The sequence below is a fragment of the Aegilops tauschii genome, chromosome 6 (assembly GCF_002575655.3).
Source record: "Aegilops tauschii subsp. strangulata cultivar AL8/78 chromosome 6, Aet v6.0, whole genome shotgun sequence".
Classification (NCBI taxonomy): Eukaryota; Viridiplantae; Streptophyta; class Magnoliopsida; order Poales; family Poaceae; genus Aegilops; species Aegilops tauschii.
The window spans coordinates 164,691,228-164,763,316 of NC_053040.3; the positions used below are offsets into that span (position 1 = coordinate 164,691,228).

General features: G+C 47.8%; 1 protein-coding gene and 1 long non-coding RNA gene across 2 annotated transcripts; one reads left to right on the forward strand and one right to left on the reverse strand.

The window, feature by feature from the left end:
• The first annotated feature begins 32,652 nt into the window (after nucleotides 1-32,652).
• On the forward strand, nucleotides 32,653-42,206 carry LOC109754592 (putative multidrug resistance protein). The gene is made up of 6 exons (XM_020313508.4): nucleotides 32,653-33,045; nucleotides 33,155-33,209; nucleotides 33,297-33,933; nucleotides 34,033-34,573; nucleotides 39,632-40,519; nucleotides 40,605-42,206. The coding sequence occupies exons 1-6, from the start codon at nucleotides 32,821-32,823 to the stop codon at nucleotides 41,973-41,975; spliced, it is 3,717 nt and encodes a 1,238-aa protein (XP_020169097.1). The 5' UTR covers nucleotides 32,653-32,820; the 3' UTR covers nucleotides 41,976-42,206.
• Nucleotides 35,821-52,707, reverse strand: LOC109754594 (uncharacterized). Its single transcript, XR_002230741.4, has 4 exons — nucleotides 52,352-52,707; nucleotides 38,405-38,516; nucleotides 36,347-36,439; nucleotides 35,821-36,200 (listed from the first exon to the last, which is right to left on the reverse strand). It is a non-coding gene; the product is annotated as an uncharacterized lncRNA (long non-coding RNA).
• Between the last annotated feature and the right edge of the window lie 19,382 nt (nucleotides 52,708-72,089).

The window sequence follows — 72,089 nt, forward strand, 5'->3', positions numbered from 1 at the left end:
GTCAAATTAAATTTGGCAAGCTGCTGCATGGAGGTGGAGGCAGCCCTGTGATTCGTAGTAACCAACTTGGACTGAATAGCAATAGGTCTCCGACCAATTAACTCTGGTAATTCCTCATCAGCATGCCAGCAGGATGCCGCCACCGGAGCCCGGTTAAAACGGCCATTGAACAAGTGAAAGTGGCAAACAAAATCAGGCCAAACCCGGTCCTTAAGACTGTAGATGAAATGGTCAACTTTGTTATTTGCAACCGAAAACCGAAATGCTCGAGGAGAGAGTTGGACCACGTTAAGACCAACACGCTAGCCCCCAGTGCAGCATTGAAGAGCAATACCAACAGATTCCACCGTGAGAGGGAAGGAGGCAGAAGAAAAAGAGGCCACCAAAAAGAATTCCTTGACGTCTCGGGAAGGGGAAAAATGCACTGTGGATCCAAACCTGCGTCTCACCTGATCAGCCAGGGCAAGGCCCGGGGCAAAATCCCAATGGAGTAAACCCTCCATAATCCAGAGCTAGAGGGATCTCCATGAGGCTGGGTGGGAGGAGGAGGAGGGGAGGTGGGAGGTGGGAGAGCCATGAGAGCCATGAGGGTACACCAAGGCTTCATCATCCCTAGCAGCAGTGTTGTTTGCGAAGGTTCGTTGTTCCGAAACACCACGTGATGATCGGGTGTGATAGGTTCTAACGTTCGCATACAACGGGTGTAAGCCAGATTTACACACGCAATACACTTAGGTTGACTTGACGAGCCTAGCATGTACAGACATGGCCTCGGAACACAAGAGACCGAAAGGTCGAGCATGAGTCGTATAGCAGATACGATCAACATGAAGATGTTCACCGATGATGACTAGTCCGTCTCACGTGATGATCGGACACGGCCTAGTTGACTCGGATCATGTATCACTTAGATGACTAGAGGGATGTCTGTCTGAGTGGGAGTTCATTAATAATTTGATTAGATGAACTTAATTATCATGAACTTAGTCTAAAATCTTTACAATATGTCTTGTAGATCAAATGGCCCACGCTAATGTCAACCTCAACTTCAACGCGTTCCTAGAGAAAACCAAGCTGAAAGACGATGGTAGCAACTATACGGACTGGGTCCAGAACTTGAGGATCATCCTCATAGCTGCCAAGAAAGCATATGTCCTTGAAGCACCGCTAGGTGAAGCACCCGTCCCAGCAAACCAAGACGTTATGAACGCCTGGCAAACACGTGTCGATGATTACTCCCTGGTTCAGTGCGGCATGCTTTACAGCTTAGAACCGGGGCTCCAAAAGCGTTTCGAGCAGCACGGAGCATATGAGATGTTCCAAGAGCTGAAAATGGTTTTCCAAGCTCATGCCCGGGTCGAGAGATATGAAGTCTCCGACAAGTTCTATAGTTGTAAGATGGAGGAGAATAGTTTCGTCAGCGAACATATACTCAAAATGTCTGGGTTGCACAACCGATTGTCTCAGCTGGGAGTTAATCTCCCGGATGACGCGGTCGTTGACAGAATCTTTCAGTCGCTTCCACCTAACTACAAAAGCTTTGTGATGAACTTCAATATGCAGGGGATGGAGAAAACCATTCCTGAGGTATATTCGATGCAAAATCAGCGGAGGTGGAGATCAAAAAGGAACATCAAGTGTTGATGGTGAATAAGACCACTAAGTTCAAGAAAGGCAAGGGTAAGAAGAACTTCAAGAAAGACGGCAAGGGAGTTGCCGCGCCCGGTAAGCAAGCTGCCGGGAAGAAGACAAAGAATGGACCCAAACCTGAGACTGAGTGCTTTTATTGCAAGGGGAACGGTCACTGGAAGCGGAACTGCCCCAAGTACTTAGCGGATAAGAAGGCCGGCAATACCAAAGGTATATGTGATATACATGTTATTGATGTGTACCTAACCAGCGCTCGAAGTAGCTCCTGGGTATTTGATACCGGTGCGGTTGCTCATATTTGTAACTCAAAGCAGGAGCTGCGGAATAAGCGGAGACTGGCGAAGGACAAGGTGACGATGCGCGTCGGGAATGGTTCCAAGGTCGATGTGATCGCCGTCAGCACGCTACCTCTACATTTACCTACGGGGTTAGTTTTAAACCTCAATAATTGTTATTTAGTGCCAGCTTTGAGCATGAACATTGTATCTGGATCTCTTTTGATGCGAGATGGCTACTCATTTAAATCCGAGAATAATGGTTGTTCTATTTATATGAGAGATATGTTTTATGGTCATGCCCCGCTGGTCAATGGTTTATTCTTAATGAATCTCGAACGTGATGTTACACATATTCATAGTGTGAATGCCAAGAAATGTAAGGCTGATAATGATAGTCCCACATACTTGTGGCACTGCCGCCTTGGTCACATTGGTGTCAAATGCATGAAGAAACTCCATGCAGATGGACTTTTGGAGTCTCTTGATTATGAATCATTTGACACGTGCGAACCATGCCTCATGGGCAAAATGACCAAGACTCCGTTCTCCGGAACAATGGAGCGAGCAACCAACTTATTGAAAATCATACATACTGATGTGTGCGGTCCAATGAGCGTTGAGGCTCGCGGTGGCTATCGTTATGTTCTCACCCTCACTGATGACTTGAGTAGATATGGGTATGTCTACTTAATGATACACAAGTCTGAGACCTTTGAAAAGTTCAAGGAATTTTAGAGTGAGGTTGAGAATCAACGTGACAGGAAAATAAAGTTCTTACGATCAGATCGTGGAGGGGAATATTTGAGTCACGAATTTGGCACACACTTAAGGAAATGTGGAATTGTTTCACAACTCACGCCGCCTGGAACACCTCAGCGTAATGGTGTGTCCGAACGTCGTAATCGCACTCTATTGGATATGGTGCGATCTATGATGTCTCTTACCGATCTACCGCTATCATTTTGGGGTTATGCTTTAGAGACTGCCGCATTCACTTTAAATAGGGCTCCGTCGAAATCCGTTGAGACGACACCGTATGAATTATGGTTTGGGAAGAAACCTAACTGTCGTTTCTGAAAGTTTGGGGATGCGATGCTTATGTCAAGAAACTTCAACCTGAAAAGCTCGAACCCAAGTCGAAAAAATGCGTCTTCATAGGATACCCGAGGGAAACCATTGGGTATACCTTCTACCTCATATCCGAAGGCAAGATCTTCGTTGCCAAGAACGGTTCCTTTTTGGAGAAAGAGTTTCTCTCGAAAGAAGTAAGTGGGAGGAAAGTGGAACTTGATGAGATGACCCCTCTTGAACCAGAAAGTAGCGCAGCACAAGAAAATGTTTCTATGGTGCGTGCACCGACTAGAGAGGAAGTTAATGATGACGATCATGATCAAGTTACCACTGAACTTCATAGGTCCACAAGGACACGTTCCGCACCAGAGTGGTACGGCAACCCTGTCCTGGAAATCATGTTGTTGGACAACGGTGAACCTTCAAACTATGAAGAAGCAATGGCGGGCCTAGATTCCAACAAATGGCTTGAAGCCATGCAATCCGAGATAGGATCCATGTATGAAAACAAAGTATGGACTTTGACAGACTTGCCCGATGATCGGCGAGCGATAGAAAATAAATGGATCTTTAAGAAGAAGACGGACGCGGGTGGAAATGTTACCATCTATAAAGCTCGACTTGTCGCTAAGGGTCATCGACAAGTTCAAGGAGTTGACTACGATGAGACCTTCTCACCCGTAGCGAAGCTGAAGTCCGTCCGAATCATGTTAGCAATTGCCGCATTCTACGATTATGAGATATGGCAAATGGACGTCAAAACGGCATTCCTTAAGGAAGAATTGTATATGATGCAGCCGGAAGGTTTTGTCGATCCTAAGAATGCTGACAAGGTATGCAAGCTCCAGCGCTCAATCTATGGGCTGGTGCAGGCACCTCGGAGTTGGAACATTCGCTTTGATGAGATGATCAAAGCGTTTGGGTTTACACAGACTTATGGAGAAGCCTGTGTTTACAAGAAAGTGAGTGGGAGCTCTGTAGCATTTCTCATATTATATGTGGATGACATACTATTGATGGGAAATGATATAGAATTCTTGGAAAGCATAAAAGCCTACTTGAATAAGTGTTTTTCAATGAAGGACCTTGGAGAAGCTGCTTACATATTAGGCATCAAGATCTATAGAGATAGATCGAGACGCCTCATAGGTCTTTCACAAAGCACATACCTTGATAAGATATTGAAGAAGTTCAATATGGATCAGTCCAAGAAGGGGTTCTTGCCTGTATTGCAAGGTGTGAGATTGAGCACGGCTCAATGCCCGACCACGGCAGAAGATAAAGAAAAGATGAGTGTCATCCCCTATGCCTCGGCCATAGGGTCTATTATGTATGCCATGCTGTGTACCAGACCTGATGTAAACCTTGTCGTAAGTTTGGTAGGAAGGTACCAAAGTAATCCCGGCATGGAACACTGGACAGCGGTCAAGAACATCCTGAAGTACCTGAAAAGGACTAAGGATATGTTTCTCGTTTATGGAGGTGACGAAGAGCTCGTCGTAAAGGGTTACGCCGATGCTAGCTTCGACACAGATCTGGATGACTCTAAGTCACAAACCGGATACGTGTATATTTTGAATGGTGGGGCAGTCAGCTGGTACAGTTGCAAGAAAAGCGTCGTGGCGGGATCGACGTGTGAAGCAGAGTACATGGCAGCCTCGGAGGTAGCACATGAAGCAATCTGGATGAAGGAGTTCATTGCCGACCTAGGAGTTATTCCCAATGCATCGGGGCCGATGACTCTCTTCTGTGACAACACTGGAGCTATTGCCCTTGCCAAGGAGCCCAGGTTTCACAAGAAGACCAGGCACATTAAGCGTCGCTTCAACTCCATTCGTGAAAATGTTCAAAATGGAGACATAGATATTTGTAAAGCGCATACGGATTTGAATGTCGCAGATCCGTTGAGTAAACCTCTTCCACGGGCAAAACATGATCAACACCAGAACTCTATGGGTGTACGATTCATCACAATGTAACTAGATTATTGACTCTAGTGCAAGTGGGAGACTGTTGGAAATATGCCCTAGAGGCAATAATAAATTGTTATTATTATATTTCCTTGTTCATGATAATTGTCTATTGTTCATGCTATAATTGTGTTATCCGGAAATCGTAATACATGTGTGAACACATAGACCATAACATGTCCCTAGTGAGCCTCTAGTTGACTAGCTCGTTGATCAATAGATGGTTATGGTTTCCTGACCATGGACATTGGATGTCATTGATAACGGGATCACCTCTTAGGAGAATGATGTGATGGACAAGACCCAATCCCAAGCATAGCACTAGATCGTGTAGTTCGTTTGCTAAAGCTTTTCTAATGTCAAGTATCATTTCCTTAGACCATGAGATCGTGCAACTCCCGGATACCGTAGGAATGCTTTGGGTGTACCAAACGTCACAACGTAACTGGGTGGCTATAAAGGTGCACTACAGGTATCTCCGAAAGTGTCTGTTGGGTTGGCTCGGATCGAGACTGGGATTTGTCACTCCGTATGACGGAGAGGTATCTCTGGGCCCACTCGGTAATGCATCATCATAATGAGCTCAATGTGACTAAGTAGTTAGTCATGGGATCATGCATTAAGGAACGAGTAAAGTGACTTGCCGGTAACGAGATTGAACGAGGTATTGGGATACCGACGATCGAATCTCAGGCAAGTAACGTACCGATTGACAAAGGGAATTGTATACGGGATTGCTTGAATCCTAGACATCGTGGTTTATCCGATGAGATCATCGTGGAACATGTGGGAGCTGTAACGCCCACGATGCGGCTATATCTCCCACGTGTCGAGGCACGACTTAGAGGCATAACCGCATTGTGGTTTTGTCGCAAGAAGGGTCATCTTCACACAATCCCATGTAATGAACAAGAATGGGATAAAGAGTTGGCTTACAATCGCCACTTCACACAATACATAAATATAATTCATACATCATCAAAAATACACACATAGACCGACTACGGTCAAGATCCAAATGAAAATAAGATAACCCCAAATGCTAGATCCCCGATCGTCCCAACTGGGCTCCACTACTGATCATCAGGAAAAGACACATAGTAACGACCACGTTCCTCATCGAACTCCCACTTGAGGTCGATCCCATCATCTGCACTGGCATCGTCGGCACCTGCAACTGTTTTGGTAGAATCTGTGAGTCACGAGGACTCAGCAATCGCACACCCGCGAGATCAAGACTATTTAAGCTTATAGGAAAGGATGGTGTAGTGAGGTGGAGCTGCAGCAGACACTAAGCATATATGGTGGCTAACATACGCAAATGAGAGCGAGAAGAGAAGCAGTGGAACGGTCGTCATCTAGTAATGACCAAGAAGTGATCCTGAACTCCTACTTACGTCATTCATAACTCAAACCGTGTTCACTTCCCGGACTCCGCCGAGAAGAGACCATCACGGCTACACACACGGTTGATGTATTTTAATTGGGTCAAGTGACAAGTTTTCTACAACCGGACATTAACAAATTCCCATCTGCCTCATAACCGCGGGCATGGATTTCGAAAGATAATACCCTGCAGGGTGTCCCAACTTAGCGCATCATAAGCTCTCACGGTCAACGAAGGATAAACCTTCTCCCGGAAAGACCCGATCAGTCTCGGAATCCCGGTTTACAAGACATTTCGACAATGGTAAAACAAGACCAGCAAAGCCGCCCGAGTGTGCCAACAAATCCCGATAGGAGCTGCACATATCTCGTTCTCAGGGCACATCGGATGAACACTACGTACAACTAAAACCAATCCTCGAGTTTCCCCAAGGTGGCACTGCAAGTGGCTCTAGTTTGGACCAGCACTCAGAGGAACACTGGCCCGGGGGTTTAAATAAAGATGACCCTCGGTCTCGCGAAAACCCGGGGGAAAAAGGCTTAGGTGGCAAATGGTAAAACCAAGGTTGGGCCTTGCTGGAGGAGTTTTATTCAAGGCGAACTGTCAAGGGGGTCCCATAAATCACCCAACCACGTAAGGAACGCAAACTCAAGGAACATAAAACCGGTATGACGGAAACTAGGGTGGCAAGAGTGGAACAAAACACCAGGCATAAGGCCGAGCCTTCCACCCTTTACCAAATATATATAGATGCATTAATATAATAAGAGATATTGTGATATCCCAAAATATCCATGTTCCAACATGGAACAAACTTCAACTTCACCTGCAACTAGCAACGCTATAAGAAGGGCTGAGCAAAAGCGGTAACTTAGCCAAACAACGGTTTGCTAGGAAAGGATGGTTAGAGGCTGACATGGCAATATGGGAGGCATGATATAGCAACTGGTGGGTAGCGCAGCATGGCAATAGAACGAACAACTAGCAAAGCAAAGATAGAAGTGATTTCGAGGGGTGGTCATCTTGCCTGCAAGGTTCTCAGAGTTGTCGAAAGCTTGATCCTCGTAAGCGTACTCAACAGGTTCCTCGTTCACGAACTCGTCTCCCGGCTCTACCCAAGACAAGAACACAAGCAACGGAACCACAATCAATCATGGGAAAATGCACAAGCAACATGATGCAATACATGAATGATATGCAAGATATGATATGCGATGCGTATGCGTGCTCCGGGAGGAAAATGATGAACAAGGCAGTAACTTGGAAAACCAAGCATGCCACTGGAAAGATAGGATGATTTCGGTCAAAATCGATATAAAGATCACCGGAAACGGATGCACGGTTTGCAAATGGCAAGCAAAACAAGAATGACACGAATCTGCGATTAACAGCATGATAGCACTTAGAATGCAACAAGTAACAATGCTACAGCACTCCAACATAGCAACAAAGCATATGGAAGTAATATACAGGAGATGCTTGACAAAAGATGAACACTGAGCTACGGCTAGATCACAACATAACCAGCTCAAACAAGCATGGCAAAAGTGCAAAAGATAACAGGTTCACAGACTTAGTGAAATTACTGGACATGGCAGAAAACAGCATCAGGTAGCAATGCTCAGAGCATGAAATCAACATGCTACAGGAACTTAACATGGCAAAACAAGGCATGGAAGTATTCTACTAAATGTATATGACAAAAGTCCCTTACTGACCATAAGCCAAAAAGGACCAGAAGGTATGATGGCAACCATGTAAACATAGCAAGTTTCGTTAACAGGTTTCAGACTTAGCAGAAAACAGAGCATGGCAGAAACAATAATATGAAGGCATCTTGGTGAGCTTGATGCACTCACCACAAAGCAATGCATGACAAAAAAAAGCATACCTACAGCAAGATGGAATGTTTATGAAGCTAACCATGGCAAGAACAAATACATAGCATGGATGAAACAACTACAACAAGCTTGGCAAAATTGAATAACATGTTAACAAACTGCCAGAAATATTTTATAGCAAAAGTAGAGCAAGATTGAGTCATGCTATGGCACTCCATAATTGCAAAAAAGGGTAGGAATGGATCTATGACAACAATATATACCAAATATCCTTATTGAACATCTCCAAAATATGCATGTATCTCTCTGTAGCATCAAGTTTACATGGCAACAAAATAACAGCAGACAAAGACTTAGAGAAATTACTAAGTCCCTGAAATCAGAAACATTACGGGGCCTAGTTTGCATGATTGTGCTACTCACCATAGAGATCACAAAAATACATGGCATATACCTCTGTAAAGGTGGCATGGCATACAACAAAACACATGTAGAGCTCATGCCCATAAGATGCACAGATTAAATGCAACAAAAATAACAAATCCACAAGTTCTGATAAGTACCAGCAGATAACAGCAACTAGCGCTCTTGCACCAGAGATTTGGGCATCAAGATGGGCTCAAATGAACATGGTGCAATGGAACAAAATGAAGAGCATCACAAGAGGAACATTTCGATATATTACACGCGCGAAACGGAGCTATATGCAGAGAGTTATGATACGATGAACATGGGCATGTATTGTGAAAATCATAAGACTTAGAAATATTTCGGGGGGGAGAGAAAAAGTCAACCCGTTCGATCGATCCAGATCTGGCCGGGGCTCGGGCTCTGCTCGCCAGCGACGGGAGAGGAGAGGGCGACGCGGTGGAGAGGACGGCGGCTGGGCGGCGGAGGAAGACACGGGCCCGGCGGCGGGAACCTCGGGAGGCGCGGGCGGCAGGGGAGACGCGGCGGCGGCCGGTGCCGGGCGCGGCGGCGCCGGCGGGAGGCGAAGGCGGTGGGGGCGCTGGAGGCCGGCGCGGCTGGAGGGAGGCACGGGCCCGGCGGGGGCTGGATGCGGGCCTCCGGGCCACGGGCGGCGCGACGTACGGGCGGCGGGTCGGGCGACACGTGTCGCGCGCTGAGTGGCTGGGGGCGGCGGCGCCGATGTGTCCGGCCCCGGGCAGACACGTCCGGCGGCGCGGAGGAGCGGGTTAGGGTTTTGGACTGTTTAGAGAGGGGTTTTGCTGCAACACACAGAAGGCATCTGCGGTTACCCGGTTAACCGTTGGAGTACCAAACGACCTCCAAATTGAACGAAACTTGACCGGTGGTCTATCGGTGGTATACCAAGGCCACTTGACAAGCCTCAGTCCATTCCGAGAACGTTTGACACCCGCTCACGAAAGAAAACAAGAAGGGTGCGCCGGAGGAGGTGGGAGCGCCGAATTGCAAAACTGACAACGGGAAAAATGCTCGGATGCCTGAGACAAACACGTATGAAAATGCAATGCACATGATGACATGATATGAAATGCATGACATGACCAAAATGCAAAATGGAAAACAAAACCCGACCATGAAGGGAATATCATAACACATAGCCGGAAATGGCAAGAGTTGGGGTTACAAATATGGAAAGTTACATGCGGGGTGTTACAACACTCCACCACTACGAGAGGATCTCGTCCCGAGATCTAGGACTGAAAGAACTCCGGATATTCGGAACGGAGGTGGTCCTCGCGTTCCCAGGTGGCCTCTCGGTCGGAATGGTGCGACCACTTCACTTTCAGGAATTTGATTGACTTGTTGCGAGTCTTGCGCTCAGTTTCTTCAAGAATAGCAACGGGGTGCTCATGATAAGACAGATCTTGTTGAAGGTCAATCTCTTCGAAGTTGATGGTGCGCTCAGGCATCTTGAAGCACTTGCGGAGCTGTGACACGTGGAACACATCGTGCACGTTCGTGAAGTTGGAAGGAATCTCAAGTTGATAGGCGAGGTCGCCTCTTTTCCCAATGATCTTGAAAGGACCCACGTACCTAGGGGCAAGCTTCCCTTTGATACCGAAGCGACGAGTGCCTTTCATTGGAGAGACGCGGAGGTAGACATGGTCTCCGATCTCGAAAACCACATCATGGTGCTTACTATCATAGTAACTCTTCTGACGCGATTGCGCGGCTTTGAGATTATCACGGATGACTTTACACATTTCTTCAGCTTCTGTGATTAAGTCATTGCCAAGAAGTTGGCGTTCACCAGTCTCTGACCAATTGAGAGGAGTACGGCACTTTCTGCCATAGAGAATCTCAAATGGGGCCTTGCCTGAACTCGCTTGGAAGCTGTTGTTGTAGGAGAATTCGGCATATGGAAGACAATCTTCCCATTTCATGCCAAAGGAAATGACACAAGCCCTGAGCATATCTTCAAGAATTTGATTGACTCGCTCGACTTGGCCACTAGTTTGAGGATGGAAAGCTGTGTTGAAGCGAATGTTGGTGCCCATGGCCTTCTGGAAGGAGTCCCAGAACTTAGAACTGAAGATGCTTCCACGATCTGAAGAAATCAATTGTGGAATGTCGTGCAAGGAGACAATCCTGGAGGTGTATAGCTCTGCCAACTGAGCTGCTGTGATAGACTCTTTGATTGGAAGGAAATGAGCCACTTTAGAAAGCTTGTCGATGACAACGAAGATAGCATCATTTCCACGCTTGGACTTTGGAAACCAGTCACGAAGTCCATTTCGATATGATCAAACTTCCATTCTGGGATAGCAAGAGGTTGGAGGAGACCAGCTGGTCGTTGGTGTTCTGCTTTCACTCTTCGACAGATATCACATTCATTCACGAATTGCGCGATTTCTCGCTTCATTCGAGTCCACCAATACGACTGCTTGAGGTCATGGTACATCTTCGTACTTCCAGGATGAATGGAAAGAAGAGAATTGTGCGCTTCGTTCATAATGACTTTCCTTAGATCACCTTTAGGAACCACAATCCGGTCCTCGAAGAATAAAGTGTCTCTGTCATCAATGCGATAGCACTTGTATTTGGAAAGACCCTTGTCGATACCACGTTTCACCTTCTTCACCATGGCATCAAGGAGTTGTGCCTCACGAATTTGATCTTCCAAAGTAGGAGAGACTATGAGGTTGGCAAGAAAACCTTGAGGAACAACTTGGAGATTCAGCTTGCGGAAAGCTTCACAAAGATCCGGTTGGAATGGCTTGAGAATTAGACTGTTGCAATATGCCTTCCTGCTCAAAGCATCTGCAATGACATTTGCTTTGCCTGGAGTATATTCAATACTCAGATTGTACTCTTGAATCATCTCGACCCATCGAGTCTGCCTGAGGTTGAGGTTGGGCTGAGTGAAGATGTACTTGAGACTCTTGTGATCGGTGAATATGTCCACTTGTCTTCCAAACAAGAGATGTCTCCACGTTATTAATGCATGGACAACTGCCGCCAACTCAAGATCGTGAGTGGGGTAGTTCTTTTCGTTGGGCTTCAACTGACGAGAGGTATAGGCCACAACTTTCTTCTCTTGCATTAACACAGCACCGAGACCTTGGAGAGAAGCATCACAGAAAACTTCAAATGGCTTGGATTCGTCAGGAGGAGTCAAGACAGGAGTTGTGACAAGTTTCTCTTTGAGAGTGTTGAAAGCAACGTCACACTCAGGAGACCAGACATACTTCACATGCTTCTGGAGGAGGTTGGAAAGAGGCTTTGCAATCTTAGAGAAATTCTCAACGAATCTTCGGCAATAGCTTGCAAGACCAAGAAAACTGCGAAGCTGCTTGACATTCTGAGGAGGTTCCCAATTCACAATTGCGGACACCTTCTCGGGATTAACAGCGATGCCCTTGGCAGAGATGATGTGACCAAGGTAAAGAACTTCATCAAGCCAAAACTCACATTTGGAGAACTTCGCATAGAATTGATACTCTCTGAGCTTGTCGAGCACCAATCTCAAATGTTTGGCATGATCCTTCTTATTCTTGGAGAAGACCAAGATATCATCGAGATACACCAGGACGAATTCATTGGTATAGGGGTTGAAGATGAAATTCATCATCCGAGAGAATGTTGGAGGAGCATTAACAAGGCCGAAAGACATGACAGTATATTCATAAGAACCAAAGCTTGTTCTGAATGCTGTCTTGGGAATATCTTCTTCACGAATGCGAATCTGATGATAACCCATACGAAGGTCAAGCTTGGAGAATACTTTAGCACCTTTAAGTTGCTCGAATAGCTCATTGATGTTGGGAAGTGGATACTTGTTCTTGATTGTCTTCTTGTTCAATGGACGGTAGTCGACACAAAGTCGGTCCGTGCCATCCTTCTTCTGGACAAAAAGAACACCACAACCCCAAGGAGATGAACTCGGTCTAATCAAACCCAGACGCTCTTGTTTATCGAGCTGTTTCTTCATTCCTTCAGCTCCTTGGGTCCAAGCTTGTATGGACGCTTGCAAACGGGTTCAGTGCCAGGCTCAAGATCGATAACGAACTCAACTGGCCGGTGAGGAGGCATACCCGGAAGCTCTTCTGGAAAGACATCTTGATACTCACAAACGACTAGAATTTGAGAGACGGCATTCAATTCGCCCTTCTCATTGAGAGAAAACAACCGAATGGTTTCATCACGAGCGGCATAAATGATAACATCCTCAGAAGAATGTGTCAATTGAATTTCCCTGGCAGCACAATCAAGTTGAGCTTTGTGCTTAGAAAGCCAGTCCATCCCGAGAATAAGATCAATATCTGAGTCACCAAGAAGCATTGGTTTGGCCAGAAATTTGTAGTTCCCCATCTTGATAGAAACATCCGGGACACAATTATTAGATGTCATTTGCTTGCCCGGAGACACAATCTTCAACGGGATAGGAATCTTTTCCGTCACAAACTCATGCTTGGCAACAAAAGGTCTTGAAATGAAAGAAAGAGATGCACCAGTATCAAAAAGAACTTTTGCAGGAATATCATTAACAGGAAGATTACCCATTATCACATCAGTAGATTCCTCCGCTTGAGCTGCATTCATCATGTTCACCTTAGCAGACTTTGGATTATGCTTGACCACTGCATTGCTGGAAGATCTGATAGGAGGATGAGGCGGAAGACACCTTTGGTTGAAGCACTTGTTAGCATAGTGACCTTTCTGCTGACACTTGTTGCAAGTCACCTCTGAGAGTGGACGATGATAAGGAGCATTGGACTTTGGAGCTTGATTCTGAGACTTGTTCTGATAGCCAGAGTTGGAAGAGTGGGAAGATCCATGGCCACCTTTGTTCTTCTGCTGGTAAGGCTCACGAAACGGAGGAGGAGGAGGCAACCAGAACTTCTGTTGCTTAGCTGCCACTAGTGAGGAAGAAGAAGACTGAACTGCGTCTCTGACTCTCTTCTTAGAAGCCTCACACTTGAGCTGAGCAGCCTCTTGCTTCAGTGCCATGTTATAGAATTGATCAAACTGAGTAGGCTCAACAAGAACGAGAGCTAACTGCAGATCCTCTCTAAGGCCACCTCTGAAGTGATAGATCATGCTCTTTTCATCAGGAACGTCTTGTTTAGCGAAGCGAGCAAGTTTCTGAAACTGGATATTGAATTGATACACAGACATGTTGCCTTGCTTGAGATTGCAGAACTCCTCACGCTTGCTCTCAACAACACTTTGTGGAATGTGGTGCACTTTGAAGTCCCGACAGAAGTCAGTCCAAGTGATCACACGACCTCCTCTGGAATCTTTGTATTGTTGATACCAATCAGCAGCTTGGTCCTTGAGCTGAAAAGAAGCGAACTTGACATAATCCTCAGGCCTGACATTGCTACATTCAAAATGCTTGTTGATGTCCACGAGCCAATCATCGGCATCCGTGGCCTCGGCACAGTAGCCGAAAGACTTGGGCTGATTTGCGAGAAACTGGTTGAGGGTAGCGAAGTGAGACTGATTGTTGCCTTGGCCTTGATTTCCTTGATTGCCTTGCCCTTGGGTGCGTTCTTGCAAGAGTTGCAGAATCATCTGAGCATTGGCGTTGGTGGCTGCCATGATAGCTTGCCATGCCTCTGGAGGCGGAGGTGGTGGCGGAGGGTTCGCTTGACTCCCTTCATTGCGTTCCGGATTCTGACGCGTTGGTGGAGCCATCCTGAAGAGGGTGACATCCGTTAGCATCTTGATAGACAAATAGACAAGTAGAATCAACGGATAGAAATTGCAACATATAGTCTTCACAATAAACATTCGAACGAGGATGAACGAATGAATTCCATAGTAAATCATCACACTTCCATTAAGTTGAGAAGCCACTTGAAAAAGATATGGAATCAACATTTGACTTCGAAGCAACTCGAATACCACAATTCAAAACAAAACAAAGTATTGGCTTGCAGAATAAGCCGGAACAAACATATGATAGATATTTCGTCCGAAGTTTTCGTGGTGGGGCCCACACGGGCTCGATCGTACAGCACCATCATGTACAAGGCAGTGCACATGACATACGAAGCGTCCCCGAGTCGGCATAGCCAAGGACTCTTTAAGACACTACGAGACCACTGTAAAACCAACCGTGGAAAGGCGGACCACTAGACGTCGAACCCCAATCTCATATCATGCGTCTGTCGGAAAGATATCCTAAGAGCTACTTGAATTCCCACTTATAAACTCCCGAAACTTTCTGGTTATGCAACCTGGTGTTGGGGATACAGGGGACACAAAATATATCACCCAAACTAGCAATCCCTAGATCCAGCTGTATCCATCCGTCAACACATAACCAAGAAACCTTCGGAAATCGTGTACCTCAACCTTCGAAAAGCATCCGTTATACGAGTTATGGCAATACTCCCGAACTCCCGCCCCAGTACTGGGTGGCGTCGAGGTGATCTCACCAACAACTGCATAAAAGAGATTTCGATGTCGGCGAAACTCAGGTATTCCAGAACTGCAACGATAAAATTGTGACGACAACACCTCGGAGCTCAACTCCCCGGGACACTGCCACAACCCCTAAATGTCAGGAGGCACCAAGAACAATGTTCTCGTCACAAAACCATCGGAACGATTCTAAGATACCCGCGTGATCCTAAATTTTTTTTTGTGAAATTTGAGGAGAGAAGAGTCAAAACTTCTACGTCAGGAGACCTCACCAGAGCGACGAAGGGACTGGGGAGTAAAAAGAATCCTACTCTCTGATATATATAATCCTAAGACTCAAAACATTTTTGTTCTAGACTCAACAACGCCAGCGATTCGATCAAGCAGGGGGCTCCTAAGTCGGGGATGGCTCTGATTACCAACTTGTAACGCCCACAATGCGGTTATGCCTCTAAGTCGTGCCTCGACACGTGGGAGATATAGCCGCATCGTGGGCGTTACAGGAGCCAACATGGGTATCCAGATCCCGCTGTTGGTTATTGGCTAGAGAGCGGTCTCGGTCATGTCTGCATGATTCCCGAACCCGTAGGGTCTACACACTTAAGGTTCGATGACGCTGGGGTTATAAGGAAGATTTGTATGTGGTTACCGAATGTTGTTCGGAGTCCCGGATGAGATCCCAGACGTCACGAGGAGTTCCGGAATGGTCCGGAGGTGAAGATTTATATATGGGAAGTCATCATACGGTCACCGGAAATATTCGGGGGTATACCGGTATTGTACCGGGACCACCGGAGGGGTTCCGGGGGTCCACCGGGAGGGTCCACCTGCCCGGAGGGCCTTATGGGCTGTAGGTGGAAGGGAACCAGCCCCTAAGTGGGCTGGGCGCCATCCCCCCTAGGGCCCATGCGCCTAGGGTTTGGGGGGACCCTAAAGGGGGCGCCCCCTTGCTTGGGGGGCAAGCCCCCTCCCCCTTGGCCGCCGCCCCCCTCTAGATCTCATCTAGAGGGGCCGGCCCCCTTCCCCCTTCTCCCTATAAATAGAGGGGTAGAGGGAGGGCTGCAGCACCACATCCAAGGCGCAGCCCTTCCCCTCCCCAACACCTCTCCTCCTCCGCGTGAGCTTGGCGAAGCCCTGCCGGAGAACTGCCACTCCATCACCACCACGCCGTCGTGCTGCTGTTGGAGCCCTCTTCCTCAACCCCTCCCTCCTCCTTGCTAGATCAAGGTGTGGGAGACGTCACCGGGCTGCACGTGTGTTGAATGCGGAGGTGCCATTGTTCGGCGCTTGGATCGGAATCAACCGTGATCTGAATCGCTACGAGTACGACTCCCTCATCCACGTTCTTGTAACGCTTCCGTCTGCGATCTTCAACGGTATGAAGATGCACTTCCCTCTCTCTCGTTGCTAGTTACTCCATAGATTGATCTTGGTGATGCATAGAAAAATTTTAATTTCTGCAACGATCCCCAACAATATTCCCCCTGGGGGTTCCGGTAACCCCCCCCCCCCCCCCCCAGTCCTCCGATGAATACCTGATACACTCCGGAACACTTCCGGTATCCAAATACTATCGTCCTATATATCAATCTTTACCTCTCGACCATTTCGAGACTCCTCGTCATGTTCGTGATCACATCTAGGACTCCGAACAACATTCGGTCACCAAATCACATAACTCATATAATACAATATCGTCATCGAACATTAAGCATGCGGACCCTACGGGTTCGAGAACTATGTAGACATGACCGTGACACCTCTCCGGTCAATAACATGGATGCTCATATTGGCTCCTACATATTCTATGAAGATCTTTATCGGTCGAATTGTTATGACAACATACGTTATTCCCTTTGTCCATCAGTATGTTACTTGCCCGAGATTCGATCGTTGGTATCTTCATACCTAGTTCAATCTCGTTACCGGCAAGTCTCTTTACTCGTTCCGTAATGCATCATCCTGCAACTAACTCATTAGTCACTTTGCTTGCAAGTCATCTTATGATGTGTATTACCGAGAGGGCCCAGAAATACCTCTCCGATACTTGGAGTGACAAATCCTAATCTCAATCTATGCCAACTCAACAAACAGCTTCGGAGATACCTGTAGAGCATCTTATGATCACCCAGTTACGTTTAACCCAAGTATTCTGCATGTGCAAAACTGTCTGTACATATTATTGTCTCAAGGGCATATTTCCTTCAGTCTGTACATGCAAGGTACATGCAAGGCTCGTCAAGTTTAACCCAAGTATTCTGCATGTGCAAAACTGTCTTACACCCGTTGTATGTGAGCGTAGAGTCTATCACACCCGATCATCACGTGGTGTCTCAAACCGACGAACTGTAGAAACGATGCATACTCACGGAGAACACTTTTACCTTGAAATTTAGTGAAGGGGTCATCTTATAATGCTACCGCCGTACTAAGCAAAATAAGATGCATAAAAGATAGATATCACATGCAATCAAAATATGTGGCATGATATGGCCATCATCATCTCGTGCTTTTGATCTCCATAGCCAAAGCATCGTCATGGTCTCCATCATCACCAGCTCAACACCTTGATCTCCATCATAGCGTCGTGGTCGTCTCGCAACTATTGCTTCTACAACTATTGCTAACGCATAGCGATAAAGTAATGCAATTACATGGTGATTGCATTTCATACAATAAAGAGACAACCATAAGGCTCGTGCTGGTTGCCAGAGAGCTTACAAAACATGATCATCTCATACAATAACGTATCTCACATCATGTCTTGACCATATCACATCACAACATACCCTCCAAAAACAAGTTAGACATCCTCTACTTTGTTGTTGCAAGTTTTACATGGCTGCATATTCGATCGTCACAACATGCCCATATTGGCTCCTACATATTCTATGAAGAACTTTATCAGTCGAACCGTTATGACAACATACGTAATTCCCTTTGTCCATCGATATGTTACTTGCCTGAGATTCGATCGTCGGTATCTTCATACCTAGTTCAATCTCGTTACTGGCAAGTCTCTTTACTCGTTCCGTAATACATCATCATGCAACTAACTCATTAGTCACTTTGCTTGCAAGGCTTATGATGTGTATTACCGAGAGGGCCCAGAGATACCTCTCCGATACTCAGAGTGACAAATCATAATCTCGATCTATGCCAACTCAACAAACACCTTCGGAGATACCTGTAGAGCATCTTTATGATCACCCAGTTACGTTGTGACGTTTGATAGCACACAAGGTATTCCTCCGGTATCCGGGAGTTGCATAATCTCATAGTCGAAGGAATATGTATTTGACATGAAGAAAGCAATAGCAATAAACTCAACGATTATTATGCTAAGCTAACAAATGGGTCTTATCCAACACATCATTCTTCTAATTATGTGATCCCGTTATCAAATGACAACACATGTCTATGATTAGGAAACCTTAACCATCTTTGATCAACGAGCTAGTCTAGTAGAGGCTTGCTAGGGACATGGTATTTTTTTATGTATTCACACATGTATTTAGGTTTCCGACCAATGCAATTATAGCATGAATAATAAACCTTTGTCATGAATAAGAAAATATAAAATAACAACTTTATTATCGCCTCTAGGGCATATTTCCTTCAGTTATTGCCCATGGCATGCCTACCACTCCTCCATGAGATATTTTCAAAGATCTTTGTGTGTATCATAATCTTCGATGTCATTCTGCACCTAAAAAGAGCGTTGGATTTGTTCTTGCCTTCTAACTGTCCACGCCCGTTGTTCCATGAGTCCATAGTTGGTGTAATCCAAATTTGTCCACGCTCGTTCTCAATGACCATGTTGTGCAAGATACGCATGTTGTGATTATGTAAAAGATCTCTTGATCCCAAAACCTAGATGGTCCTCATACAATAGCACATTGTGATTGCAAAATTTCAAAAGCCCTCTCCACATCTTTCCTAGTGGCCACTTGAGCATTATGTAAGTAGATTTCTTTCTTACCTTGGGAGCTTGCAATTAGCTTCACAAAAGTAGCCCACTTCAAATAAATCACATCCGCAAGATAGTATTCAACATCGTACGTGTGGCCATTTTCTTGGAACTCCAACGGTGGTGGTTCTCCATTGGCTGGCTTTGTAAAGAGAGGTGGTCGGTTGAGCGCATTGATGTCATTGCAAGATCCAGGTATACCAAAATATGCATGCCAAATTCATGTCTCCTGATCGGCCACAGCGTTAAGAATGATGGTGGCATCCTTCTTTGTGTCCTTTGAACTGTCCATGCCATGTTGTAGGGAAGTTCTTCCCCTTCTAGTGCATGCAATCAATTGAGCAAAGCATACCTGGAAACCCACAGTATTTGTTCATCTCCAAAAGCCTCATCATGTCATGAGCATTGGTGCTCTCAAATACTCTGTCCCAAACACTTCTACCACTGCCTTTGCAAATTGTTTGAGAAAAAAGATTGAAGTTCTCCTCTGCTCGAAGGACCGATCATGTTGCTTCACGCAATTGCAAATGTGAAGGAACAAATCTGGAGACATCCTAAACTAGCATCAAAAGTACCACTCCAGATACATCGGATTTGGACCAAAATAGTTGTGCATCAATCTATTGTGAACCTCATGTTGTTCACTCTATAGAATTCACAGCCGTAGGCAGAACCAACATGCTCCAGCCTCTTCTTCTTGTGCATCATCACGAGCAAAGCAATCTCTTCGTCCTCGGTCATGTCATATTCCTAACCCAAAGAGGAATCATCCCAATGAGGGGTGTCACATGAACTCATCTACAATACAAACATCTCCATCAAACTACTTCTTGGCGCTCAACAAAAAAAGCGAGAAGGAAAATATTTTACCTTCTAGAAATTTGGTCGAACAACTTGTGGGCGGGGAGGAAGAAACCTATCGGGTCCTCACCGGAGCCTAGATGTAGTCACACCGGAGCGAAAATGCCTAGGGAAGGGCCTCTTGACGTCGCGAGGTCGAGTCTGCGGTGGAAAATTGACGACGTCGCTCCATTGACGCCGTCCGAAGTGGTCATCGCTTAGCTCCGTTACGGCACTTCGAAGGCAGCTAATCCAGCTCCATAGGGCGCGGATGAGCTGCGTCGACCTTTATGGGCAGCGGTGCTCCAACGACTAGCCAGAATCGACCGGTATCATGCACTGCCAGATCCCAAATGGACGGGGCAACAGGGCCAAAATCGCCACCAACGGTGGTCGGCGGGGAGGTGCAATTGGGAGCGGGAAACGTCCGGCTGGTGGTTTGGGCTTGTCGCGCGGCTCGTTGTGTCTTGCGGCAGCAGCTCAAATGACGTATTGGCAGCCCTAAAAAATTTGGAGCAAATTTTACATCAAGGGTAGCGGTTGGAGCAGCGTTTTTTGCTCATGCCCTACAAAACGGCTATGCCCTTTTATAGGGCTGTGATTGGAGATGCTTTTGAACGCTTGTTTAGACGCTAAAGTAAAAATTGCAAATCTCTACTCCTAAAAGGGGAGTTGGTAGCCTGGCATCCCAGTTTATTTTTGTCTGTTTTTTTTTTGCCTCACCACCCACCACCCCATCCCACTAGATTTTTCTCCCATTAAAAAAAATCTCATTAAATGGGGAGATATTGTTTCGTGCTTGCTTCGGGAGGTGCTGATTCAATTCAATCACATAAATAATAGGTAATTAAGAATTCTGAAATCGCATCATATATGTGAGATCAACTTTCTAAAAGACAAGCAAAAGATTTTTCTCGATAACCTTCCAAAACAAAATCGATATTTTTCAATAACAAATAGCTAATCCCACGCGCTATGTCATTTATTATTATCATTATCTCTACTATTAATTGACAAAAATTCCCAGCCCACTAGGGTTCAAGTCTTGGTGCTCGCATTATTTTTGGATTTCCAGCGATGCATTTTCAGTGGGAGGAGAGGTTCCCGTCGACGACGAGGTGAGGGAGTCCTGGATTAGGGGGTCCTCGGACAGCCGGACTATATGCTTTGGCCGGATTGTTGGACTATGAAGATACAAGATTGAAGACTTCGTCCCGTGTCCGGATGGGACTCTCCTTTGCGTGGAAGGCAAGCTTGGCGATTCGGATATGTAGATCTCCTCCCTTGTAACCGACTCTGTGTAACCCTAGCCCACTCCGGTGTCTATATAAACCGGAGGGTTTAGTCCGTAGGACAAGAACAATCATAATCATAGGCTAGCTTCTAGGGTTTAGCCTCTACGATCTCGTGGTAGATCAACTCTTGTAATACTCATATCATCAAGATCAATCAAGCAGGAAGTAGGGTATTACCTCCATCGAGAGGGCCCGAACCTGGGTAAACATTGTGTCCCCCGCCTCCTGTTACCATCCGCCTTAGACGCACAGTTCGGGACCCCCTACCCGACATCCGCCGGTTTTGACACCGACATTGGTGCTTTCATTGAGAGTTCCACTATGTCGTCACCATAAGGCTTGATGGCTCCTTCGATCATCGGCAACGATGCGATCCAGGGGGAGGTTTTTCTCCCCAGAGAGATCTTCGTATTCGGCGGCTTCGCACTGCAGGCCAACTCGCTTGGCCATCTGGAGCAGATCGAGAGCTACGCCCCCGGCCGTTAGGTCAAGTTTGGAAACTTAAACTATACTGCCGACATCCGCGGAGACTTGATCTTCGACGGATTCGAGCCCATGTCAGGTGCGCCACACAGTCACGACGAGCATGACTTAGCTCTGCCGTCAGACGGTGTTCGGGAGATCACACCTGTGGCTACTCCGACCCTCAATCCGGAGCAGATTGCGCCGTCCGAGGACGGGTGCCCGCCATGGAGGCCGCACACTCAGCGGCGATAGAGCCGAATACTGACCTCACCTCCTGCGAGACCTGTGTTGCCGGATCCTTGGATTCGTCCCCGGCCATGGGCTCCGAACCGCCTGTGTCCATGCCTATCAAATCTGATTGGGCGCCGATCATGGAGTTTTCCTCCGCGGATATCTTTCAGCACTCGCCCTTGGGCGATGTGCTAGATTCATTAAGGTCTCTCTCCTTGTCAGGAGGCCCTTGGCCGAACTATGTCCAGCTCGAGTGGGAAGCGGACGACGAAGAAATTCGTTCCCCACCCACCACCCACTTAACCGACATGCTTGATTTCGGCTCCGAAGACATCGACGGTATGGACGGCGATGTAGGAGAGGAACAGGAACCACCGCCCACAGGGCGCTGGACGGCCACCTCATCATATGATATATACATGGTGGACACCCCCAAAGAAAGCGATGGCAATAAGGCAACAGAGGATAATCCCCTCGAGAAGCAATCTTAGCACCGGCGTAAATGACGCCGCTCTAAGCCCCGCCATAGCAAAAACGGCGATACCGACACAAGAGACAATAACGTTGCGGATAGTGCCGAAGACGAAGAAAATCCCCTCCAGCCAGGCCTCGAGCGGGAGGATGGGCAAGCTAGCCCTAAGGAACAGGCAGCAGACGGAGAGTCAGAGGATGACAATTACATGCCTCTCTCCGAAGACGAGGTGAGCCTCGGCGACGAAGAATTTATCGTGCCTGAGGATCCGTCGAACAGGAGCGCTTCAAGCGCCGGCTTATAGCCACAGCAAAAAGCCTGAAGAAAAAGCAACATCAGCTTCAAGCTGATCAAGATCTGCTAGCGGATAGATGGACTAAGGTCCTGGCGGCCGAGGAATACGAACTCGAGCGCCCAACAAAAAGTAACCCAAAGCGCAGGTTGCTACCCCAACTCGAGGAGGAAGCATTAAAGCCTACGCTTCCAGCGTATGATTCAGCTGACCGGCCACCTCGTGGCCGAGACCAAGCGGCATATCAGGCCGAAGTCCAGCCAGCACCCCGCCGCCAGTCAAACAAAAATACCAAGGCCCGGGGTAACACGCAGGACCTGCGAGACATATTGGAAAACAAAGCAGGACATGCAAGATCGATCTACGGATCACGCGGGCGCGCCCCAACGCGTGACGACGACCGTCACGCCGGATATACTAAAAACAAATCCGGCCGGGCCGAATACAACAGACAAGACTCGTATGAACTGCGTCGTGATATAGCCCGGCACAGAGGCGCCGCACACCCCCTATGCTTCACTGATGAAGTAATGGATCACGAGTTCCCAGAAGGTTTTAAACCCGTGAACATTGAATCATATGATGGTACAACAGACCCCGCGGTATGGATTGAAGATTTCCTCCTCCACATCCACATGGCCCGCGGTGACGATCTACATGCCAACAAGTACCTCCCATTAAAACTCAAAGGACCTGCTCGGCATTGGCTCAATAGTCTGCCGGCAAACTCCATAGGCAGTTGGGAGAATTTGGAGGACGCATTCCTTGACAACTTCCAGGGAACTTATGTGCGACCACCGGATGCCGATGACTTGAGTCACATAATCCAACAGCCAGGGGAATCAGCCAGGAAATTCTGAACTCGGTTCCTAACTAAAAAGAACCAAATTGTCGACTGTCCGGATGCCGAGGCCTTAACGGCATTTAAGCATAACATCCGCGATGAGTGGCTCGCCCGACACCTCGGCCAAGAAAAGCCGAAGTCCATGGTAGCCCTCACGACACTCATGACCCGCTTTTGTGTGGGCGAAGATAGCTGGCTGGCTCGCAGCAACAGCACATCAAGAAACCCTGGCAATTCAGATGCCAAAGATAGCAACGGCAGGCCACGTCGCAACAGACACAAGCGCCGCAACAACGGCGACAACGCTGAAGACACGGCAGTTAATGCCGGATTCGGTGGCTCCAAATCCGGTCAGCGGAAAAAACCGTTCAAAAGAAGCAATCCGGGCTCGTCCAGCTTGGACCGCATACTCGATTGTTCGTGCCAAATTCACGGCACCCCCGATAAACCAGCCAACCACACCAACAGAGAATGCTGGGTGTTCAAACAGGCCGGCAAGTTAAATGCCGAAAACAAGGAAAAGGGGCTGCATAGCGACGACGAAGACGAGCCCCGGCCTCCGAACACAGGAGGACAGAAGAAATTTCCTCCCCAAGTGAAAACGGTAAACATGATATACGCAACCCATATTCCCAAGCGGGAACGGAAGCGTGCACTGACGGACGTCTATGCGATGGAGCCAGTTGCCCCAAAGTTCAACCCATGGTCTTCTTGTCCGATCACCATCGATCGCAGGGACCACCCTACCAGTATCCGTCATGGCGCTTCTGCCGCTTTGGTCCTTGACCCCATCATTGACGGATTTCACCTCACTTGAGTCCTTATGGACGGTGGCAGCAGCCTGAACCTGCTCTATCAGGATACAGTGCGCAAAATGGGTATAGACCCCTCGAGGATCAAACCCACCAAAACCACCTTTAAAGGTGTCATCCCAGGTGTAGAGGCATGTTGCACGGGCTCAATCACACTGGAAGTGGTCTTCGGATCTCCGGACAACTTCCGAAGCGAGGAGTAATCTTCGATATTGTCCCCTTCCGTAGTGGCTATCACGCACTGCTCGGACGAACCGCATTTGCCAGATTCAATGCGGTACCGCATTATGCATACCTCAAGCTCAAAATGCCAGGACCTCGCGGGGTTATAACAGTTAAGGGAAACACAGAACGCTCGCTCTGCACGGAGGAGCACACTGCAGCCCTCGCAGCAGAAGCGCAAAGCAGCCTTATGAGGCAAACCGCCAATTCAGCGAAAAAGACCCCGGACACCTTCAAGCGAGTCCGGAGTACCCTGCAAGAGGATCGCCAGGCACGTTTAGAGCTCGCCTAGCAATTCGGCCTCCGTCCTAGTCCCAGTCAAGCGGCGAAATTTGCGTCGCGCGTACATAATTACGCACTCAAGATACCATGGGCATAGGCGGAGGCACGGCCATGGCACGGCCCACAATGCGGCTCAACCGCTTCAGGACCTGTATACCTTTAACATTTTCTTCCTTTCAGGCCCCTAGTCTCTGAAGGCCCTCTCAGATCGTCTGATTATCGGACCCGTCACGGGAAGGAAACACCAAGGAAACTAGAAGCTTTGACGTACAAGGGAATCCACAGGTGGTCTCTGATAACGATCGATATACCTGTTTTGCATACCCACACGCAGCTTGCCCGTGGATAGGACATGTCAAATAGTCCTATTTTTACTTATTGCACTACATGTATGCATACGCTTTGACGTATCATTTAAATAACAATGTACAGCATTAGCTCATTATTGCACTTCATATTTTTTTCCCTGTCTGCTTATTTATGACAAATTGCACCCGTACATTCTGATACGTCCAGTGTGCCAGGGGCTTCAGTGTACCCCATAACATGGCAAGAAAAGTCCGAACACTTTCGACAGTGCAGCACCCCGAACTTATAGCATTATATGCATCAGCTCCGAAACATGTCTTGGGTCAATAGTTGGGTTTGCCCGGCTCCCATGTTTTGGTACCTTACGTTCCGCTATATCGGCTAAGGTAGCGCTGGGAGAACTACTGCGATTGTGTCCCGGTTCTTCCGGACGAACACCTCAGTAGAGAAAGCCGAAAACTGACTGTCATGACAAGGCGAGAGCTGGTCGCTGTTCGAGAGGTCTCAAATCCTTCAAGATTTTTTCCGCTTCGGGCGAGGAGTCGGCCTTGTCCGATTTAGGCGTACATAGCGCCCCAAGTTCGGCCTTCCAAATACTAGGGGCTTCGCCAAAATTTAAAATTGTAGACTTCTATGGCTAAGTGAGAGTGATAAAGCTTTATAGTCCGATTGTCTGGTTCGTTGTGCTGAACACCTCCTTCGAAGGACCCAAAACTGGGATAAAGAGTTATCAGGTTTATCCCGAACACCTCAGTACTAGTTACATGGGGGCAGAAGCCGACGACTGGCCAACTCTCAAATTTTATAAACGGCCGCACAGAAGGTAATATTTTAAATTAACAAGCGTTACTTAGCGCACATGAACTCGTTTCATATTACAGGATCACATGAGTACATTCATTCAAATATTACATCCTTATCACATTCCTCTGCCACAAGGCGAGCACCCTTCAGGACACTGTCATAATACTTTTCGGGGTGGCGATGCTCCTTGCCCTCCGGCGGCCCCTCCTTCACCAGCTTTTTGGCGTCCATCTTCGCCCAGTGCACCTTTGCCCGGGCAAAAGCCCTGCGTGCACCCTCAATGCAGACGGACCGCTTTATGACTTCAAACCGTGGGCAGGCGTTCACAAGCCGTCTTACCAGGCCGAAATAGCTGCCAGGCAGGGGCTCGCCAGGCCACATCCGGACTATAAGGCCCTTCATGGCCAGTTCGGCCGCCTTGTGAAGCTCGACCAGTTGCTTCAACTGGTCGCTCAAGGGCATCGGATGTTCGGTCCCAGTATACTGAGACCAGAACAACTTCTCCATCGAGCTCCCTTCCTCGGCCCGGTAGAACTCTGCGGCATCCGACACACTGCTGGGTAGATCTGCGAGCGCTCCTGGAGAGCTCCAAATTCGGGTAAGTAAAAGGAAAGTTTCCTTCACATGCTTGCTTTGCATAATGAATGCCTTACCCGCCGCTATCTTCTTGACCGCCTCAATTTCCTGGAGGGCCTTTTGGGCTTCGGCCTTGGCATTTTGTGCGTTCTCGAGGGCCTTCGCAAGCTCGGACCCTTGTGTCTTAGAGTCACGCTCCAAGGACTCGTACTTCTTGACAAACTCCTGGAGCTCTTGCTGAACCTCGCCGACTCGGGCCTCTTGCTTCTCGCGCTCGGCGCGCTCATTGGCTGCTTTGCTTTCGGCCTCGGACAGCGCCTTTTTCAGGGTCGCCACTTTGGTCGTGGCCCCTAGCAACATTCATGACGATCATGTGATCTAAAAACCACCTTCCTTTTTTCTTTATCAAAAACAGACAGGGTATTACTTACCTTTGTTCTCTTCAAGCTACCTCTTGGTAAGGCCGAGCTCTTCCTCGGACCGCTTAAGGTCCCGCTTCAGTGTGGCAACCTCCGCCGTGCGAGCGGCAGCGGCCAGCAGCGAAGCCTGCTTATTCACATAGACATATTCTGATTAAACTCCTGTGATTATTATTTGATCCTCTGTTCGGCCTTTCTTTGCGAACTCCAAACAGAGCATCAGGGTCTACTGTCTATGCTGTAACATTTTCTCATAATTTGATTACTTACCTCAAAGCCTGTTAGGAGGCTGGCACAGGCTTCAGTCAGTCCGCTTTTGGCGGACCGAACCTTCTCGACCACCGCACTCATGATAGTGTGGTGCTCTTCGTCAATGGAAGCGCCACGAAGCGCTTCCAGCAAATTGTCCAATGCCTCCGGATGGACAGAGGCCATCGGCACAGACGGATTGCCCCCCTTTGCGAGGGGTCGCCTGACAGAATTCGGAACCACTGGAGGTTCCGGCGCAGTATTCGGCTGGGGGCTAGACTTGCTGCCCCCGGCATTAGTGCCCATGGGAGTCTTGCCCCTCCTGCGCCTACCGTCTGGAATGTCGCCTTGGGGCGCCTCCGGAACTGTCTCCCCTTGGTTCAGTGCCCTTTGAGACAACACCTCGACGTCGTCCGTAGGGCGGGGGGAGGAGGCGGTCGGGAGTGAATCGCTGTTCATCTCCGAGGGGCCCAAAGACTCATCCAAAGAGGATACGTCAATATGGGCTTTGGATGGGCTACATGATCATGTTCGGCATGATAAGAAGCAATAAAATAAAGCATACCAAGAACTATTATGGTATCCGGATACTTACGACTTCGCCAGGGGCTTGTCCCTGGGTAACCAGTCCTCATCGCTGAAAGCGGCTGTTGTGGAGCAGTCCGGAAGGAGAGTCCTTCCCTTCTTGGACCCTTCGGCCTCCCCAGACAGGGCGGCCTTCTTTTCTTGTCTCCCCCGGCTGGGGGGGAGAACTTCCTCTTCCTCCTTCTCGTTCTCATGGGTGGAGGGCACCTCGGTGTTATTGGACGATGAGTCCGATACAACCTTGCGCCGGAGACCTTTCCTGGTCCCCGTGGCCTTCTTCTTGGCCTTCTTCTCCGGCGCCTCATAGGGCGCCGGAACCAGCATCTCCGTTAAGAGAGCCCTTGCTGGATCTTCGGGCAGTGGGGCCGGACAATCGATCCGCTCCGCTGTCGCGACCCAGTCCTGTTAAATGGCATGAAGGCTTAGATCCTCACATGATTATACTGGGGAAAGAAACATCTTATGAGATATAAGAATCTTACCGGATTGGCGAGGCGCTTTGCGCTAAGTCCGCGATCCTCGGTAAGGGGAGGAGGTACCTCGGCAGACTTGAACAGCACCATCCAGATGTCTTGGTGCGTCATGCCGAAGAGCTCTCGCAGCGTCTGATGCTTAGCCGAGTCGAACACCCACAAATTGAATGCCCGTCTTTGACACGGGAGGATCCGGCGGAAGAGCATGACTTGGACCACGTTGACAAGCTTGATTTTCTTGCTTATCATGTTTTGGACGCAGTTCTGGAGTCCGGTCAGCTCCACCGATGAACCCCAAGATAGGCCCTTCTCTTTCCAGGAGGTGAGCCGCATGGGGATGCCGGATCGAAATTCGGGGGCCGCCACCCAATTGGTGTCGCGCGGCTCGGTGATGTAGAACCACCCCAATTGCCACCCTTTACGGTCTCCACATAGGAGCCTTCGAGCCAGGTGACGTTGGGCATTTTGCCCACCATGGCGCCTCCGCACTCCGCTTGCTGGCCGACTACCACCTTCGATTTAACGTTGAAGGTCTTCAGCCACAGGCCGAAGTGGGTCTTGATGCGGAGGAAGGCCTCGCACACGACGATAAACGCCGAGATGTTGAGGATGAAATTAGGGCCAGATCATGGAAGTCCAGCCCGTAGTAGAACATGAGCCCGCGGACAAATGGGTGGAGGGGAAATCCCAGCCCGCGGACGAAATGGGTAAGAAATACAACCCTTTCATGGGGTTCGGGGGTGGGGACGATCTGCCCCGCATCTGGGAGCCGGTGCGCGATATCTACGGCCAGGTATCCGGCTTCCCGGAGCTTCGTAATGTTCTCCTCCGTAACGGAGGAGACCATCCACTTGCCTCCCGCTTCGGACATGTTTGGAGTGGTTTTGCGGAGAGAATGCGAACTTGGGCGCTGGAGCTCGAGTGCGCGAGAATGGATGGGCAGGGAAGAAGAAGGCGTGGGTAAAAAGGAGGAATCCTTGTCCCTTTATAAGGGCGAAACTGTGCGCCTCCACACCTGCCTGGTAAACTCGCTTATTCCCCAAGCGCCGTGATTAATGGCGCGGTTGGGTTACCCACACCCGTATTGATGAGAATCCCGTGATAAGGGGACACGATCTCTGCTTCGACAAGATGTGCCAAAAAAACTGCCTCACAATATGTGCAGTAGCTGGTTGAGAAAAACGGTTCGAATAATGACCGGGCCATGGCCTGATGTCACGTTATGAAAGGTTGTCAGCAGATTAGATTTGTGCAAATATTATACTCTCTACAGTGGTATGTGGAATTTGTTTTGCAGAGCCGGACACTATCCTTGTGTTTGAAATCTTCTATGGAGTATTCGGAGGAAGAACCCGCCTTGCAATGCCGAAGACAATCTGCGCACCGGACTCATCGTCATTGAAGCCTGGTTCAGGGGCTACTGAGGGAGTCCTGGATAAGGGGGTCCTCGGACAGTCGGACTATATGCTTTGGCCGGACTGTTGGACTATGAAGATACAAGATTGAAGACTTCGTCCCGTGTCCGGATGGGACTCTCCTTTGCGTGGAAGGCAAGCTTGGCGATTCGGATATGTAGATCACCTCCCTTGTAACCGACTCTGTGTAACCCTAGCCCTCTCCGGTGTCTATATAAACCGGAGGGTTTAGTCCGTAGGACAAGAACAATCATAATCATAGGCTAGCTTCTAGGGTTTAGCCTCTACGATCTCGTGGTAGATCAACTCTTGTAATACTCATATCATCAAGATCAATCAAGCAGGAAGTAGGGTATTACCTCCATCGAGAGGGCCCGAACCTGGGTAAACATTGTGTCCCCCGCCTCCTGTTACCATCCGCCTTAGACGCACAGTTCGGGACCCCCTACCCGAGATCCGCCGGTTTTGACACCGACACGAGGCGCCTACGGTGACTTCGTAAATCTCAATATGATATGCCGGCTCAGTCTCTCGGAGGTGCTCATAGGGATAGGGTATGTGTGTGTGCGTTTATAGGGATGAGTGTATGCACGTATGTATGAGAGCTTGCGTCTGTAGTGTGTTCAAAAAATTGGACAATCACAAGTTTTCTAATAAAAAATAACATATCTTTTTTTATGGGTGTACGCATATGCGCGCCCCTGCGCGACACCATGGAGAATGCCAGGGCGTGTATCACGGCGTCAAGGACGACCGTGGCGGAAGGTGGGTCGTCGCATCGCCATGTATAAGCGTTCGTGGACGTGGTTATATTATATTTCTTGTTAGTCATATAGAAAGCTAGGCTACATTCTCAAATCAAGTATGTCTATTTAAATGACAAAAAAATTATTAAGGAAATATCTGCTACAATATTTGGTAGTCGTCATCGTTCGTAGCATCCATTCATGCAAAAATATTTTAAAAATCAAGCGTTGAATCAATTTGAAATGCAATTAATTAGGCTCATTTAAATAGGATTTTTTACACCAAATTAATTTAGAAACTGATTCATTAATTTAATTAATTAGGTAGACAGTTAATTATGCCTACAGTTAATTAGAAGTAGGGATTTTCTCAATTAGGAAAATAATTAATTGATTAGGTTGGTAGTTAATTAGGCATGTAGAGAATTAGGTAGGTCATTAATTATTTGTGTAGTTAATTAATTAAAAAAGTATTTAATCACGTCGAATCATTTTGAAAGCGCTCATGGGCAAGAAAGATCAACAGTCTCTCAACGACATGATCGAGCACAATTCACCAACATGGACAACGGTTACCAAGCGCTTGCGAGTTGCGACATGGGCGACCTAGGGTTCTCCAAGACGGATGAAGATCATACTCTGCAAGATGTCCACATGCTGACGGTTGCCGGAACGTCCATGGGTGAGGACAACACGATACAACATTGATCGGGTGGTTAATGTTATATTGGAAAGCAAGAGTGTTCTAAGAATAAGAAGAAAAAAAGAACTAAAGCGACCGAATGGTCCATGGTGGTGAACAAGGAAAGAGTGTTCCAAAAAAGATAAAGCAAAAAAAGAGTATTCTTGAAAATAAGTAGGAACGAGAACTAAACGAGGAAGGAGGGAGAAGAAGATGAGGCGTCGCTGACGAACGCGTTGATATTGACGTGGTACTGGTTGGCGCCAGCAAAATGGATTAGTGAATAGGCTAGGAGTAGAAGATGTGTTTAACCCACTCTATTATATTGTAAACATGAAAATTTTCATCTCTGTTTCAATGCACGGTGAAGGTGAGGTGAGCGTTATCTTTTAAAATCAGTACAGACACAAGCGCTCATATACACGCACATACACTCACCTCTATGAACGCATGCACGCACACCCTATCCCTATGAGCACCTTCGAAAGACTGAGCCGGCATATCATCTTGATATTTACGAAGTCACCGTAGGCGCATCGTAGTCGACGGGCGTCTCCTCCCACTGAATGCGCATCGCCGGAAATCCTGAAATAAATCCAGGAATAAATGCGAGCACCAGGATTTGAACCCTGGTGGGCTGGGGATACCATAGTCCCTCTAACCATCCAACCACAGGTTGGTTCGCAGGTGAGCGTTATCTAATTTTAAGGAGGAGGCTCCAGCGAGAAATATCTAGCGGGAAACCGAGCAGGAAGGCAAGGGTCTGACAGAAAAAAAAAGTAAGGGTGCGTCATGGTATGGGGTTTTTTTGTTGGATCTGCATGTTGGAGATAACGGGTGAATATCAGGTGCTCCGGTAGCACCTTATCTTAGGTGCTCCGGTAGCATCTCGGCCATTGGATCGTGATCCAACAGGCAATATTCACGGGATGTGGATTCAAGCGTCATTTCAAAAATGTTTTGGGGTTTTCTACAAAATTCACATTGACCAAATGTTGTCCATTCGATTGATGATCCAACGGCCGAGATGCACCGGGAGCACCTTATCATCAGGTGATCCGGGAGCACCTGATATTTTCCCTGGAGATAACATATAGGATAGTCCAGACAACCACGTATCTCCTCAACATATGGTCTGTATTTGGGGGGACCGAACGGTCCAGAAGGTTTAATTTTGTGGGACATACTTAACGCTTGTTTGATGTTAAAACATATCCGGGCGTATAAGGAAGAAATGAGCTTTTGAGATGACTTTAGTCATTTATTTAATTATTTATATACATTATAGCTAGTAGCAAACGCACGAATTTGATTAGCATTTGTTCTGCTAGTTTAAGAGTTAGGCGTGGCTGTTAATAACATCGCGAATTTAAGAGCGGTACGCTCAAACGCACGAAGTCTGTTGAGGCAAAGCCTCGTACTGGAGATTTTTTTCAGGGCCAGCCTTTTAGCGCCGCAGTTAGTTCTTTGCGTCGACGCAACAACAGAATTTCCCAGGACCGGGCGGGAATCATCAAGAGAAAAGTACTCCGGTCCAGGATAACTCCCTCGCGCATGCACCTGCTGCCCGGCGCCCTATATATAAGCCAGCCGGAGCCATCCCTCTCTCCTCCGGCGGACAAGCTTGGCTAGACAAGTCAGAGTCTACCACCTAATTAAACGACCTGAAAAGGAGGCCGCCGGATTATACTTCTATACTCCAACCTAGAGTCAGTCAACATATCGAGTAAAACTCCCCATCAGAAGCAACCAGCGAGCGAGCTCGCGGGTTCGCCGGGCATGGGTGGCGCGGCAGACGCCAAGAAGGCGCCCTTCGGCTCGTCGCTCGTGTCGGTGTTCATGCACGCGGACGCAGCGGACGTGGCGCTCATGGTGCTGGGCCTCGTGGGCGCCATCGGCGACGGCGTCTCCACGCCGGCGATGCTGCTCATCACCAGCCGCATCTTCAACGACCTCGGCAGCGGCCCCGACCTCCTCCAGGAGTTCAGCTCCAAGATCGACGAGGTACGACTTCGACATTTCTTTCCGCCCATTGTTCAGCCGGCCGTGGCAGCCATGACGAGAATATTAACATGCAATTCTCGTGTTGAAATGAATCCACTCGATGGGCCAGAACGCGAGGAACCTCGTCTTCTTGGCGCTGGGCTGCTGGGTCATGGCGTTCCTAGGTGAGTGACAACGACAATATGTTTGGATGCCGTGCCAATGGCGTACATGCAGTCATGCATTTCTCAATGCGATCCATGCGTGTGCAGAGGGGTATTGCTGGTCACGGACGGCGGAGCGGCAGGCGTCCCGGATGCGCGCGCGGTACCTGGCGGCGGTGCTCCGGCAGGACGTGGAGTACTTCGACCTCAAGGTGGGGTCGACGGCGGAGGTGATCGCCAGCGTCTCCAACGACAGCCTGGTGGTGCAGGACGTGCTGAGCGAGAAGGTGCCCAACTTCGTCATGAACGCCGCCATGTTCTTCGGCAGCTACGCCGTGGCCTTGGCGCTGCTGTGGCGGCTCACCCTGGTGGCGCTGCCGTCGGTCCTGCTCCTCATCATCCCCGGCTTCATGTACGGCCGCATCCTCATCGGCCTCGCGCGCCGGATCAGGGAGCAGTACACGCGCCCGGGCGCCGTCGCCGAGCAGGCCATCTCGTCGGTGCGCACCGTCTACTCCTTCGCGGCGGAGCGCGCCACCATGGCGCAGTTCTCGGCGGCGCTCGAGGAGTCGACGCGGCTCGGGATCAAGCAGGGGCTCGCCAAGGGCATCGCCGTCGGCAGCAACGGCATCACCTTCGCCATCTGGGCCTTCAACGTCTGGTATGGCAGCCGCCTCGTCATGTACCACGGCTACCAGGGCGGCACCGTCTTCGCCGCCTCCGCCTCCATCATCCTCGGCGGCCTGTACGTAGCAGTAATCTAGTTTCCGGTCCATGTCCATGCACGATACATAGCCGCGCGCGCGCCGCCATTAACGAGGAGCCATGAAACGCGTGCATGCAGGGCGCTGGGGTCGGGGCTGTCGAACGTCAAGTACTTCTCGGAGGCGAGCGCGGCGGGGGAGAGGGTGCTGGCGGTGATCCGGCGGGTGCCCAAGATCGACTCGGGCAGCGACACCGGGGAGGAGCTGGCGAACGTGGCCGGCGAGGTGGAGTTCAAGAACGTGGAGTTCTGCTACCCGTCGCGGCCGGAGAGCCCCATCTTCTCCAGCTTCTGCCTGCGCGTGCCGGCGGGTCGCACGGCGGCGCTGGTGGGCAGCAGCGGGTCCGGCAAGTCGACGGTGGTGGCGCTGCTGGAGCGGTTCTACGACCCGTTGGGCGGGGAGGTGGCGCTGGACGGCGTGGACATCCGGCGGCTTCGGCTCAAGTGGCTGCGCGCGCAGATGGGGCTGGTCAGCCAGGAGCCGGCGCTGTTCGCCACGTCCATCATGGAGAACATCCTGTTCGGCAAGGAGGACGCGACGCCGGATGAGGTCACCGCCGCCGCCAAGGCCGCCAATGCGCACAACTTCATCTCCCAGCTGCCGCAGGGCTACGACACACAGGTAATAATCAATTACTACAAACTTTTTTTTATTTTATTTTTTTGAATTACTACAAACTTTTTTCTTACTCTAGTACCGTGATTCGCAATCCATGGGAACTGTTTCCTCTTTGCAAGTCGCTGTCGATTTCCTTTTCGTCAACTTTTGTTCTCGTTGCGAAATGCCTATGCGATTCGTCGAGTTGTTTTCTCCGCGAACTTTCTTCTAACATGTTCGGTGGATTAGAGTACGGAGTCACACAAAATGCGGTAAAAAGGCGAGAATTTTCATGATGTTGTTTCCTTTTCCTTCTTTCTTTGCTCTCTCTATGTGTAGTTTCTCTCAAAAGTCAAGAGCGAATACCCAATCGATTACTATTAGTGAAAGGAATACGATTCAGATAGTTTTAAAACGTACTATTAAAGGCTAGATTCTAAAGAAAAATCAACAATATACAAATCATAGAGCACCATCCCAAAAAATGGAAGCTCTACTTTGCACTGACATGGACATGCCTAGTTATGGAGTATGTATATGTAAGAAAGATCTTACTGGAACTGGAAAAGATAAGAATAAGAAGGGATGTAAACCATAAAGGTGCTTCCGTTTCCATACCCCTGCAGTACCACAAACGGGGCGGGAATTTTTGGAGCATGGCTCCACATGCACCCATGAACAGTAATTAAAAAAGTAGTAGTACTGAATTTTGTTGTAACATAGATCGAAATGACATCCATGATAATCTAGAAAAAAGACATTGCTTGATGAATAGTAAGATCCCAATGGTGCGCGTGGAACCATATTCACCTTGATATTTTGCCACAAACTGGCCCAAACTAACCAACAGAATAACTGAACATGTCACAGCGAAATTCTCCTCGTAGTTTAATTGAACAGGAATACTACTGGTAGGCAGCCGCGGCGTGTGGCCCTGGAATCCCAACTCCTCCCGTTGTACGTTGCGAATTGTGCCTTCCTTTTATGGAATAAGGCATTTATTGATTGTTTTCTGAAAGTAGCAGCACCCTTTGTTTCTAGTGTGGTCACCCTTTTTTAAGTAAGCATTAGCACTGGAATAAAATCTTTTTTAGTTCAAAAAAAAGTAAGCATTAGCACTCTACTGGTCCGTGTAGCCCAGCCACGGGCAGAGAACATGGCCCTTGCCTCTGAAGAAAAGCCCTTACGCAATCCGGGATTCGGAAGGAGCTCATCATCCTGTCGAGTTCTCAGTCCCACCAAAATGCAACCCCTCAGTTTTGTTGACCCAGTTAAAAGGAAATACTCTCTCTTATGTCTCAAAATCAAAATAGTATCAGAAAACGTCTTACATTTTGAGACTGAGGGAGCACTAAAGTCGTCTAGAAAAGAAACCAGTTCAATCAAATTTCCCTCAACCGTCCGATCTACATCCCACAGCCAGAGTCATATTCTTCCTCCTCCCGTGTCTGCCCGTAGACTCACCCTTCGACGCCGGCTGAAGTGTCGGCTCCCGCATCCCCGTCTCACCTTCGGAGGCTCCGCAGATTCGACTGGCGCCTGAATGTTTTTCGGACGCCTAAAGAATAGCAAACGCGCAATAAGTATCATTATATGCCATCACATAGAAAGTGATCCGCTCAGTATCCAGTCTCCATGAATGTTGCCCTTCCTGCACCAAGTTCCAAATTGGGGACTCAGTTGAACGAAGTCAGCAGAATGGAAGCGATGCCCATGATTAAAGTAGCACACACAACACCATATTGGGTACACATGTAGTAGGTGTTTGGATGGAGACTTGCAGTGTGAGAAGTGTACCCTTGGAGCGACCTCAAGGATCCCAAGACTGGAGATGCGCATATGCACAAAATTTTAACACCAAGTCAGGCACTGGAAAGCTACCATATCATCCTGCAACAAAAGAGTTCATTACATACAAAAGTTATTTAAAATTAAAGCTGACAAACATATGAAAACCTGAGGACCCAGTCAGGCAGTGGAAGTCTGCAAGCTAATGAACAAGAAATCACGCAAACTAAGGTGCATCATCAGACAAAACAAAAACAAAAACATAAAGCTCTAAGCAACGATTTACTCCCTCCGTCCCAAAATCAGTGTCGTTGTTTTAGTTTAAATTGAACAGATTTGAAGTAAAACCACGACACTTGTTTTGGGATGGAGGGAGTACAAAACATTTCACTGCGGCACATTGCTCTGGGATGAAGGAGAGTGGCCGCCTTGTGGTGCGTGGGCATAAAGTGCATCATCCGTCACCAGTTCAGCTTCAGCATACAGTTCAGCCACCCTTGCCACCAGTTCAGCTTCAGCATACAGTTCCTCTCCACTTAGTTCTTCTCCAGAAGACCTGACCTGCCACACATCACCCATCCACTTCTGGGCAACAACAAATCAGTGCATTATGATCTCTCAATCGTTTTCAGTACCGAAAGAATATTGTACCAGATGTCTTCCAAATACTCGTACTGCATGGCAGCATGAGTTCTAAATGGCAGCATAAGCTTAATTATAAGCTAAGGTCAAATGTTAGAATCCAGCATAAATTGCCCAATAAATTTCATCTTTTTTTCCCTGTTAGCTCAAAGTCGGTACTATTACTTCTAAGGCTGCTATAACACCCCTTCACGGTGATTCGGTTCGAGTGGAGATGGCATGGAAATTCAAAGCACTCGCTTTGCAGTTTCAAATATGGCCGATGGCGAGGGCTAGGAATCATAGAGTGGTGAAACCCAAGTGGAAAAGGGAGGCTCGTCGGCCCACCACTCAGGGTGTGTGCCTCCATGTCCATGGTCGGTGGGCACTGCCGGCAAGCAACTAGGAGGCCTTTTTGCAAATCTAGTAACAAGAAAAGGCTTGCCAGCCAACAGTTATGGTGTTCCAACTTTCCCAGCAAACAGGATTTTCACCCAGGTCCTGTCATGCACTAAATATTTTTGGGGAGTGCCTAGAACTCATTTAGATAAGATATAATTTGGTCTCATTCACCTTGAAAACAAGAAAAGGTACAAACCACGTCAACACACACGCATCTTATAGCATCACATCCAATGGCTATAAAAGGTGAATGAGACCAAACTATATCTCATCTAGATGAGTTCTAGCAAAACTGATATTTTTGACAGCAATATGTTAGGCAGAGATCTGACAGAAGAAAGTGCCCGTGCGCCGTGCGTGTGTACGTGTCGTGCCATGGCTGGTTCTGAAAGGCAACTTTAATCGACCAAAAAATCAAAAACGATTCAGAAAAAGCATCACTGATCTGGTCCGCTGCCGCCGGTCACTGCAAACTCTCACTCAGCGTTAAAGGGAAAAGGGTGTGTCTTTTTCCAGCCACTGTGCTGTTCCAACATAGGTCTTCTTCAAGATGCAGCCCCCAGCTAATAATGAGAGATCCCCTGATGATTCGAACTCCAAGTGGCATGCATGTAAACCTCAAAAGTTCATTCATGGCCAGAAACCCCACCACTACCATTTCTACTGTGTGCAAACCTGCTGTGGGGCGCATAAAATTAGGACGCACTAGATTTTGATGTGGGCGAACCAGCTAACACAATGACCTGATAGGCACTAAAAACGCTGCCCTCCCTGTTGAGTATCTACCAGTTCATATCCATGTACTCAACTTCCATTTCCATTGTTCAAGAACTATGAAAAGATCACAGTAAAGTGTCCCATGAAAATGATAGGCACCTTAAATCTTTCCACTGTACCTACAAACCACACTAATAACACTGTACACTTATTAACTGAACAAGCTTGCCAATGTAACCAGTGCACAGTGCACATATCACATATGCAAATATTGTGTTGGAAAAAAAACATGGTTTGCCAGTGATTGTTTTCAGAAGTCAGATTTACCTTAATGTGGTTGCGGCGAGTAAGTGTATGGCTTGAGAATATATGATCAAGTCGTGACAATACGACGGATAAGTGCATTTTTGGAAGACAAAAGAAAAATAAGAATCCAAATCTGCAAAAGTAAAGGTATATGGTCAGTATGATGATGTTAAAGTAGATAGCCACATAACTAATGTCCATGTCAATTGTCAATATTATAGGATAAAGAAGAGTAATGGCCTTCAGGACGCTTACCACTTTGATTCTGAACCACTATTCCGGCCAGGATCAACTAACATGGAAGGATAGGATGACTTAGTTCTGAGAATGAAAAAATGAATCCAATATTGTATGAACACATACTTGGATCAACTTTCAGTGACTATCATTGTCCATGATCAATTGACGCCATAGGGGTAAATAATGAGCCGAAATATTGATGGAACAAACATGATTTCATACTTAAAGTGACGCTGTTATATTCCTCCGATGCTGATGTTTACGAGGTCTCTAGGTTTTCAGAACAAAGGCTTCCTGCCTATCATTTACTCCCTCCATCCCATAATGTAAGACGTTTTTTGACACTACACTAGAGCCAAAAAACGTCTTACATTATGGGACGGAGGGAGTATTTATCAACTAAAGTTGCTGTTTATTCCCTGCAACGCTTTTGACTACCACTGACAGCTTATGTGCTCAATTTTCTGGGCACAGTATGTAGGGAGGGTAAATTTACATATATGGATGAATATGATAACCCATTTTACAAATGCTGAGCTAGATGTCTAAGATAAGCTAGGTTCAACTTTGAGGTGGCAACATTAGATGTTTATAATCAATGGAGGAACGGCCGAGCAGTATGTAAACAAACAGACTGGAGTATACATACCAGTGCTGCATTAGTATATTTTTTACTGTACTTGTGCATAGGATCATAGGCATTTCTTCCAAAAAGGGAGTATCACACAGGCATTTCTGAATATTCTTCTAGTGAGAATGCAGTTTTGAAATGAAAAGGAGAGTTGTACATACAGAAGTTTGAAACCAAAATAAAACTCACTTATGTGTCTTCGAATTTGATGTACTTGTCACAAGAAATTAAGGATTAGAATTGTTAGCTCATCAAGAAACTAGGTCATCTTAAGCTATTGATACTTTCCTATTTTTCCTTCTTATGTGAAGTTGTGAACTAAATTTGTGGTTCACACTCCAATAGTCTGGTATTAACCGTGCTTGAAACAAAAACAGGTGGGTGAGCGTGGTGTCCAAATGTCCGGAGGGCAGAAGCAGAGGATTGCTATTGCCAGAGCAATCCTGAAGTCACCCAAGATCCTCCTCCTTGATGAAGCCACCAGTGCATTGGATACTGAGTCAGAGCGTGTCGTACAGGAGGCACTCGACCTGGCCTCTGTAGGCCGGACGACTATCGTCGTTGCACATCGCCTCTCCACTATCCGCAATGCTGACATGATTGCTGTCATGCAGTACGGCGAGGTCAAGGAGCTGGGCTCCCATGAAGAGCTCATCGCCAATGAGAATGGCCTCTACTCATCTCTAGTTCGCCTTCAGCAGACTAGAGAATCGAATGAGGTTGATGAGGTCAGTGGAGCCGGCAGTACTTCTGCCGTGGGGCAGTCCAGTAGCCACAGCATGAGCAGGAGATTCTCCGCGGCTAGCAGGTCAAGCTCAGCCCGTTCATTGGGTGATGCAGGCGATGCTGACCACACTGAGGAGGCAAAGCTTCCACTGCCGTCCTTCAGAAGGCTGCTTATGCTTAATTCACCAGAGTGGAGGCAGGCGCTTATGGGAGGCTTCAGTGCAATTGTGTTCGGAGGCATCCAGCCTGCTTATGCATACGCCATGGGAAGCATGATCTCAGTCTACTTCTTGACCGATCACGACGAGATCAGGGACAAAACAAGGGCCTACGCTCTCATCTTTGTCGCCCTTGCAGTGCTCTCGTTCTTGATCAATATTGGACAGCATTACAACTTTGGTGCTATGGGAGAATACCTCACCAAGAGGATCAGGGAACAGATGCTAACAAAAATCCTCACTTTCGAGATCGGATGGTTTGACCGTGATGAAAACTCCAGCGGTGCCATATGCTCACAGCTTGCCAAGGACGCCAACGTGGTAAGTACTAGACAGAAATTAAGCATGTTGATACTTCAATGGAAATTCATCTAACCTTGCATAATGATTTTGTGTTTTGTTACAGGTGAGGTCTCTAGTGGGTGACCGTATGGCGCTGGTGATCCAAACAGTTTCTGCGGTGCTTATTGCTTGCACCATGGGTCTGGTCATTGCCTGGCGCCTGGCCCTTGTCATGATAGCAGTGCAGCCTCTCATCATCGTCTGCTTCTATGCTCGTCGTGTCTTACTCAAGAGCATGTCCAAGAAATCAATACAGGCACAATCCGAAAGTAGCAAGCTAGCTGCTGAGGCTGTCTCCAATCTACGCACAATCACGGCCTTCTCATCCCAGGACCGCATCTTAGGCCTCTTCAACCAAGCACAGAACGGCCCACGGAAGGAAAGCATCCGGCAGTCGTGGATTGCAGGCCTTGGCCTTGGCACTTCCATGAGCCTGATGACATGCACATGGGCCCTGGATTTCTGGTTTGGTGGCCGGCTCATAGCTCAGCACCACATTACTGCCAAGGCACTCTTCCAGACCTTCATGATTCTAGTAAGCACAGGGCGTGTGATTGCTGATGCAGGTAGCATGACAACAGACCTAGCTAAGGGTTCTGATGCAATCGCCTCGGTGTTTGCTGTTCTCGACCGGGTAACAGAAATCGACCCTGACAACCCTGAAGGATACAAGCCAGAGAAGCTTAAAGGTGAAGTGGACATCAGAGGAGTCGACTTTGCATACCCGTCGAGGCCAGATGTGATCATCTTCAAAGGATTCTCTTTAAGCATCCAATCAGGCAAGTCAACAGCCCTGGTTGGGCAAAGTGGCTCTGGCAAGTCGACCATCATTGGGCTTATAGAGCGATTCTATGACCCGGTGAGGGGAATGGTAAAAATTGATGGCAGAGACATCAAAACATATAATCTTCGAGCCCTGCGGCGGCACATTGGACTGGTCAGCCAGGAGCCAACGCTATTTGCTGGCACAATCAGAGAGAACATTGTGTATGGCACAGAAACAGCAAGTGAGGCAGAAATTGAGAATGCAGCAAGGTCCGCCAATGCACATGACTTCATCAGCAACCTCAAGGATGGATATGACACATGGTGTGGCGAGAGAGGTGTTCAGCTGTCAGGAGGGCAGAAGCAGCGCATTGCTATTGCCCGTGCCATCCTGAAGAACCCGGCCATCTTGCTACTAGATGAGGCTACCAGTGCACTGGACAGCCAGTCCGAAAAGGTGGTACAGGAGGCACTGGACAGAGTGATGGTTGGCAGGACAAGTGTGGTGGTGGCACACAGGCTCAGCACAATCCAAAACTGTGACCTCATCACTGTGCTCGACAAAGGAATTGTTGTGGAGAAGGGCACACACTCATCCCTCATGTCAAAGGGTCCCTCTGGAACATATTATAGCTTGGTTAGTTTGCAACAAGGAGGCAACCAGAACTAAGTATTTCCATGAGAATAGAGCACTCGTATTTGAATTAGAACTGTAAGCAAGGATGGCAATCAGATCATCTAAACTTACGGCGACAATGGGCTATTTTTCCTCCTGTTGCACTATCGGTATATAGAAGTGTACCAAGCTTGTAGTTTATTCATATAACTGCTGGATATGTATTGCAGTGATGCAAAGGTCAAGAAATCTAAGATAAGCAGTATAGTAGGTTTCTAGGTTGTATCTGTATTTATTTTTCTGTCTCCTAATTATTCAAAACCACTATACTTATTCACAACACGGATTTGTACCGGCACGAGCTAAGTTTCACAATTCAAAAGTAGGAACAAACATTAATTAAAGTTTTATATCTTTGACCCAGATGTGGATTGACAAGGAACGCAAGGAAACAAATAAATGAGGTCTACAATCCATAGAGCGGTAATAATACGACAAAGTCATAAGAACAGAGAAGAGACAAGTATGTGGTTGCAATTTTTCTATGTTAGTATCAAAATGTTAAAAGACCAGCAATTTTTATGAGATGTGAGCATGAGTAGATCCAGTGCGTAGTCTATGGGAGGTATCCCCACTCCCTCCCCCAAATAATTTGCAAAACTCACTAGTTCATATACATGTATGTCAAATTTAGTCTAGCGCAACACCTCAAACAAACCACTAATGTCATTGAGGATTTCAGCACACAAATACCAGCTTTATTTGGACAATTGACTTGATGAAATACAACACTATTGCTAATTCTAAATAGATTATTAGTGTCACTTTTACTAACATAACCCTGCAACTTCTTGTATCAACACTTGTTTATCTGCTACTCTGTTGTACCTAGCTAGTTGGGGTTATATCAGATACAATAGAGCCAGTTACTTCTCTTGGATCTTGCTTTAAGTATTGCAATCATCCAATTCTAAGACCATTGTTGGACAGGTGGGCAGAATAGAGCAAGAACTTTGAGGAGTACTTTGAAGGGCTGGAATATTAATTATAAGTGTTTCTTAAAAAAACAGTATCCATAGATACAGTGAGGTAAATGGTCTAGATTTGACTAATTTTAATCTGAGAAAGCAGTTGAGTGAACAGTGCATTATGAAAGAGGAGCAGGTCAAGTGGTTTCAGAGTGCTAAGATGACTGAGTTTCTTAAAGGAGATTCTCTCACTTCCTATTTTATTTCTAAAGCTAGTGGTAAGAATAGGAAAAACAAGATTTACTACAAACCTCTAAAACTTATATAATCACTGAATATCAGATTGCATATATAATTGAGCATCACATTGCATTATATAATTGAGCATCACATGTGTATTTCTTTGCATCAGGAAGAGGTGATTGTACAGGGCGGTGAGGAGATTTTGATATGCTACTAATTTTCTTAAAAATAGTTTGGCCTTGTAGAAGATAGTGTGCATATTTCTATAGAGGTTCCTTTGGAAAATGTTCTAGAGGATTGTGATAGAGCCAAATTACATGCACCTTTTACTGTAGAGGAAGTTAAAAACGCTACTTTTCAAATGAAATGTAATAAGGCTCCTGGCCTAGATAGTTTCCCTATAGAGTTTTATCAGCACTATTGGCCTTTGATTAGTACAGATATTATGAGTTTGTTTGACGGTTTTTATCTAGGTAAATTAGGTCTTGCTTGTCTTAATTAGAAGATGCTCTAAGACCATTTAGCAGAAATATCGAAATAGAAGTAAAGATTACTAATTTGGTCTTGTGAGCAACCATGTTATTTTGGTTAAAAGCTATTTAGTATCCCCAGTTCCCATCTTGTAATGGCTAACTTTGGATCTTGGCTTTTTTTATGGAGGGCCTAGATCACCAAGATAGTAGTAGCTTTCTGTATTTATATTCTGTCTGCTCTAGGATAGTAGTTATGGGTGGGCACAACATTTGCAGTTTCGTCTAGAAAATCTAACTCGTGGAAAGCTTGCAAATTCCCTAAAGTTAGGCAGGCCCAAAGTTTCACGAACAAGTGAGCTACTAGCAGCTAAGCTAAGGTTCAGTCAAACTGCGGTCACTACTATCTTTCACCACTGCTTAGGTTTTGCTGATGGAATCAATAATAAACTAGAGCAGACATGCTTGCTTTCTCTCTATTTTGGGATACATTTACCAAAAAGGCTTTCGCCCCGCTTTATATTATAAAGCCAACCGCACCACAAGCATCCAATAAGGTCCAACACAAAACCACGCACACACACACGAAAGCCCACAGGAACAAAAGGTACAAGAAAGGGTCAATGCTGAGGGCACAGCACAACAAGCCCTAAACCCAAAACACACACGCCATACAGCCGCCAGGCGGTCTAGTCAGGCTCAGGAGGAGGAGGTGGCAGCGGGGGAGCCACGCGGAGCGCCATCGAGCGGAGATCGGAGAGGAGGGTGGTGATGACGTCCCGGTCCTGGGGGCGGCTAAGCGGCCGCCAAAGCTGCAGGTAGCCACACAATTTGAAGATTGCGTCATTCGCACGTCGGAGAGGCACCTTCTGAATAACAAGCTTATTGCGAATGTTCCAAAGCGTCCAGGCGAGAACCCCAACGCACAACCATCTAATATGGCGGTAGCGAGTAGGGGAAGCGTTGAGCTCGGCAAGCAGGTCGGGGAAGTTGGTATTACACCACTGTCCGCCAACCGTTTCGCGGAAGCAGACCCAAAGGAACTGGGCCGAGTGGCACGAGCAAAAGATGTGGTTAGCATCCTCAATCGTGCCACAGATGGGGCACATCCCATCACCCAGGCCATTACGCTTGAGGACTTCAAGCCCAGAGGGGAGGCGTCCACGGATCCATTGCCACAGGAAGACCCTGATTTTCAGCGGAAGTCGGATGTCCCAGATCAGGCTAAATGGTTCCGGGGCCATCGAGGGAGCAATGGCGCCGTACAGGGACTTCGTGGAGAAGCGGCCAGAGGGCTCGAGGCGCCAGGAAAGAACATCCCGGTCCTCCTCGATGTTAATCGGCATAAGTGCGATGTCTTGGAGGAGGGAGTCCCAGGCGGCCACCTCGAGGGGGCCAAAGGGGCGCCGGAAGGCGAGACGCCCTAAGTCAATAAGGGCCGTCTCGACAGAGACCCGAGGGCCAGCCGCAATGGCAAATAGTTCTAGGAATCGCGCAGCCAGGGGGGAGTCCCCAAGCCAGCGGTCGAACCAGAACAAGGTCGAGGCCCCGGAGCCAACCGAGATGGATGTGCCGATGCGTAGTACGGGCAGAAGCTGGATCACGGACTGCCAGAACTGGGATCCACCCGTACGTTGGCAAAAGGCATGAGGTTGGCCACGGAGGTACTGATTACGGATGATGGTGAGCATGAGGCCTCCCTCCCCATTGGCAATACGCCACAGCCATCGGGTCAGGAGGGCAATGTTCATGCGTCGGGATGACAGGATCCCAAGGCCACCCTGGTCTTTGGGTTTGCAGATGTCGGGCCAGCTCACCATATGGTACTTCTGCTTGTCGCCCTCACCAGCCCAGAAGAACCTCGACTGGTATTTGGCCATCTCCTGATGGAGGGTCTCATGAAGGCTGTAGAAGCTCATGAGAAACCAGAGAAGGCTGGCAAGCGAGGAGTTGATTAGAATCACCCTGGCAGCTTTCGACAGCCAGCGTCCCCTCCAGGGTTCAACCCTGTGCTGCATCCTAGTCACCGTCGGGCGGAGATCCGCGACGGTGAGTCTGGAGTCACTAATGGGCACCCCCAAGTAAGTCGTGGGGAAGGAGCCCAGGCGGCAGTTCAACCGGTCCGCAATGGACAAAGCATCGTCCGGGGGGTAGCCGAGGACCATCACTTCGCTCTTGTCGAAGTTGATGGTGAGGCCGGACATCTGTTGGAAGCACAGGAGGAGGAACTTCAGGTTGGCGATGTCGGACACGGAGCCCTCCACCATGAGTATGGTGTCGTCCGCGTATTGGAGGAGGGAAACCCCTCCTCCGTCCACTAGGTGGGGGACAACGCCCCGGATATGGCCGCAGGCTTTGGCCTTATCAAGGATGACCGTAAGGGCATCGACAACCATGTTAAAAAGGAATGGGGAGAACGGGTCACCCTGGCGCACCCCACATAGGGTGGGGAAGTAGGGACCGATCTCGCCGTTAATGTTGATCGCCGTCCGACCGCAGGTGACGAGTTGCATAACGCGGGTCACCCAGCGGTCGTCGAAGCCCTTCCGAAGCAATACTTCCCGAAGGAAGGGCCAGTGGACCGTGTCGTAGGCCTTATGGAAGTCGAGCTTAAGGAACACCGCGCGGTGGTGCTTGGATCGGACTTCGTGGAGGACTTCGTGAAAGACCAACACCCCATCCAAAATAAATCGGCCTTGAATGAAGGCGGATTGGTTGGGGTGGGTGAAAGAGTCCGCAAGAAGGGTCACCCTATTGACGTATCCTTTGGCCAGGATCCTGAAGATCACGTTAATCACGGTGATCGGGCGGAACTGGCGGATGTCCGAGGCCCCCGGAACCTTTGGGGATGAGGGTAATGATCCCATAGTTCAGGCGCCCCAGGTCCATGGTCCCAGAGAAGAACTCGTCGAAGAGGTCCATGACCTCCGGTTTAATGGATTGCCAGAATGTTTTAAAAAACAGGACTGGCAATCCATCCGGGCCCGGAGCCGAGGAGGGGTTCATTCCATTGATCGCCGCAAGGACCTCCTCCTGCGAGAAAGGCGCCACCAAAGCGGCATTTGCCTCAGCGGAGACAAGCTGGGCACCCGACCAGATATCGGGGGCCAGCACAGCCCCACCCCGAGGGGTGGGGGTGAAAAGGGCTTTATAGAAGCCGTCTACATGGGCACGAATGTCCGAGGGTCGAACAAGCTGAGTATCACCTTCCCACAGGGAGTGAATGGAGTTGCGACGACGCCGGCCGTTGGCAATCGCCTGGAAGTAGGCCGTGTTGGCGTCGCCCTGAAGCACCCACCGTTGGGTGCCGCGCAACCGCCAGTAGGCCTCCTCGTCAGCATAGATGACCGAGAGCTGGTCCTCGAGATCATATCTCAACATCCACTCATCCGGGGAGATCCCGGACGAGTCAGCACGGGCATCCAGGGCCTGGATGGCGCTCAGGAGGGCCTTCTTGCGGTCACGGATATCACGACCGAGGTTCGCGCCCCATCCCTTCATAAATTGGCGGGCTAGCTTGGCGCAGAACTGCCAGGAGTCCACCGCGGACATGGCGCGGTGAGGGGAATTGCGCACGGCGGTCCACTTAGCCGCAACAGCCTCGCGGAACCCGGCCTGGTTGAGCCAGAAGAGCTCAAACCGGAACCGAGGGGGGATGGGGGCGTTCATCAGCAGAGGAGAGGAGAAGAGGAACATGATCAGAGCCGATCCTGGTAATAGCCTGAACCGAGGCCAGGGGCATCTGAGCTCCCATTCCGGGGAAACTAAGACGCGGTCAAGGACAGACTACGTCGGGTTCGCCTGGCGGTTAGTCCAGGTGAACCGGGCCCCCGTGCGCTCGAGCTCATGGAGGCCCAGCTCCGCGATGCAGTCGTTAAACATCTGCATCCGGGGGCGATTAACCCGGTCATTGTTCTTCTCATCCGGGGAGCGGATGAGGTTAAAGTCACCTCCCACCACAACAGGGAGGGGGGAAGCAGAGATCTTCTGCTGCAGCTCGGCGAGGAAGGTCGGGGAGCGGCTGTGGTCTGCCGGTCCGTAGACGATGATGACCTCCCATTTAAAGTTGAGCGCACGCTCGAAGATCTCCATACTAACGAAGAACTCGCCCCGATCCATACCTCCCACCTCAAAGGTGGCATCCTTAACACCTAAGAGGATGCCACCCGAGTGGCCATTGTTCCCACTAGAAGGGAGCCAATGCCAGGCGAACAGGTGGGAGCTAAGGTTGTCAAGCTCGGAAAGACAGAAATCCATGCGCATGGTTTCTTGGATGGCAATGATGTCGATGTGCTCGTCACGGATGTACTCAACTAGCTGGCGGCGGCGGCCGTCATGGCCGAAGCCGCGGATGTTCTAGAAGAGGGCACGCATCTAAACCGCCATTGAGGGGCTGCTTGACCCCAAGAAGGTGGAAGCACTGTGGGCTCTAAGAGCGGCAGTGCGAGATCGAGTGCGACCACGGATTTCCTCGACCGGCAGCCCAGAAGGGGTCTGGGGTGCCGGGGTGCGGAGGAGGCGGGCCCGGGTTTCGGCGAGTTTCCCGTCAAGGATCTCGCGAGCCTGGATAGCCGCAATCTGCTCTAAGGGGGGACCCACTTCCCCCCTGAAAACTATAGCCGAGTCTAGGGCCACCTTGGCGAGGCGGCCCAGCGGGATCGCTTCGAGCGCAGAAAATGAGCAGACGGAAGAACTGGAGGGGGTGTCGGACGCACCTGTCTCGAGGTTCCGGGCCGCAGCCCGGATCTCCGCCCGCTCTGAGATGGACGGAACCGGGAGGCCGGCCGGGCGGTCCGCGTCGAGTCGGGCACTGCGGCAAGAGGCAGTCACCGGAGTCGACGAGGCCCGAGCCCGGCGGACGTACGGAACCGACCGAGGCGGGTGGGAGGCAATAGGGGTGGCCACATCAGCGGAGGCCACCAGGAGCAGGCGCGGCGGGGACGCTGGAGCCGGTGGCGCCAGCAGGGCACCGGACCCCGCCAAGTCGGGGGAGGGCGGGTCCGGGGTAGGCAGGTCGGCCACCGGGGCGGGAGCGAAAGCCGATGGAGAGGCGGGAGGTGACGGAGGATCCTCCCCAGGAGGGTCAGCCGGGGCAGACCCAAGGGGGGCGGGATCCAACGCCGGCGAGCCCAACAGCAGCGGAGAGGCCACCGTCGGGGGCGGAGGTGGCGGGGTGGCCTCGGTGGAGAGGCACGGCGAGCGCGGCGAAGATGCCGGGAGGACGAGGAGACTGGCGCTGGAGAAGTCGCTGAGCTCGGCCGAAGAGGAGGGGAGGAGTCGGGCAGCGCGGCGGGGGCCGCCTCGACGGAGGCCAACCCCCGCGACCGGCCCGCTCCCGAATGCCCGCGCCCCGGAGGGGGGTCCGAAGGGACGGGCGAGGGGGAGCGGGAGCGGCTGCGGCCTGAGCGCTCATCGTCGTCCTCTGGGTCCTCGTGGCGGGAGGGGCGCGGACGGCGGTAGTGGGAGTCGTCACGGTGGTCCGCGCTTCCCCCGGCAAAGTGGTCCTCAGTGAAGCGCCGGGGGCGGCCGATGTGGTTGGGAGGCTCGGGGTAGATCTTGAGGTCGAAACCCTGGTCGTTGAAGAAGACTCGGACGGTTGCACGGAGGGTGGAGGAGTCCAGGCACTTGACCTTGACACGGGCCTCCTCCTCCTTGCGGAGAGAGAGCTCGTCCACCACCACCACCTTGCCCAGGAGCTTGGACATACTGCGGATCACCTTCTCAGAGCGAGCAATGTCGGGGAGGCCAGCGATGAGGATCCAAGCAGTATCCAGCACGGCCACAGCCTTGGGGTCCATCAGGGGCTCAGAGATGTTGACGACGAGCTTGTTGAGGGCGAGGGTGATGTCGTCGCTACGGGTGCAGAGGCCTAGGCTAAGGGCGTCGGGGAAGACCACGGTGAAGGAGCTGTCCGAGGTCGGAGTCACTTGCCAGTCCCAGACACGGCGGCAGAGGTGGTTAAGCTCGGCCTCGATCATCTCCGGTGAGGCGACCCCCGCCCCCACAATGGTCATGACCGCAAGGAGTGACGGGGATGGGGGAGGGACGTCCTCGACCTCGATGTGGAAGAAGCCGAGACCCTCAATGCCGTGGCCATACATCATGAGCTCCTCCGACACCGGGCGGTCCGGGCAGAGGGCCGCGGGGTGGCCCGAGCCCTTGCAGAGGTAGCACATCGGCGGGTTGGGGCACTCGATCTGGTAGTGGCCGGCAATACCACAGTTGAAGCACGGCGGGGGATCGCGGGGGGGGGGGGGGGCGGAAACGGCCGCGGCCGAGGATGCAGGAGTCGGGGCCGTGGGGTTGGGCGGGCGACCGGGGCCCTTCCGCTTCTTCTTCTTGGCACCTTGGCGACCCCGAGCCCCGGCGCCCCCCTGGCCGGGAGGCAAGCTTGGTTGGTTGGGGGGGGGGGGGGGCTGGTAGGGGCGCGGAGGGGCCGCCTCGGCGCTAACGGGGAGCGGCCGGGAGGGCGACGGCGAGCGGCCACAGCGACGCACGGGCGAAGGGGAGCGGGGGCGGTCGCGGCGGCTCTCCCGCGCGGGAGAGCGCCGGTCCACATCCTGCTGCGGGGAGCGCCGGCCATCTCCGCGCGCCGAGGAGCGCCGGTCAGAACGGGGCGGGGAACGACGCGAATCGCGCGGAGGGGAGCGCCGGGAATCGCGGGCGGGGGAGCGGGAGCGCCGGGCGTCGCGCGTCGGGGAACGCCGGGGCTCCTGGGAGGTCAGCTGGCGACGGAGGTCAGCCTCCCGGTGGTGGCCGTCCGGCGAGGCGCGGGAGGTCGCACGGGACTCCTCGAGGGGGCGCTTGGGGCGCCCAGAGCCATCTCCCCATTCCCGCGTCATGGGGATGGGCGGAGGGCCCGCGGCAGGAGGTGGGGACGGAGGGGGCGACGGGGGCGGGAGGAGGGAGCAGGAGGATGCAGATGAGGAGCGGGCGCGGGGGGAGGAGGCGGCTGGAGGGGAAACCCTCGCGGGAGCCAAATCCTCCCCCAGTCGGGGCTGGGGTGGGCCGAGGCCAGCGCTGGGTCCCTAGTGGGCTGGGGCGGTCCAGCCAGCCCAGACAGGTCAGGCGGGCCAGACAGCCGGTGCGGGAAGGGGAGCAGGCCCACTCCAGGCCGCAGGCCCAGAATCGGGCGGCCCAGCCCAGGGACGGGAACCACGCACCCGGCTTGGGCATCCCCAGCCGCCGCCGCCGCGGGTAAGGCGGCCGCCGGCCGACAAGGGGGGGCGAGGCGAGGCAGGGCGACGGGGGGACGTCGAGCAGCACAGTCTTGAGGAGCCGAAGAAAGCAATGAAGGGGCGAAAGGGGAAGCGCCGGGAGAGCGCGGGGGAGCCGACAACCTGCGGCGCGGCCGGCCGGGCCAGGGCGAGCCGGCCAGAGGAGCACCACGACGAGCGAGCGGGGCCAAAGTCGGCTCGGCCGGCGACACCCCAGCCAGCGTTCCGGGGGCGACGGCGGCCAATCCCGGGGCCCAAGTCCTTGCCTTTCTCCCCAACGCCCGGCGGAGCACGCGGCAGCCGGCGGGGAGGCCTCGTCCGCGTCCGGGCGGCCGAACTCCCACCCCCGGGAGTAAGGCCGCCGGCAGAGCGGGACGGCGGCGGGCGCGCCGGGGCGGGCGGGGGACCCGGTCGCGGCACTCCACCGGCCGGCTGGCGGCGCGGTCGGCGTCCTCAGCCAGATCCGCCCAGACCACCCTACCCGGGGGTCCAGGGGACGGCGAGGAGGGGGGAGGCGGGGAGAGGGGGGCGGCGGGGTCACCAGCGGACGGGGCCGGGAAGGCGGGCGGCGCCGGCGGGAGCAGGGCGGGCGCGTCGCCCCGCGGGGAGCCGGAGTCGCCAGAGCCCGGGCCTTCCATCTTCAATTTTGCAGAGCTGTATGGATATATATTACAATGTCCTTGTCCCGATCAATGTTTCATTGATCGCCGTACGGTGTAGAATCGACCAGCCATCCACCTTGGATACATTTGGCATTTTATTTTCAAAACGCTATTTTGAATATAGCACGCTATAACTTGTATAACATTTGGAGAAGGGCCATGCTATTTTTGGTAGCACTCTATTTTTTATATTGGTTCATATGCTGCATATTGTACGTCAAATTTATTCTAGCCCACCAACACCTCAACAAACAACACACCAGTAATGTCATTGCAGATTCAACAAGATTAGTTTCCGACCAGGTAACAATATTAATGACATAAAAGAGATGATAGGCTCAAAATTTTAAGAAAAAAATCTTGTGATCTTTCTATTAAACTTATGGAGATTATAGAGTTAACTTCCAAAATGTTAATTGTCAAGCCATATAGTACAATTTAGCTTCGATATTACTTCAGCGCTGGTATTCAGTGTAGGCTGCAACAGGGTACCGATGACCATTCCTGGGTTTAATGTAAATATTTTAAGCCATTATCATTTAAGACACATCTGAACTATTCGGAGTGTTGGTGCTTCGGCTCAGAATGTACCTTTGACTTTACAGACTCCGTGAACCCACTGAATTGTGCTAGGCTGCTAGCTAACGCTTTCCAAAAAAAAAAAAAAAAACATGTGCGTGTGAAAAATGGCCCCCGTGTAAGTAAGATCCTAAATCCACCATTCAAACCAAGGAGTGAAACCCTCTTGAGCCATGACTAATCAAGGCAGTTTTAACCCGCACTCCAAACCCTACGACGAGCATTTGATAACTCTACCAAGCAGCGTCAGCAAATGCGTGTAGACTTGGTGGTGGTATCGGTTTGATTCACCTTGCGGCAGAGGGGGCGAGGTGGATAGGTCTCTCGAGGTGGCGCTGGAGAGGCCTTCGGGCGAAATCCCGTCTGAAGGAGCGGAGCGCGGGCGATGCGCTGCGGCGGCGGGGCCGGGCAAGCGGGGTCGGGATTGGCGCGCGGCACACAGTTTTGGGGTTGCAATGCCGTGTCGCTCGGGGTGATAGGTGGGCGGTGCCGGCGGGGAGCTCCTTTTTTTAGGATCTGCCGGCGGGGAGCTCCTAGTCGGTGCCTTATGCGCCGGCTAAGAGTTCTGGCCCTCGCTAAGCTACAGAAACGGGCCGGCCCATTAAACCACTAGCGAAGCACTCCCTCGCCAGAAAAAAAAATTAGTTGGTCAACAGTTGATTTTTGAAAAAAATAAAAAACAAACAACAGAAGAAAAAAAGGGAAACTCTATAGATCATCCGACAGATCACAGCCCCGCAACCGTCACCTTGTCTGCACGCCACGTGCCCCATGGCCATCACCACTAGTTTTTGTAACTGGCCCGTTGTTGCAATATCTCTCATCGCAACAACGGCTCTGTTGTAGGATTTGGATCTTGAGAGAAGTCGCCGCTCGTGCTCCTCCCGAGCTCCCGTCGAGTCGCCGCCTCCTCGCGCTGCTCCTACTGCCCCGAGCTCCCGTCGAGTCGCCGCCTCCCCACGCTGCTTCGACTACCCCGAGCTCCCTTCGAGTTGCCGCCTCCCCGCGCTGCTTCGACCGCATCGAGCTCCCGTCGAGTCACCACCTCCCTGCGCTGCTCCGACTGCCCCAAGCTCCCGTTGAGTCGCGTGCCTCCCCGTGACGCGACTTGGTCGGAGGTTCGATGCTCGCCGGCGGCAGTACCATGGCGGGGATGGGCGGCGCCGCTCCTTCGTAACCACCGTCCAACGGGCTCACGGTGAACGATGACGGTGTTTTGTTTTGCAACATCCAATCTATTGCAAGAATTATTTCTACAACATCAGTCATGTTGCAAAACGTTCTTCCGTAACACCATATAGAGGTGAAGACAAAGAGAGAAAATTCTACAACATCACCTCAATTGCAAAAAAATCTACAACAATACCTTTGTTGCAAAAAAATGAAGAAAAAAATCTGCAACAACCTATGTTGCAAAAAAAATCCTGCAACACAACCTATGCTGCAAAAAAATCCACAATAGAATCTCTGTTACAAATGTTTTCGCAACAAGAGCTTTGTTGCAAAGCAGAGGAATTAGTTTAGCCGCTTGATTTTGCCACATCCGACCGCTCGCGAGGCGGCGGATCTTTTAAAGATCCACCGGCCGACGCGTAGCAGCCCCCGAAAGAAAACAGTGAATCCAAAAATGTTAACATATTTTTAAAAAACTTCACAACCTTCGAAAAAATTCATAAATTTTCAAAAAAGTACGTCGATTTTGAAAAAAGTTCATCGAATTCGAAAAAAAACACAAAATTTTGAAAAAAAAAGGTCATCAATTTTCAAAAATGGTTCACAATTTTTTTTTAAATCATCATTTTTTAAAAATAGTTCATCCATTTAGAAAATGTTCAAAATATTGAAATAAAGTTCACGAATTTGGAAAAAGTTCATTGATTTTGATAAAAACAATCACAAAATTGGGAAAAAGTTCATGGAATTTGGAAAAAAAATCATGAATTTGAAAAAAGTTCAGAGATTATAAAAAGGTTCACAAATTTGGGAAAAAAGTTAAAGGATTTTGCAAAAAAAATCATAAATTTTGAAGAAAAAGTTAATGAATTCAAAAAAAATGTTCACCATTTTGACTTAAAAATTCACGAACTTAGAAAAGTTTGTGCATTTAAAAAATAAGAAAAAAAGAAAAGAAGAAGAAAAGAGAAAAGGAAAGAAAAACGAACAGGAAAAAAAACAAGAAAAGGAAAAAACCAATTAAGAACCATCTGGAAACTGTCCAGCGAACCGGAAAATACCGGTTGGGACTTCCCAATACCGAGGGATTTCCACTATCTGAGAAATAATAAAAGAGGAAAAGAAGTGAAAAGAAGTGTTAAGTCATAAGCACTAGCATGTCCTACTAGTTACTGATGTCCTCTCCTAACCATGAGGTTGCGGGTTCGAAACTGACCCGTGCACCGTTTAGGATTTTGCCACGCCGATGGAGCCTTTTTTAGTAGCGAAAGCTAATGTGTCCAGGGCCTTCCATCAAACTTGTTCTGGGCCTGTAGTAATGCGCACCCATGTTGTAACCTTTGACATCCGCAACGACTATTTATCGCATTAAGCGAAGCCGTAGGGATGTCCCGCGTCGAGGTAAACATTGTCCGACCGGCCCATTTAGCACGCATAGATTGAAAGAGAAGAAAAGGGGCGCACTCAGGGATCGAACCCTGGTCTTCAGGGGGAACACCAGCGCAGCTAACCACTCCGCCCGCTTCGAGTTACTGGTTAGTAGTAGGATCGCGACCTACTAGAGGCGATCTGAGCCGGTCTTCTCCCGTTTTTCTTTGTTTTTTCGTTTTCTTTTTTTTTCTTCTCCGATTTTTCATTCTTTCCTTTTATCTTCTCCGATTTTTTTCAATTTTTTTCATTCTACATTCTTATATACGTGATCAAAATTTTTCCAAATACTTATTCAACAATTTTCAAATACTTGTTCAACTTTTTTATATACATGATCAAGATTTCTTTCAGATAGTTGTCCAAGATTTTTCAAATACTTATTCAACATTTTATAAACACTTGTTCAACATTTTTTATATGCATGATCAACATTTTTTCAAATACTTGTTCAACAATTCTTCAAATACTTTTTCAACATTTTTTCAATACTTGTTCAAAATTTTCCATTTGTCGCAACCTAAGAGTTTTCCTTTTTTTATAGATCCATTTATTCAAAACAATTTATTTGTTAAACCGTGCGTCCAAATCTTGAACCGTTTTCACTGTTGGATTCCTCGCGTCGAGATCTTCAAAACTAGATACCATGTCGATAAATTTTGAAAAAAAATCATGAAAAAAAGCTGACGGAAAAACTGTACCTGTCGTGGAAGAGGAAAAACTGTTTTTCCCGTATACGAAAATCACGATCGTGCATCTCGCAGAAGCAAATCCATGCCTTCGCGGAAGCAAAGTCGTGCCTTTCTCGAAAACAAAAAAATGAAAACGTATTTTTTTGTCGTTTCCGAGAGGCACGGCCCCTCCTCTTGCGAAAGCAAATCCGCACCTCTTGCGGAAGCAAAATCATGCCTCTCGCGAAAGAAGAACAAACCGTGTTTTTTTTTTGTTTCCGAGTGGCACAGACGTGCCTCTCGCCGCAGCAAAACCGTGGCTCTTGCGAAAGGAAAAAAAACATGTTTGCTTTTCTTTTTTGAGAGGCATGACTGTGCCTCTCACGGAAGGAAAAAAAATATGTTTTTCGTGCAAAAAAGTTAAATTGTTTTGTGCAAAAGCTAAAATAGACCGATGAAAAACTAAAAGGCCGGAAAAAAATCATCTAAAAAGCCAAAAAACACGTGCGGAAAAACAATCCGGAGAAAGCGCACGGAGCGCGACATGTGGTGGCGGCTGAGAGTGCGCCTTCGTTAATTGCTCCCGCGAGACATGGTAGCGCCCGTCTGAGGCATTCCCTATTTGGCGCTACAGGCGCCTGTTACAGGCAATTTTGCTAGCGGGCACCTGCAGCACCGCGACTGGGCCGGCCCATCTAATTTTCCTTATCTGCTTTGTTAAATCGCAAGTCGGGATTCAAACCAGCGACTTGCTGTTTCCAACAAAGCAGCGGTAAACACCGAGTAGTTATTTACTGTGATTTCGATCCTCTGAACATTTTTCCTTTTTCTTTTTAATTCTAATTTTCTTACTCTTTTGAAAATGTGCGAACTTCCTCAATTTCGTTATTTTAAATTTGACGTACTTTTTTCAAATCTGGTGAACTTTTTTCAATCGATGAAATTTTTTCTAATTCGTTGAACTATTTTAAAAAAAATCGATGAACTTTCTTTCAAATCCTGTGATTATTTTTCAAAATCGATGAACTTTTTTTTCAGATTCGATGAACTATTTTCAATTATCATGAACTCTTTTTAAATTCGGTGAACTTTTTTCAGATTCGATGGACTTTTTTAAAATTTGATGAACTTTCTTTCAGATTTGATGTTTTTTTGAAATCGATGAACTTTTTTCAAATTGAATGAACTTTTTCCCAAATCGATGAACTTTTATTGAAGATCAATGAAATTTTTCCATTTTTTGTGAGTTTCTTCTTTTAAATTCGCCAACCTTTTTTTAACTAGTAGTTTTTTTTGTGAATGATTTTTTAATTCCTAACTTTTCAAACAACTTACACATATTTTTTGAACAGTCAACGTCAGACCGGTCAGTTGGTGAACTTTTTTCTCATATCAGTGAGACTTGTTTTAATTGAAATAGCGCCGCTAGCATTATCCTTAAGCTGTTCGCGCTGCAGTTTGTCCGTAGTAGGCGAATGGTATTGCGTTAGAGTTGCGACGTGAGTTCGATTCCCTGTGACTACTCTTTTTTGGTGATTTTCCGCGCTACAGTATTTTGGTGCGCGGGCCGGCCCACTAGGTTCTCCTGTGAGCGCCAGTTTGCTTCGAGGGCGCTTAAGGCGCCGACTAGGACCCCCCCCCCCCCCCCCCTCCCCATCTGACTTCTCGCAAATTGCATTTAAACGACACCATGACTGCCTCAAGCAGAGCGTCTGGTGGGCTAGCCCAGTAATGCAAATGTAGTTAGTTAGATTTCTTAGTTTTCTTCGGGTTTTTAGCCTAAAAATGTTTTGTTCGGGTATTTTTAATTTCCCTTTGAAATTTTCACACACACTCTCTCCATATATATAGGGTGGGTCTATTCTAATAACACCCCTAAGACGCTTATTCTGCTAACACCTCGCCTTATTCTGCACACAGCCAGCCGAACCGAGCTAACCAGACCAAACCCACCCTCCCCATGACCTCACTGTCCCCTACACACAACCGCACCCCCAACCCACCCCACCTTCTTCCCCCGCAGCTGGCAGAGGCACGCGCCGCCGCACACCCACCCCACCTTCCCCCCTCCCCCCCGACGGCCCGCCACCGGATCCAGGTCGCGGCGGCCCCCCGGTGACGCCCCGGGACTCGATGCTCCCCTCTGCCACCGGCACTCCCCGGCGAGCACCCGTTCCCCTCCGTCGGGATTCGCCTGGCCACAGGTCACCCATGACGCTGCATCCCATGGCCACAGCACCGACTGCCTCGTGGCCGGATCCGCCTTCTCGGAGGTCGTAGGCCTCTTCCATGCCGCGACCTCGCAGGGGTCCCCGACGAGAACACCCCCGGGCTCACACCGTCCTGCATCTACCCCACTTGCAGTGCACATCCCGTGCAGTTTGCCCCGTGCAGCCCATCTGCCCCGGCCTCAGCACGCGTGGGTAGCCCCCCCTCTGCCCTTGCTTCTTATTCTCCCCTGCTTCTTCTCCCACGTGTGGCCTCCGACGAGAACTGCACGGTGGCGTGCAGACTACTGGCAACGGGTGTGTAGTGCGGTGCGCGATTGTTCGCAGTTCTGGGATTCCAGAGGTAAGCAACCCCTGGCGTGCACTTCGCTCCATGAGCTTGCAGTTCAGTCGGGGTGTGCAGGTGCGGGTTGTTCTCCACCTGATGTCGAGCAGTGCGGGTTGTCTCTCGTTGCAGCTCGGTTGGGTCGTCGGTGCAGTAGGCAAGCACGTGAGAGGACCATGCGCATCTAGTTCGATTCCGGTCGTGCGACGCTGCAGTACAGATGTGTGCGGCATGCATTTTTCTGCATTTTACTTGGTGTGGACGTGCAGCTCGAAGGCGCGCGTGTTCCAGTTCAGTGCTCGTGCAGGTGTAGCTCGTCATCGCGGGCGCACGGCAGTACGCGTGAGTCATCGGTGCGGTGCGACTGGGCGTTCTGTTGCAGTTCTTTATTGTTGATTTTCCATATTTACAAAGACGTTGTAAGAAAAAATTGAAAAACTGTAGTTCATTGTAATAAAAAACATTGAGTGCCATTTGATGCATCAGCACCTGCAGTGCGTTCGGTCCTCGGATGTGGTTCATTTTTTAGAGTGATCCTGTTCACTTGCGCAACATGAAAAGTGCGAAAAATTTAGCAAAACAACAAGATAGTAATGCGCTTCACTACGATACATGTCGTGGTTCACTTGCCCCGTCTCTGCGGTCCACTCTCGTTCACAAAAAAATTGGAAAAAAAAAAGACAACAAAATCTCGTCTGAGAAAAATTTACGTTCAACAAAAGAAATTATGAAGTTCACTTGACTGTCTGATGCAGTGCGGTTTTCAGTCTAAAGCGGTGCGATTTTCTGTCTGATGCAGTACATACGACGATTTTGGTGTCGCAAAAAAATAGTGTCCGCATTTCGTTAAAATCAAGATTACTCTTAAACCGTAAGGAATCAGAGAGAGTGTTCTACATAAAAAAGCTGCGCCTCATCGATATCTTTCCAACGGCGTATAATTTGAATCACTCCGATGAGCGGTTTGTAATAATTTCACAAAAAAGGCCGCTGCCACTCATCGTCAGCCACACCATTTTCAAAATTAACTTCAAACCGTAAGGAATCTTAAAAACATTTCAACATATAAAAGTTGCGCCTTGTCCGTAGCTTTCCAACAGTGTATCACACGCCTCGTTTCGACAAACGGTTAAAAAACTGTAACGAAAACAGTATGGAAAAATTCAAAAAAAATGAAAAACATAATTCCGCGATTTAGTAAATTTAAAACTGATCTTAAGCCGTAACGAATTAGAGAATATAATAGATATGAAAAAGATGCGCCTCGACGATATCTTTCCAACGGTGTATCATTTGCTTCATTCCGACTAGCTGTTTAGAAAAAAAATATAAAAAACGCTCGCTACCATTCATCATGAGCCGCACAATTTTTGAAACTGCTCTTAAACTATGATGAATCTTGGAAAGTGTTCAACATGGCAAATTTGCGCCTAATCCATAGCTTCTCAACGGTATGTTACACGTGTTGTTCCGATAAACGGTTAAAAAACTAGAGCGAAAAAGATATTAAAAAAACACCGCATGCAGTTTTTTTCGACACGAAGTTCATTAGTCTCTGTATTGTAGTACCTTTGCTACTGAAAGTGCAGTGCCCTCACGTTGAGCGTGCAGTGCGGAAGTGTTATCAGAATAGTTATTCTGCTAATATTAGCAGAATAGACCGGCTCCACTAAAAAAATGTTTAGGTGATGTAAAAAATTGTTCCTGCAATTTTTAAAAAATGTTGGTACCATTCGGATATTTTGTCTTATAATTACAAAAAATGTTGACATGTTTAAAAATATGTTCATGATAGTTTTCTAAAAATGTTATTCAAAATATAAAAACAACCCGCCTACTTCGTAAAAATCTTCATGTCATTTGGAAAAATGTTCATTGCATAAAAATGTTGACGCTTTAAAAAAATATGTTTGTGACATTTTTTAAAATATATACAATGTAAAATGTTGTTTGCGCGTTTTATACAGAAAAATGTTTGTAACATATATAAAATGTGTGTGACATTTATAAAAATCAATAACACATAATAAATGTTTGCACGTTTTACTAAAAATGTTCATTGTGTGTTTAAGAAATGTTTTTTTGCGGGTTTCACCGTGTATTTAAAAGATGGTCAATGCCCATTTGCAAATGTTCAACATGTATTGGTAAAAATGTTTAATGTGTATCTAAACAATGTTTAACAAGTGTATAAAAATGTTTAATGTCCATTTGACAAATGTTTCAATATGTATTCGGATAAACGTTTAACTTGTACTCCCTCCGTTCCCAAATATAAGTCCTTTTAGAGATTTTAACAAGTGACTGCATACAGAGCAAAATGAGTGAATCTACACTCTAAAATATGTCTACATACATCCGTATGTTGTAGTCCATTCGAATGTCTAAAAAGACATATATGTAGGAACGAATGGAGTATTTTTCAAATATTCAATGTATATCTAGAAAAATGTCCAGAGTGTATACAAAAATTGTTCAGCGCGCATTCGAAAAAGTTGACTTGCATTTAAAACTAGAAAGAAAAAGGAGAAATGAAAAAGAAAAAGAAAGAAGTAGAAAAGACAGAGAAGCCTTGGTCATTACCTTGCTCATTCTTTAACTTCTTCATGCGGTTTCTTTGATGTCGGGCAAAGGCAAATTATGAAAATAAGTCATTTTAATTGCAAAAATTCAACCAATTAACTATGTTGTTTTGTGTGTGGTGGATCTCATCCATCTCTAAGAGCCCTTCTATCTCTCTTGATGATTTTGGCATGCAATATTGCTACTTGTGAGCTGCGTTGGGATTTTCTCGAATAGGAAAGGATGATGCAGTACAATAGAGATAAGTATTTCCCTCAGTTATTGATGAGGACATCAATACTATAGTTACACCCACAGCCCCTGTTGCTATACATACTGGACCAATTACTAAATCTTGCGCACGCCAATTGAATTATCAGGTACTTTCGTTTCTTGGTGACAATCCTAATGTTCATGAGAATATGATGCTGCCTAAATTGGTCATTTGTGTTGATTACTAATGAAGGGCCTAGCATGGACAAGCGGGATGAACACTGGAGCAGGATCAAGCATGGAGATGAAGGCGTGCGCGAAGGGATCCAGAATGGCGTTTCTAGTGCATATTTGAGCACTTTGAAGCATTCGTGATGACATACAAGGACATGGCCCAGCTTATTTTAGGTGCTGCGCCACTTATTTTTGGGCCAAGCCCATGTAATTTCGAAATACAACTTCCTAGGCTTTTTTTAGAGTCCGTACGTGTGGGGAAACAAAGTTAGGGTTGGTTTCGGGCCCCTCCTACAAGGGGTCACGAAATTCCCCCTTACTCCTCCATATATACAGCCCTTAGGGCGTCGTTTAGACTTTGGGTTTTGTTTAGATTAAAGTTCGTCATAACCGCAACTTCGCGTACTTCGTTTGTGTTCAACGACCAGACAAAGACGTCACAGAACCCCACTTTCATCAATAAAGCTTTCATTTTATATTCGCAATATCCAGATTGCAATCTCAGTTTCTTGCTTGTTCTTCGTTTGCCTACAGGAAATAGACTCTTATGGTCAGGTTGATCGTGCTCCGGCGTGGTCAATAACTTCTCAGAGTTGGTTTAGCGATTTCTAAGGCGCAACGTCTTCGCACGTTCATAGTCGGATCGTGAAAGTCTACTCCACCAAAAATGATAACCACCATCTCATCAAAAGACGGGACACCTTTGCCTCTATCGGTTATAAAACCAAGGTTATCAATCCAGTAGGAGAACCAGGCAACACTATGTAAACAACACCTACACAGAAACAACAAATACTTGCAACCCAGCGCGTAGAGGGGTTGTCAATCCCTCAACGATTATGAGCAAGATTAAATTGCATATTTTTTGATAAATAGACCAGACAAAATACAAAATAAAATAAGTAAAGTAAAATTCCAGCAAGGCATTTTTAATATATGATAAAATATAGACCCAGGGCCATAGTTTTCACTAGAGGCAGCATACGGTGGGTAAACAAATTACTGTTGAGCAATTGATAGAAAAACAAATAATTATGACGATTTCTAAGGCAACGATCATACATAGGCATCACGTCCGAGACAAGTAGACCAAAACGATTCTGCATCTACTACTATTACTCCACACGTCAACCGCTATCCATCATGCATCTAGTGTATTAAGTTCATGAAGAAACGGAGTAACGCCTTAAGCAAGATGACATGATGTAGACAAGATAAACTCACATATGAATAAACCCCATATTTTTATCCTTAATAGCAATGATACATACATGTCACATCCCTTTCTGTCACTGGAATTGAGCACCGTAAGATCGAACCCATTACAAAGCACCTCTTCCCATGGCAAGATAAATCAATCTAGTTTCCTAAACAAAACCAGTAAATCAGAGAAGAAATACGAAGCTATAGTAATCATGCATAAAAGAGTTCAGAGAAAACTCGAATAATATTCATCGATAGATCTGGTCATAAACTCACAATTCATCGGACCCCAACAAACACACCGCAAAAAGTCATTACATCGAATAGATCTTCAAGAACACCGAGGAGAACATTGTATTGAAGATCAAAAAGAGATAAGAAGTCATCTAGCTACTAACTATGGACCCATAGGTCCGTGGTAAACTACCCACACATCATCAAAGGCGCAACAAGGATGAAGTAGAACCCGTCCGTGATCGATTCCCCCTCCGGCAGCGTGCCGAAAAAGGCCTCCGGATGGGATCTCGTGGTTCTGAAACTTGCAGCAGCGGAAAAAGTATTTCGTGGACTCCTTTGTTGGTTTCATGATTTTAGAGAACTTATAAAGACAGACTTAGGTCAAACGAAGCCACATGGGCCCCACAAGCCACCAGGGCGTGCCCTGGTGGGTTGTGTCCACCTCGGTGGCCTCCCGCACCACCTCTTCGCTCAATAAATACCCCAATATTCCAAAAACCCTAGGGGAGTCAACGAAAAACAATTCCAGCTGCCGCAAGTTCCAGAACCACGAGATCCAATCTAGACACCATCATGGAGGGATTCATCATCCTCATTGGTGCCTCTCCGATGATGCGTGAGTAGTTCATCAAAGACCTACGGGTCCGTAGTCAGTAGCTAGATGGCTTCTTCTCTCTTTTTGATTCTCAATACAATGGTCTCTTGGAGATCTATTTGATGTAACTCTTTTTGCGGTGTGTTTGTTGGGATCCGATGAACTTTGAGTTTATGATCAGATCTATATATCCATGAAAGTTATTTGAGTTCTTTGTTATCTTACATGCATGATTACTTAGCCTCGTATTTCTTCTTCAAATCTTTGGTTTAGTTAGGCTGACTAGATCGATTTTTCTTGCCATGGGAAGAGGTGCTTTGTGATGGGTTCGATTGTGCGGTGTTCTTTCCCAGTGACAGAAGGGGTAGCAAGACACACATGTATCATTGCTATTAAGGATAACAAGATGGGGGCTATTCCTACATGAATAGATCTCGTCTACATCATGTCATCGTTCTTATTGCATTACTCTGTTTTTCCATGAACTTAATACACTAGATGCATGCTGGATAGCGGTCGATGTGTGGAGTAATAGTAGTAGATGCAGGCAGGAGTCGGTTTACTAATCTTGGGCATGATGGCTATATAATGATCATTGCCTGGATATAGTCATAATTATTCGATGTTCTATCAATTACCCAAGATTATTTTGTTTACCCACCGTGTGCTATTTCTTGAGAGAAACCACTAGTGAAATCTACGGCCCCCGGGTCTATTTTCCCATCATATATTTGTAGATCTATATTGCTATTTGCCTTTTCTTTTATTTGCATCTTTTATTTCCAGATCTATATTATCAAAAACCCAAAAATACCTCGCTAAGTTATATTTGTCGTTATTTGCATCTATTAATCTACCACAATTTTTATCCCGTCAACTTGACAATTTATGGCACCGTTACCCGAAAGGGATTGACAACCCCTTTTACATGTCGGGTTGCAAGTATTTGTTCTTTGTGTGCAGATACCGTTTACATAGTGTAACTTTCTTCTCCTACTGGTTTGATAACCTTGGTTTCATAACTGAGGGAAATACCTACCGTAGCTGTGCTGCATCATCCCTTCCTCTTTGGGGAAATACCGATGTAGTTCAAGCGACATCATAGTTCTCCTATCACCATCACCTACTCTAGTTAGCATCCCCCTATTTTCATCTTATGGTTTAGTTCATAACGAGTCACACATTCATTCACCACAGATATTTTGTTTTGCATCCTTTTCCCTTCATTCTAACATCCCTGATCTTCAAAGCACATATATCCTCACTCATTCGCAAGGATACCTGATAAATCCGGTGACAGGCCCTCACAATCGTCATCAGAGTTGTCTCTTGCCAACACCCAAAGCGTCCGCCAGCTGGAGAGACCTACTCCGTATGGGAGAGGGCCATGAGACTGGCAGAGTGGCCTGGGAAACACGACGAGGGAGCGCCACCGCCATCATCTTCTTCTGCCTCCTCTGCGGCGCCTCCTCCTCCTCGTCGGAGATCACTATCGGAAGCGCACTTGTCCCCAGTGTCGGCATCCCCAACACCACTTCCACCTCGCCTCCATACGACGGGACGAACCTTGAAGGCCGCCCACTTGTTGCGGTTGATTGGATTCGGCGACTCCTCTTCCATTATCGCCCACAGCAGCACCACCATGGCACGCTGCAGCCAAAAGTCAGGGAAGCACTTTGTCAGCTCCTCTCCATCCATAGCAACCCTTCTAGTGAACACCTCGTCATTGAGGTCCTTGGTCAGCGGAAACCACCTACTGATCTCTCACAGACGACCAAGCTTCTCCGCATACCCCTGCAATCAGCAACATATCCTCCTCCCTCCTTGCCATGATTTGTTGCATGTTCTCTTCATATATCATGTCCCATTGGATCAAATAGTTGTCCATTATGCATGTTTATCGGTATTTACACTTTTCCTTTGAGCATTGCACATTTAGTATTTTATTTGATTTTTATTAGTTTTCTTTGTTTTCTTGTGTCAGTGTTTTGGAGCAACCTAGGACCAACCGACAGATAAATTATCTGGATCTACAGAGATTGATCGAATATGCCTTATTGTGCTCATTTGTAGTGTTTTTTCATTTGTTGTTGTTTTTGTTTCGCTTTTGTCGGTCTAGTGGAAACCAGGGTACCACGGCCCGTCTGCCTCCGGCCCAGGAGGCGACACTTGGGCCGGCCCACGAGGGATGGCCCTACCTCGGTCGCTCTAGAGGAAGCCGCCTCGCGAGGCCCCTTGCTGCTAAGCTAAACCCCACCAAGGCTGTCAAGTACAAGGTTGCCTCGCGAGGCCCCCCCTCGTGAGGGCGCCTCATGAAGCGGGTCGTACGACACCAGTTGTAGGGCTCCGAGTCCATCACGTGGATGACGTCCTACTGTCAGGATAAGGACGGCAGGGCATGACCAATACCAGTTTCCATTCTGGTGATAAGGGAGCAGGAGCATCTGCCTTCCCCAAAGCAAGTCCCAAAGCCATCCTCTTTGGTGTAAGGAGATCAGGACGGATCGGCGTAACAGAGCAGAGGTCATCGTCGAGCCCACCAGCGTGTCAGGATGGCAACTTTAGCAGGCGAACACCACCTTTAGTCAGGACAAGCCTAGGCGCCTGTCCCCCTTTGAATTTCCGCCCTGTGGCCACCCTTTCCCACTCATATTTTCGGGGAAGAGGACCAAGACACTACAAAATGGGCAGGGTCACCCCCATGTAAGGGGATCAAGCCATTCTCTCCCCCACGCCTCGTGTACCTCGAGCTCCAAGCGCTCCTTTACACAGCAATCCCACAAGCAGGAGTATGGTATTACACCACACGGTGGCCCGAACCTGGGTAGCTCACGTGTACCCGTCGTGCCCGGTGTGAGTGAGCGTGCTCGTCGTGATCTTGCCATAGTCCTTGTCGTGTCATACGTTGCCAAGCAAAGCTCCCCTGGAGTTCGAACCCAAGTTCCTGGAGAATTTCTTCAGCACAGATCCTAGACTCCGACATTTGGCGCACCAGGTAGGGGGACTTCTCGTCTTCGTGCCTTCGACCTTGGAATTGACAAGGATAACGACGCCGCCGCTCGCCGGGAACGCGCCGCGCGTTGGGCTGCCGCCAAGGCCCATGCGGCGCCCGGCGCCCGTGGTGCCCCTGGACGGCGCCCTCGCGCCGCCACCGAGCCCGTGAGAGAGTGGGTGGCTGATATGTCTCGGTCGTATCTATAATTTTTTATTGTTTCATGACAATATTATACAAGTTTCACATATTTTTGGCAACTTTTTATATGATTTAATGGACTAACCTATTGATCCAGTGCCCAGTGTCAGTTCCTGTTTGTTGCATGTTTTTTGTTTCGCGAAAAATCCATATCAAACGAAGTCCAAACGCGATAAAAAAATTACGGACAATTATTTTGGAATATTATGATTTTTGGGAGGTGGAATCAACGCAAACGGGGGCCCACAGTGACCGCAACACACCAGGACGCGTCGGGCACCCCCTGGCGCGCCCAGGTCTCTTGTGCCCTCCCCGAAGGTCGGTTGGGGCCCTTCTTCTGGCGCAAGAAAGATAATTTATGAAAAAAATCGTGTAAAAATTTCAGCGCAATTGGAGTTACGGATCTCCAGGAATTTAAGAAACCGTGAAGGGCCAGATCTGGGGAACGCAAAACAGAAGAGAACAGAGAGGGAGATCCAATCTCGGAGGGGCTCCTGCCCCTCCGCTGCCATGGAGGCCATGGACCAGACGGGGAACTCTCCTCCCATCTAGGGGGGAGGCCAAGGAAGAAGAAGAAGAATAAGGAGGGGGGCTCTCTCCCCCCCTCTCCCGCTGGCGCCGGAGTGCCGCCGGGGCAAGGATCGTGACGACGATCTACATCAACATTCTTGCTACCATCAACACCAACTCTCTCACCTTCTGTGCAGCGGTGTAACACCCCTTCTCTCCACTGTAATCTCTACTTAAACATGGTTCTCAACTCCATATATTATTTCCCAATGATATTTTGCTATCCTATGATGTTTGAGTTGATCCGTTTTGTCCTATGGGTTAATCGTGATCTTGGTTGGTATGATTGTATATTTTATTTATGGTGCTGTCCTACGGTGCCCTCCGTCTCGCGCAGACGTGAGGGATCCCCACTGTAGGGTGTTGCAATACGTTCATGGTTCGCTTATGGTGGGTTGCGAGAGTGACAGAAGCTTAAACCCGAGTAAGTGGGTTATCACGTATGGGAGTAAAGAGGACTTGATACTTAATGCTATGGTTGGGTTTCACGACCTTAATGATCTTTAGTAGTTGCGGATGCTTGCTAGAGTTCTAATCATAAGTGCATATGATCCAAGTAGAGAAAGTATGTTAGCTCATGCCTCTCCCACATATAAAATTGCAAGAATGATTACCGGTACTTGTTATCGATTGCCTAGGGACAAATGAATTTCTTATTGACAAAAGCTATCCACTTTTATTATCTTGCAATTTATTCATAGTTTTATTCTCGCAAAGTACTCATAGTTTTATTCTTGCAAAATAGTTTCATACTTGTTTTACGTAAAGCAAACATCAAGTGTGCGTAGAGTTGTATCGGTGGTCGATAGAACTTGAGGGAATAATTGTTCTACCTTTAGCTCCTCGTTGGGTTTGACACTCTTATTTATCAAAGAAGGCTACAAACGATCCCCTACACTTGTGGGTAATCAAGACCTTTTTCTGGCGTCGTTGCCGGGGAGCAATAGCGTGGGGTGAATATTCTCGTGTGTGCTTGTTTGCTTTATCACTAATTAGTTTTTTATTTTGTGCTCTTGTTTTCTATCTTTAGCTATGGGTAGGAAACGCAAAATACCAAAAAAAAGTTGTACCTGCTAGACCAATGGTTGAAGAACCACCCAAAATCTATCATACTACCGAAGCTTTCTACTTGGATCGTCTTCGATCCATTTGTGCTCGTGCTAAAAAGCCAACTAGCTTAGTTGAGGGAAAATCATTAAATGATCATGCTTATTATGTGTGACACCGCTTATCTCAAAAAGGGAAACTTTTATGGCATCATATTAATACTTTGTATTGCTATGCTTTGAATTTATGTGAAATACATGATTTTACTTGTTGTTCTGAAGACCCTAAAAAACACCTTCCCTTCCAATGTGAGTTTAAGGATAATGGTATCGTATCTTCTTATTCCAAAGGTGTTTATAACTCATACATTATTTAATTTCCCTTCATGCTTACCGAAGGATGAATGCTATGATAATTGCTATGATCCCGTTGATTCTTTTGAAATATCCCTTTTTGATGAACTTGATCCTTGCTATGTTTGTGGCCAAGATACGAATTTGAATTATGCTTATGGAGATGAACTTGCTATTGTTCCGTATGTTAAGACTGAAATTGTTGCTATTGCACCCACACATGATAGTCCTATAATATTTTTGAATTCTCCAAACTACACTATATCAGAGAAGTTTGCACTTATTAAGGATTACATTGATGGGCTGCCTTTTACCGTTACACATGATGATTTTTATGAATATAATATGCATGTGCTTGCTGCTCGTACTTGCAATTATTATGAGAGAGGAACTACATCTCCGCCTCTCTATGTTTTCAACACGATAAAATTGCAAGAAACTGCTTATGCTATGTATTGGCCTTTACTTGATGTGCATGAATTGTTCTTGTATGACATGCCGATGCATAGGAAGAGAGTTAGACTTTGTCATTGCATGATACAAGTTGCTTTGTGCTCACTACTAAATGCTAAATCATTGCTAATTAAAATAGGCTTTGATATACCTTGGGATCCGGGTGGATCCATTACTTGAGCACTTTATGCCTAGCTTAATGGCTTTAAAGAAAGCGCTGCCAGGGTGACAACCCGAAAGTTTTAGAGAGTCATTTTATTCTGTTGAGTGCTTTTATAAAGTTTAAAAACAAAAAATATAGAGGGGAATTTAAAACATCACAAAAAGGAAAGTGAAAGTGAGAGAGACGAGCATTGTTGAAGTGGGGGAGCTCCTTGAACTTTGTTCATGCCCATGGAAACTTTGTGAATCTCAATTACAGAAACTCTTCAACAAAAATAGTTATCCCCTTGTACAAATCCTTTGTATTGTAAAATTATTGTGCCAAGGTTTGCCTTTAGGATGATTAGATTGCTTGTTGGTATGTGCGGTGCAGAAACATAAACTTTGGCTGTAGCGCGTGAATATTCATTTTTTTACTCGAATGTCAAAAGGTTCTGAAACTTTTTGCACACTATTGCAGTAAAAAAAAAATTCGTCCTAATTTTTCAGAATTTTTGTAGTACCAGAAGTATGGTAGATGTTCAGATTTCTACACACTGTCCTGTTTAAGACAGATTCTGTTTTTTATGCATTGTTTTGCTTGTTTTGATGAAATATCGATTCTATCGGTGGTATAAGCCATGGAAGTTATATTATAGTAGCTACAATGCAAAAACAAAATATGAATTGGTTTGAAACAGTACTTAGAGTAGTGATTTGCTTTATTATACTAACGGATCTTACCAAGCTTTCTGTTGAGTTTTGTGTGGATGAAGTGATCAAAGATCGAGGAGGTCTCGATATGAGGAGAAGGAGGAGAGGCAAGAGCTCAATCTTGGGGATTCCCAAGGCACCCCAAGTAAATATTCAAGGATACTCAAGCGTCTAAGCTTGGGGATGCCCCGGAAGGCATCTCATCTTTCTTCAACAAGTATCGGTATGTTTTCGTTTTTGTTTCGTTCATGTGATATGTGCAAATCTTGGAGCGTCTTTTGTGCTTAGTTTTCATTTTTATTTTATACACCATGCTTGTATGAGATAGTCCATGGTTGATTTATAGAATGCTCATTGCACTTCACTTATATCTTTTGAGTAGGACTTTACAGAATGCTTCATGTGCTTCACTTATGTCATTTGATGTTTGGATTGCCTGTTTCTCTTCACATAGAAAACCGTTGCTTATAGAATGCTCTTTTGCTTCACTTATATTTGTTAGATCATGGTGTTTTGTAGAAAGAATTAAACTCTCATGCTTCACTTATATCCATTTATAGAGTCAACATGAATTGGTCAATTGCATGGTTAGTCATGAAATCCTACATAAAACTTATGGATCACTGAATATGATATGTTTGATTCCTTGCAATAGTTTTGCGATATAGAGATGATAATATGTGGAAGGTACTAGTAAACGGTTGTGGTTAGTAGGAATATTGGTGTTAAGGTTCGTGATTCCCGAAGCATGCACGTATAGTCTCTCATTATGCTATGAAGTTGGAGCATGATTTATTATTGATTGTCTTCCTTATGTGTGGCGGTCGAGGATGAGCGATGGTCTTTTCCTACCAATCTATCCCCCTAGGGGCATGCGTAGTAGTACTTTGCTTTGAGGTCTAATAAACTTTTGCAATAAGTATATGAGTTCTTTATGACTAATGTGAGTCCATGGATTATATGCACTCTTACCTTTCCGCAATTTGCTAGCCTCTACGGTACCGTGCATTGCCCTTTTTGACCTCGAGACATGGTGCAAACTTCGCCGGTGCATCCAAACCCCGTGATATGATACGCTCTATCACACATAAGCCTTATTATATCTTCCTCAAAACAGCCACCATACCTACCTATTATGGCCTTTCCATAGCCATTCCGAGATATATTGCCATGCAACTTCCACTGCTTCCGTTTTGATGACTTGAGCATTCATTGTCATATTGCTTTGCATGATCATATAGCTGACATAGTAGTTGTGGCTCAGCCACCGTGCATCATTTTTTGTACATGTTACGCTAGATCATTGCACATCCTGGTACACTACCAGACGCATTCATATAGAGTCATATTTTGTTCTAGGTATCGAGTTGTAATTTTTATTTATTTTGAGTTATAAGTAAATAGAAGTGTGATGATCATCATTATTCATTATTAGAGCATGTCTCAGTGAGGAAAGGATGATGGACACTATGATTCCCCCACAAGTCGGGATGAGACTCCGGACAATGAGAGGAAAAAAAGAAAAAAAAAGAAAAAAAAAGGAAAAAAGGAAAAAAAGGAGAAAAAAAGAAAGAAAAAGAGAGAGAAGGGGCATTGTTACTATCTTTTACCACACTTGTGCTTCAAAGTAGCAACATGTTTCTCATATAGAGAGTCTCCTATGTAGTCAACTTGGCTTGTATATTCCGATGATGGACTTCCTCAAATGCCCGAGGTCTTCATGAGCAAGCAAGTTGGATGCACACCCACTTAGTTTTCATATTGAGCTTTCATACACTTATAGCTCTTAGTGCATCCGTTGCATGGTAATTCCTACTCCTCGCATTGATATCAATTGATGGGCATCTCCATAGCCCATTGGTTAGTCGCGCCGATGTGAGACTTTCTTATTTTTTGTCTTCTCTATATTTACCCCTATCATCATACTCTATTCCACCCGTAGTGCTACATCCATGGCTCGCGCTCATGTATTGCATGAGGGTTGAAAAATCTGAAGCGCGTTAAAAATTATGAACCAATTGCTCGGCTTGTCATCAGGGTTGTGCATGATAAATACTTTGTGTTAAGAAGACAGAGCATGACAAGACTATATGATTTTGTAGGGTTAACTTTCTTTAGCATTGGTATTTTGAAAGACACGATTGTTTGTTGGGATGCCTGAGTATTGATGTCTTTATGTCGAATTATAGACTATTGCTTTGAATCACTTATGTCTTAATATTCATGCCATGATTAGATATACGATCAAGTTTATGCTAGGTAGCATTCCACATCAAAAATTATCTTTTTTATCATTTACCTACTCGAGGACGAGCATGAATTAAGCTTGGGGATGCTGATATGTATCCGTCGTATCTATAATTTTTGATTGTTTCATGCCAATATTATTCAACTTTCACATATTTTTGGCAACTTTTTATATGATTTATTGGACTTACCTATTGATCCACTGCCCAGTGCCAGTTCCTGTTTGTTGCATGTTTTTTGTTTCGCAGAAAATCCATATTAAACGAAGTCCAAATGCGATAAAAATTTACGGAGAATTATTTTGGAATATTTATGATTTTTGGGAGGTGGAATCAACGCAAACGGAGGCCCACGGTGACCACAACCCACCAGGGCGTGCCGGGCACCCCCTGGCGCGCCCAGGCATCTTGTGCCCTCCTCGAAGGTCGGTCGGGGCCCTTCT

What these genes read in the sequence shown, in the direction of transcription:
- LOC109754592 (XM_020313508.4), top strand. Translation starts at nt 32,821, where the DNA reads ATGGGTGGCGCGGCAGACGCCAAGAAGGCGCCCTTCGGCTCGTCGCTC. An exon ending in TCCATCATCCTCGGCGGCCT is followed by an intron (nt 33,934 to 34,032) that starts GTACGTAGCAGT and finishes GCGTGCATGCAG; the next exon opens with GGCGCTGGGGTCGGGGCTGT. An exon ending in CGCAGGGCTACGACACACAG is followed by an intron (nt 34,574 to 39,631) that starts GTAATAATCAAT and finishes AAACAAAAACAG; the next exon opens with GTGGGTGAGCGTGGTGTCCA.